Here is a 72089-nt window from a genome sequence, read left to right as displayed (position 1 = left end):
ATAGACAGCGTGAGCAATTGTATGTCTTCCTTATTTGCCGATTCTGGAAGGTTATCTCTGACATCGAAAAAGATCTCCTCTTCTTTTTCTATGACATTGATTTCTTCGACAGGCTTAATGAGAGATGAGGGGTCAACCTCGTTTTCTTCATCGGAGATAGCCAAAGTATGAGCTAGAGGTGCATTGTCAATGCTTGGCTTCTTACTGGCAGGGGGCAACGGTAGTTTGTTATTGTCGATTAGGTCTTGGATAGCTTCCTTAAGCTTCCAACAACTTTCAATAGAATGTCCCCTACCTTGGTGATACTTTCAGTGTGCGTTTGGTTCCAGTTAACCGACCTCTTCTCAACTGGTGGATCCCCAAATGGTCCAATGGGAGTTATAAGACCTTTTGCATTTAATCGATCAAATGCGGTGTCATAACTCATGCCAATATGAGTGAAGTTCCTCCTAAATGGTTTCCTCTGTCCTTGGTTGTTCATGGCGAGAACTTCTCCTAAATTAAAGGTGCTAACATTATTTGAGTGGGCGGTTTTGGAAGAAGAAGGATTGTCGTTCTTCTTTCCTTTCCAGCCACTGTTGGAGTTATTGTTGGCAGCTTTTGACTTAGCCCAAGTCATCTTCAATATTGATCCCGATATCATAAACAGCCTTAAAGGTATGGAGATTATTTTGATATTTAAGATGCTTGGAATATTTTTCTTGGAGATTCTTGATAAACAGTCTCACAGACTCTTTTTCACTTGGTACCTCAATCATTTTAGCTAAGGTTTCTCTCCACTTGTTAAAGAAAGAGGTGAAGCCTTCATTCTCTTTCTGTTTGAGGATTTCAAGTTCTCTATGGTCAGTCTCGACTTGAATGTTGCATTTGTACCTATCAACGAAAGCGTTTGCTATAGACTCCCAGGTAGAGGTCTTTTCTTTCTCGAGATAAAAGAACCATTGTTGGCAAACGGTCTCGAGAGATAGTGAGAAAAGAGAAGGGAAGAACTTCTTATCAATACCCTTGATACTCATTATTGTTTCAAATGCTCTTAAATGGAAGTATGGATTGTCAATTACTCTGAATTTTGGGATGTCGTTGGCGTTGAACTTCCGCGGAAGAAGATCTTTATCCACCGAGACCCCTTGTGATGTGAGTTCTTGAAACTTGTAGTCGTTGGACAACTTGCTTAGGCTCTCTTGCATGAGGTCCATTTGTTGTTGTTTCACGGGATCATCGATCCTAAGTGCGAGAAGGTTCAGTGTCTCGGTCACACTAGCCAGTTGGTTCTTAAGATCATTGACTTCTTCTTGAGTTGCCATTATAACCCTTGATTTCCTCTTGCGAGCTATAGGTATGTCGGAAAGTTGGACTTGTACGAAGAGGTTATCTTTGATTAATCGTCTTTCCTTTCTTAACCACGCGCTGTAAATTAAACCATTTTGCGTTTTAATTACTTGACTCGAATCAACTTGACTTTATGGTTTATTAAAAAAAAAGGGTGCATATTTTTGGCAAAAATAATGTACATATCTTTAGGGAACTAAGTATTATTATTTATGTTGGAGGATTAATATCCGACTTACCCCCCTAAAAAAATGACGGAAAAAAAAAACGCGCACACAAGACTCTCTTAATCATGGTCAAAGCATGTGTATTGGTGTGTGCATTGAGTGTAAGTGACATGCTTGGACTCTTGTGTAAGACCATGGGACTTAGTGCCTAAACTCGATCATTGATTCAATTAAACATTATTGACAGCAAAATTAACCGAATTAAACAGAAAACTAATTAATTAGACTTTAGGTGATGACTCGACAAATAATCCGAACTGTCGACCAAGCGACAGGACCGGCGTCACACTGTGGAGGTTGGCGCCAGAAAACTTAGCTGTCGTCAGGTGCTACACACCATAGTGTGGCGCTACAGCTCAGACCTTGGCGCCAATAGTGGAGCTTCGGTCTAGGACTGTTTTCGGTATTATTAGTCAACTGGGGTTAGCCTAAAGTCGTACTAGGTCAATTCCGATTGAAAAATTAGACTTTATTGACTCAAATTAAATAATCAATTAATTAATTAATTAGGCAAAGTTCTTTAAGTCATTAATTTATTTATTCTCAACACAAATCAACAAACGGTTAAGAGAAACATAGAATTCAACAAATAATGCACAATTAGTCAAGTAGGCACAATATGATGCAATGCGTTCGCAACCTAACCATGGCTCTAGTTCTCTAAAGTTTGGAATATGGTTTATTCAAAGAGGGTCCATGGTTAATTGTCCGGATGCACCGCGCGGAAGCCTAACCGTGAAGTGTTGGCGCGAGTGGATGGGACACCGCGAGTTTTAGAAAAAACTCGCTTCCATGGTTTGGTGAATTCAACATCTCGGATGTACCCTTTGTTGCACGGAGCGTTCAATCGGGTAGATGGAGCATGAATTCCCAGAGGGTTATGTCCATATGTAGAACACATATGGGTTTCAGAAAAGTGAGAAAAAATTCAATCAGGAAGTAGGATCGAGCAAACAATACGAAAAACCGGTCGAAATTAGAACGCATATTTCTGGCTCGGTACAGGGGCAAAGAACAGAGTATGCTCGTCCCACTCCGGAAGCCGACCAAGCGAAGTGGACGGCTTGGCGTTGTCCTCCACGGGCTCATGCTCCCGTCTAGTGTTTCGGGACCGTGAACCCGAGCTTCGTTGTCTAGCCATGATACATTGTGCAGAATCATCATAAATTAAAGTTCTATAGTATCTAAGGTTTGCCTAGCCGCATGATACTATGTTCGCAAAAACCAAGTACGTAGTACTAAAACAGAGCACAAATTCAAATTGAGCATGACAACATTTTTTCAAGCAATCAAACAATTTCTTGCAACACTATAGTGATTATTGTGACAAATTGAACAAGAATTGCTAGCAAAAATGTCAAGAACGAGTCACATTGTTCTTCACGACCTTAAGAGGTCCAACAATGGAAAATTGCTCATTTCTTCACCAAATTGAGTCAAACAAGTCTCAAATTACTCCCAAGGAAATATATAAACATAAACAAGCAATTTCATGGCATAAAACTTGACAAAACAAATCAAATTAAGCATCATAAAATTCGAATTTTCATAAAATTCGTTAATAAACATGCCAAGAATTCATAAAAACTGACGTGAGTTTGAGGAAAACTTACATAGATCGGGAAAAATAGATGAGAAGAGCTTTGATTTGCAACAAATTTGAGCGAATTCGGTTGAAAAACGAGCAAGCAATGAGCAATTGAAGATTTCGGTTTCCTCGAGCAGTTTTCGTGACGAACAGAGCAGCGAAATGAAGCGAAAATGGGCATTTAAAGAGAATCCCGTGCTGGCGCCAGTCCCTAGGCATTGGCGTCACAAGTTGGGCTTGGCGTCTGGCGCCAACAGCAGCGCTTGGCCCTAACACCAGATAGCAGGCACTGATGGTTTTTCAGCGACGCCAAAGCACCCAGCCACCTATTGAGGTTGTGCTAGCCTTCTACAACATATTTTGGGTTCCTTGGTAAGCCAGTTAGCCCCTCTAAGCAATTTGACATGATTAAGTAATCGGCTTGATTACATAAAGTGATCGACCTGATAAGAGATCGTCTCACTTAGCTTAAAGCGCCTAAGAATTGGCTCATTAGCAAAGGGCACCGACATATAGGTTCAAGAGCAAAGGGCACCGACATATAGGTTCAAGAGCAAAGAGCACCGACATATAGTTCAAAGCAACAAGAGCGCCGACGTACAGGCATAGCGGAAGCAAAGTTCAGGCGAACTTTTAAAGATCGACAGGCGTGGATCTTCGATAATTTCCTTTGGAAAATTATCGTATCAAAAGAGGATGACTTCAAGAGAAGATATCTTCGACAGCGTTCCCTAGCTTGCGGAGAGTTGTCAAAAAGCAGCTGAGGATTGTTTCAAGAGAAGCAATCTTCGATAGTATTCCCTAGGATGTAGAATATTATCAATGCGGATGAGGATTGTTTCTAGAGAAATAATCTTCGATAATGTTCCCTAGGATGTGGAATATTATCATTGCGGAGAGGATCGTTTCAGGCGAAGCAATCTTCTAATTTGGAAGCAGTTACATGCGTAGCGGTTTTCAAGCGGGATGGCATTCTCTAGCTTGCAGGAGGTCATAAAAAAAACCGGTTACTTTCAGAGACGTGGGCTCGACGGTGCAAGATACGCGTTTCTTAACTCTTTTATCTGTTTAACTAACGCTAGTTTTGCAGGTATCGGCGTTACATGGGTGATTTAGGATCGCAGAACGTTCTGAATCATTCTCCGTCCCTATCGATACTTTGACTTTTGTTTTCGAAACTTGCGTTTCTCCAAACTCAGTCAAAGTGGGGGCTTCTGTAGACACCCATTTGTGTCTCCCCAAAACCAAACCCAGTGATGAGTATCTTTCACGTCGAATCATAATCGAATGAAACGAAAGTGTGGAAAATTCTAGTGTTGCGGAAAGCTTTTTTTATTTCTTTTCTCTTCTCTCTGTTTTTGAAAACTTTATTTTAAGAAAAAAGCCAATCCAGTTTGGTTGGTCCATGATATTGGTCCAATAATGGTGTAGTTGGATGGGGCTTGCAAAGACCTTTCCAACGATATATTATAAGCCTAATTCCGATGAATATTGAGGAAGTTATGGCCAATTTACTAAATTGGGCCCGGTTTGAGCTTTATATGCGGCCCAATGATCTAGGGGAGGGCCTAATATGACTAAATAAAGCTCAAACCGGGCCCAGTTTAGTAAATTGGCCATATCTTCCTCAATATTCATCGGAATTGGGCTTATAATATATCGTTGGAAAGGTCTTTGCAAGCCCCATCCAACTACAGCATTATTGGACCCATATCATGGACCAACCAAACTGGATTGGCTTTTTTTCTTAAAATAAAGTTTTCAAAAACAGAGAGAAAAGAAAAGAAATAAAAAAGATTTCCGCAACACTAGACTTTTCCACACTTTCGTTTCATTCGATTATGATTCGACGTGAAAGGTACTCATCACTGGGTTTGGTTTTGGGGAGACACAAATGGGTGTCTACAAGGTCCAATATCATCCATTTTAGCATTAAAGGATTCCGCAACACATTAGCAACCTTCATTCAATTATCAAATAAGGCTTGAAAAATCACATGATTTGCGGTAAAAAAAAGGTCTAAGTTCATAGTCACATTCTAGCATTAAAGGGTTCTACAACACATTAGCAACTAAACTTGATTTGATAATCAAATTAGGCTAAAAAAATCACATGATTTGAGATGAAAAAGGTCCAATATCATAGTCCCATTCTAGCATTAAAGGGTTCTGCAACACATTATGAACCAAACTTGATTCAATAATCAAATTAGGCCAAAAAAATCACATAGAAAAAGTCCAATTTCACAGTTCCATTCTAAGATTCCCAACATTAAAGGCAAAATTTATTAAATTATCAATTCAGGCAGGAAAATCACATTAATTTCTTCTCTAACAACAAAATCACAGATTATGATATTTGATAACCTTAGTTATAACCAATAGTTGAATAATCAAACCCTAAATTGAATATACTGGCAATAAAATCAACAATAAAATGTAGATAGAGAAATCAATGTTTGATATACACAAAAAGAAACAACATTTTACCTCAATAGCTGCTTCAATTGAGGATAGAGATTACAACACTGGCCTCAATGGAGAGCGTGGACTGCGCTTCAATTGAAAGCCGATAAAGAGAGCGGGAAACTGACAGGCTCGTTCAACAGCTTTGGACTACTCTGTGTAATTTTGTACTCCGTTTTTTTTAATTTTTATTTTATTTTTTATATTGCAATAAGGAGGAAATTACGCATCCCAAAACACATTTTATATGCTAAATATCTATAATTGTGTAAGAGTAAAAATTATAAAAAGTTGATATTGTGAAAGTATTATATGAGACGAATCCAACAAGATCTCACTTGACTATATTTTGTTTAACGTATAATTTATATTATATGGTCAAACAAGAGTGATGAATAGTGCAAAAAGTCTATTGTTGCAATATTAATAGAACGGAGGAATATTATACTAAAAGACAAGCGCCTCAATGTGAGGATGACAAATGTCACTCTCTCATTGGCTTATCTTAAGTATTAAATATATCTATATAATTACTGTTTATATATTCAAGCATAGTTATTTTTGTTAAACTTCAAACAACAAAAGCAAGTTTCTATACATGCATAAGATTTTCATGATTTCCTAACATAAATATTGATTTAATTTTTTTATAATAAATATATACTTTCCAATACTACAAATAATCCATAAAGTCTTTCCAATCTTTAGTTATAGTCAAGTTAAAGAATAATAACTAATTTGAAGCAATATGATTAAAGTGGCATATTAAGGAAACAAATATTTCGTATTTTGAAAGGCTAATATTTTGTTTTATGAAAATTAAATAAAATCGATAAGAATTTAATTTGACGTCAATCATGAAATCAATACAAACAATAAAAGCAAATTTCTATACATGCATAAGATTTTCATTATTTCCTAACATAAATATTGATTTAATTTTTTTATAATAAATATATATACTTTCCAATACTACAAATAATCCATAAAGTCTTTCCAATCTTTATTTATAGTCAAGTTAAAGAATAATAACTAATTTGAAGCAATATGATTAAAGTGGCATAATTAAGGAAACAAATATTTCGTATTTTGAAAGGCTAATATTTTTTTTATGAAAATTAAATAAAATCGATAAGAATTTAATTTGACGTCAATTATGAAATCAATACAAACATTTTTAAAAAATCAGATGTACAATAAAATATTGTGCACCTATTATAAAAGCTACCCTGTAATGAATGAAAGTTATTTATGCTTTATTGATAAAAGTTACCCAAAATAGTCTACAAATTATCCTAAATTCAATTCAAGTAATCGGATGAATACAAAAGTTTTTGATAAAGATACAAAATAGTGTAAAAATTACTTTTATCGTTTGTTGTGCTCCTTGACAAATACTGAATGTTGAGCCGAACTGTTGTCTTGGAAAAAAATACATAATCTTGAGCATAAATTTAATTTTAATCGGCTTTTCATTTTTTATACAATGTCTTTTACAATGACCTTTTGTTTTTCTTGCATTAAAAAAAAAAAAAAAAAAAAACTGAACCAATAACCAATCAAAACAAGAAGAATAAAAGTTAAATTGAATTAGACATTTGACGGAAAAGGGATGGATATAAAATGTATTATAACTATTACTCGTGTTTTAAATTGTAATATTCGTATTAACAATGCTATTACTTATGAATTTTTTTTTAGAAAAACTAACATTTTGATTTAAAAATCGTGCATTGCTCATGTACTATACTAGATATACAACAATCATGTGCAATAATTTATGTTGTTTTATACATAATAATACTTTTAACTATAATAGTATGTGTATATAATATAATATTTTTTATAATATAAAAAAGTATATGTATATAATATAATATTTTATAACACGTGTCCTCTATACAAAGTGTTTGGTTGTTGGTGTAGTGGTGATTGAGACTACACTTGGTAGAAAGGACCTGTGTTCGCTCCCCTGCAACAACAATCGGAAAGGGAGTGGAACCTAATAGCCTAGAACAGATCCTTAAATCTGGATTAGCCCAAAGGGTGAACCGGATAGAACACCCAAAACTCAATGCATATATGACGAGAATTAACTTATCCTTTATCTATCTTATACATAACTCCAAAGTCTAAATTTTTTTTAAAAAAATATAATAATAACATTTGTAAATTTTTGTTAATATGAAAGATATAAACCTATCAAAATGTATATATAGTTAAATTGTTTAATAACTTATATCGAATGCGTAGTTTTATTAAAATTATTTGCATGTAATCATCAAATGTGTTGGATGTTGTGTAGCTATGCAATGTCCAAAAATTTAGTTGAGCGACTTTGATTTAGTGATTGTACGGTAAAAAGATATTGACTTCGATCTTGAAACCTAATAGTCTAATAAATTCTAAATAGAAAAATTAAAACAAAAGGAAATGAAAATAGTAAATGGCTTTAAATATTGAAATAAACATAACCTTTTAAATCAATTTAACGAATTCAAGATACAATTTTAAAGCTTTTAAAATTAAATGGGGGAAAATATATGTAAAAAGAAAATTTTTAGATATATAAATGTCCATGCACTGATGCACTATTATAAGAGTTTTGCTAACCATTTTATAATTAAGGTAGGGATAAATCTTAGTAATATATACTCCGTATATTTTATTTATATAAAATTATCAGTATCCATACCTATATACGAAGTATTTGTGTCGTATACTATATTTAATCAGTTGTTGGTTATATATATGACTATTATATAATATATAGTTTTTGGTACAATGCTTAACTTAGGAAAATATATGTTCTGGTAGGTCAAATATAAGGTTATTATTGTGTCTATGGATTTAATGAGTGCGATGGGTAAATAAAACATGTATACATTAGATTGATTATAGCTACTGATGCGGATGGTATGATAAGAAAAATTTAGTTTTTTCTCAACGGGAGATATAAATAAATTATTAGACTTCTTATATAGCTATGTGGAGTATTATTCAATTATTTTTCAATTAATAAAATAACATAATAAAAAATTAAAAGAAAAATTCAAATAACATAAAATACTATTCAAATAACGTTCATTTAATTTTTTTTTATTGACCATTAGTAACCAAGTTCTTTAATAGTAAATGAATTACCTTTGTTTTTATTTTTATTTTTCCTACGGGTTTAATAGTTTGATTGGAGTATTATTCAATTATTTTTCAATTAATAAAATAATATTATAAAAAATTAAAAGAAAATTCAAATAACATAAAATACTATTCAAATAGCGTTCATTTAAATTTTTTTTTATTGACCATTAGTAACCAAGTCCTTTAATAGTAAATGAATTACCTTTGTTTTTATTTTTATTTTTCCTACGGGTTTAATAGTTTGATTTATAAACCGTTCTATCGCACGGGCACTATGCTAGTTATAAATACTACGTACGAGAAAATACAACTTTTTTTTTTGGTCAATACAAAAACAAGTTAACCGGCTGATATACAAATCAGGGGTGAGCATGGGACGAGTACCCATACCGTTAGTACTACTGGTTCGGATATCCAATAACCAAAATTATGAAAAGTGATAACCATAACCTGAACCGGTAAGTAGGGGTGGCAGTTGGGGTCGAGTTCGGATGAGATTTCGGGTCGATTTCGGGCTATGCTTAGAAACTATCAAAAAAATAATGTAAAACTTAATATTATTATGAAATATCAAATTTGGGTCAAATCGAATCGAATTTGGGTTGTTTGGGTTCTGTTCAGGTTGGGCGGGTTTATCTCAGTAACTTCGGGTCAGGTTTGGAGCGGATTATCGGTTTGGGTTAGGGATTGCAAGCAATATTAAACGAACCTTTAGTGTTTTTTTTTTGGTTATGTTTTCTTTTTTTTTTCAAAGTTGCATAAAATTACCAAAATTGCCACCTGATATACAACAGGTTGATTAATGGAGGTGACCTCTTCTAAATTCACGACCAAACTGGAGAACTCATTTTGTAACTTTAAGAGTTTAAGGTCCCAAATTCGAAACCTACTAACTACAAAATGCTTGGGAGTAGGGGGGATTCCCTTACCTCCATCCTCTACTTTCAGGCGTAGGACTGGGTAAATGTGTGAGAGGTGTTGGTTCAGTAGGGTCCTTTATCTTACTTTAAAAAAAAGCTATTGTAAATACACTAACCAATTCGAAACATTTTTTTTTTGGTTGGTAAGGAGAAGAGCCCTATCGAGCTGGAATCTCTCACGGGTCCTCTCGGCCCTGGTAAGCGGGCTAGACACTTTGGGAGTGGGAGAGAAGGGTGAGGGAACCCCCGCCATAAAGTGCCTTTAGTGGGGTTTAATCCCACAACCTCATGGTTGTGAGATGCAAACCTTATCACTATACCAAACTTGCTTGGTAACCAATATAGAGTATTACTTGATGGAGTAGGTGGGGAATAACAATTCGTAATACTTTGTATTGAAAATTTTCACAAACCAAACCATAATTTTGAAACCGTATACTAAGGGCTTGTTTGGCATTGTTTTTTGTTTTCAGTTTCTAGTTTTTTTGAAAACCAAAAACCAAAAACAGGAAACAAGAAAAAGGTGTTTTCACTTTTCGGTTGTCAGTTTTCAAAATTATCATGATTTCAATAATTTTGACTAATTTTTGATTAATTATATGATATATATCATATGATTTCAAAAAACAAAAAACCAAAAAACAGAAAACCATAGTGATGTCAAACGAACCCTAAACTTTTGCAGTTTGGTGCGGTTTAGACCAAACTCTGATGACAGGGTAAAGTCGTATCCCCTAATCAAAAGTAATACCTAAATCCTCTAACTAATGTAGATAGGGAAGTAGGGTCGAACTCCACAGGGAAACAAGTCTTTTTACTCCTAATTATTTATTATAATCTAAATTATCTAAGTAACCAATATTTTTGGGAATAAATTCTATACTACGAAGAATAAGTTTAGGGAGGTAAGAAACAATAATAATAAGAAAGCCTAGGGTCACAGGTTCACCAATAATTAATATTCCGGGATAAAACGAAGTGATTAATAATTAACAATGCACAAATAACATGATTAACAGGCTCTCGCAATTTATTAATCAACATAGATCTAACAGGCTCTCGCAATTTACTAGATCTAAGTCCCTATTGAAAATAGCCTTTAATATTAAATTAACATTTGCTCGATTCATCAATTCAATATTGCTAAACATTCACAATCAATTTACATCTGCTCGATTCATAATCTAATTGCAAAGAATTAAAACAATTCAATAAGAAATTATCATGCAATACCAATAATCAATAATAACAAATTATCCGTTCATATTAATTATGGATCCCCATAAACCCTAGAATGAAACTACTCACACATAATCATAGCTAAACTAATCAAATAAATAAAACAAAGCATAATCAAAGAAGTAAGTAAAATAGCTGAAATTAAAAGAGAAGAAATTGTTACCAAAAGAAAACTGGATTAATGGAAGTAATTAAGAACAAAAGTTGAGAGAGAATTTAAGAGAGAGAAAATATTCTAAGTGGAGAGAGAAAGTCAAAAAAAGAAGGTAATAAAAAATTACGTACAAATCTCGTACTTAAACGTTCCCTAAAACAAAAATTAAAACTAACTAATCAGGTCTTGAGAAACCACGCGCCCGATCGGGCCCGCCTTTTTCCTTGCGCTCCTTCTCAGCAGCGTCGCCCGATCGTGCTAGACGCTCGCACGATCGGGCGCGCTATAGGCCACGCACCAGCACCAAGCATGCTGCGCCCGATCGTGCTAATCCTTGCCCGATTGGGCCCTTGCTTCACTTTGAGGCTCGGACTTCGATTGGGCTATTTCTCGACCTAATCCGGATTTCCTCTTCGGGTCTTGAATACTCGGTCCAAATACCTCGGAATCCCGATTACCAAGCCCTTAATCACCGGCTCGATGACTCTAACCGACCTTGGGCTTCAAAGATGGTCGTGCTCTTCTAATTCCCATAGTCGCTCCATGAAAAACTCGAGAAAATGCTCCAAAGGCGCAATTTCCTACAAAACTCAACAAAGACTACGAAAACACAAGAAAACACAAATTAGTAATAAAAGTGGCTCAAAAGAGCCAAAAACACTACTAATTATGACCAAGGGACGAGGGTAAATTACTATATAAAATGGATATATCATTAGGTCCGGTTCATTTGGTCGGGTCTAAATCTACCGCAAGTGTACGGGTCAATTACAGTAAATATAGGGTGAGCAAGGTATCGTATCCACAAGGAGGTCTACTCAAGTACCAAATTAAGAAACTAGAATATTATTTAGACGACGAAAATATGAGAAAAGTACTACTAAAACTATCAACGATATGATTAAAGTTGCAAACAAGTATAAGAAATAGTTCTAGGTTTCGGGTTTCAGCAATTACTCTCTATAATGAAATTAAACTAGTTGTAGGGTTGAACATATATAATGTAACAATGATCGAATTACCAATAGCATGTAATCTCCTCTCCCAAGGTAGAAAACGTATATTTAAATCAAAATTATGTCTACTTCCGTGATCACAACAATTGAAATAAACTCATTAAGAATAGGAATTCAATAAGACCACCCCAAGTGTATAACTATTCCTAAAATTATACTACTTGACGTTTGATAATCCCACGAACTAGTATTGAAAGTTCACTTCCGCTAATAAATCAACACCTTAAACATACAATCAATTGACCAGATTAAAAGTACGAATTAAACAAGATTATCAAATTGCAATCATATAAATAAAACCCAAACAAAGTAATTCAATTCATTAATAGAAATATAAAAGACTACATCCCTAACCTAGAACAAACGAAATTAGCTAGACATAGAAATTAAGATAACACAACTAATTGATGAAGAATTAATATTAAACATATTAAATCAAACCAAAATCAATCAATTGCATAAAGTTAAGGGAAGAAAGAACGCTGCTCCAAGCTCGGTCCAGTCACGGCTCTCGCGAGGTGCTGCTGTTCGTCTGTGTGTCCTCTGCCTTGCTGCGTCTCCGTGTCTTCGTGTGTGTGTGATACTGCCTGCCTCTATCCTCCTTATATCCGTAGTGGTGTTTTGAGGGTTTAGGTTTTCTTCCTGATTATTTTGCCGCAACTCTTTTTCTTTTTAGGAATCTTGAGGTAATGGGTTTTTCAACCCAGTACTATCTCTTTTGTCAAGTGTAGTCCGTGAAAGTGGGAATGTGGGCTTTACTTGCCTTTTTTTTTTTTTTTTTTTATTATTATTATTATTATTATTATTCTTGCAACCTGTAAATGATACAAAACCAAAGACTTTTAGCTCCATTTATCTAATTAAATCACATGATGATATAATTAAAACTTCCTCTGCCATATGAGAACTAAAAGAAAAACAAATCTCATTAATCAATATAACATGAGTAAAATAAGAGCATAATTTAGTAGAAATGATTATTTGAACTTTGCAAAATAAAACTTCAAATTAAGATATAAAATCATTTAAACTATATAGATTATACTCTAAAATATCATTAAAATGATATAATAAAGTATATAAAATATGAACTTATCATCATTTCACCTTAAAAAAAAAATATTTTATAAAATTAATTTCAATTTAGTAAATTAAGTCCATTTTAGTAAAAATCAGTAAAAAAAAATAATAATAAAAAAGAAGTAAAATAATTTCAGTTCACTAAAAATAATTCCAGTTAACCAAAATTTATTTCAGTCTAGTAAAAATAATTTAAGGGTCTATTCTCTTCAAATTATTTTCAGTTCAGTTCTGCTCCAATTATTTCAGTTCAGTTTTTAATAAACTTCTCTCATAAAATATTCAATTCATTTTTAATAAATTCAATTCAGCTCATTTTAATCGAGGCATGATTGACCACTACTAGGTATGAACTCCTTTGGTCCATACCTAGGGGCAAAAATGTGCTTTCAAGTAGATATTTATACAGTAATTATTTTGTTACCAGCTGTAAAAAAAATACAATCTCTCCTCTTTCCCCCCTCTCTCCTCTTTCTCCACCGGAATTCTCACCGGAAACCTTTTTTTTTAAAAAAAAAAATTCTCTCCTCTTTTCCTTTGTAATTCGAAGGCCTCAAGGTTAGTTTGTATTTCGACCAGAATTTTCCGGAAAATCAATTTGAAAACCTTTAAGTGAGAGGAGAGAGAAATCACCATCACCATCATCATCTTCGTCTTCATCAACAACAATGCCGGTGGGTCACTACATCGTCCTCACCACCACCACTATCGAATATGTAATAATAATGTCCAGAGCTAAAATAACAGTATAAAATCATATAATAACAGTTTATAAATCAACCATAGTAGTATAAAAATTAATAACAACAATATAGTCAAACCCACAATAATCATATACCCAAAAAGTATACAAAACAATTCAACAATAACGGTATACAAATAAAAATTAATAGTATACAAAATAAAAAAACAGTATTCATGTGAAAGATAACGGAGCACCAACAAACAATTAATGTTGTCATCTTCAACTCCTTCACATCCAAATTGTTTCGAACTTCGACAACACCAAACAAAGAACTCACCATTTTTCATGGAGAAAGTCGTAAATTTGCACACCGGTGGTGAATTCATCGTCTCTCGTGACCAAAGTAACAAGATGTTTTAAAGACCTTGTAAATCCTTCGCCGCCCTCCAATTATACTACCTTTTATCAACCACAAAATTTGCTGCTCCGATCCGGCGTCGGTCGTTTTTTCACCAACAACAAAGAGGTGAAAGTAACTTCTCTCTCCTCCTTATCCTTTTTTAACCCATCCCTCGTTTTCATTTTATCCCCCTATTTTATTTTACCTTTTTTTAATTCACAAATATTATTTTTTTATTCAGGTATTGGACAGGGGGTCCAATACCGGGTAACGGACTATAGTTTCTCCATTTCAATCAATCAAAACAGGCTTAAGTTTAACATGGTAAAGTAAACAGAATGTAAAATGTTACGGAGTACTTTGTATTACGAAACGAAGGTTGCAACAAAATCCTCAAAAGGCGAAACCACGGCAGAAAGACTTGCGTGGACCTGGTTCACAATAATATTATTGTGGACCCGAGGTTTACACACACGCAACTGACATTATTTTGGATATAGTGACCCTTATTTTGAACATAGTAACCTTATTTTTAACATAGTAACCTTAATTAAAACTTGTATAACATTTAATGTTATTGTGAATTTAAAATACGACGTTATGACCCTAATTTTAACGAAGTGACCTTTATTATTCATATTGAATACTTCATCAAAAAGATTAACCTCTTATCCAAAATGACTTTTATTTCTAGTGACCTTTTTCATTATTAATAAAACAACTCTAATTTCTCTAATGATAGTGGTCCGTAATAAATTAGGTTGAAGCAGGTCCATTTAAAAATTTGTAAAACCGCGGTCCTTAACCTCCCAATACTCCCGTGATGGAAGATGAGAAATAGAGAATGAGAGACGCAAAACAATAGAGAAAATAGGAATATTAGGATGAACCTCTGTTCTCTCACTTCTCCAAACCCCTGCAACACCACCATTTCCACCACCATCAAAAATGGCGGATCACCAAAAAGCTTCACCAACAACCATCCTCAAAATCCACTCAATTGGCCCAAAAATCCTTCATTTGGAGCCGCCATAACTGGTGCTGCACTCTCCTTCACTCTCTTACTATCTCCTCCTCTTTCAATTGCTGCTGATTCTCCTCTTCTCGATCAAACTTCGTCGTTGTCGGATGATGCGTATTGTCGCGAAGATGAGAGAGAATTTGGAGCTGAAATGGAGTTTTCGGCGCCGAAATTGAAGACGAATGAGGGTATTGTGGAGGAAGCTTGGGAGATTGTTAATGAAAGTTTTCTTGATACTGGTCGTAGTCGTTGGTCTCCGGAGTCTTGGCTTGTAATACCTTCTTCTCTCTCTAATTTGATTATGATTATGGTTGTGATTATTGATTTATATTGGTTTTACTCATAATTTGATGAAATAATTGCATGAATTTTCAATTATAGAGTGAACTTGTTATGAATTGAGTTGAGATTATGATTATGATGATTGATTTTTATTAGTTTTTTCACATTTTGATAAGTAGGAGTTTGATGCGAATGGTTGTTGGATCCTTCATGTTTAGACTTGGGGAGTATGCTATGGCTATCAAATTTTATAATAATGCTTGTTAGTTTCGTTCCCTCCACTAGCTGTACATGCTCTCTCAAGCATATTTGTCGTTTGCGTGCAGCGCAAGAAGGAAGACATATTGCGCACTTCTATTAAGACTAGATCAAAGGCTCATAATGTTGTTCAAAAAATGCTGGCAAGCTTGGGAGATCCTTACACACGTTTTTTGTCACCAGAAGAGGTAGTCACTAATCAAATTTAAGTATGTTTGTATATTACTCCGCTAAAAAATTGTTGCTATTAATTAAGTAGATTAATAGTAGGTTCTTCCAGCCCGACATAGATGTACTATCTGTTTGGTGTCTGATGTTCAGTTAACTATTCTGATGATATGACTTATTGATTAAATGTGTTTGCAACTCTTAGCACCTAGCAGTATTTGGTGTGCTAGGTACATTTCAGAGCTTTAATATTCAAATGTACTCGATTTTGTAGACTTTTCTTGCAATACGTATTAGTGTATTACCCCTACCGCCTTGATTATTACTCGATTTTGTTGTCTAATTCCCTATTGCCATTTGTCCTGCTTTCCAATCCCTACCACCTTGATTATTGTTCAACATTTTCCAATATTGTGATCAGTGTTGGTTGCACTTCTACAAAAATTTTTAGATTACAGTTGTTATTATGGTGTATAGTTCTAGTGGATTAATAGTAGGTCTTAACTCACGCCTGCTGTAGTTTATGTTTCATGGCATGTGAATCGTTGATGAATGAAAGTTCTCGAAGATGGCAAGATATGACATGACTGGCATTGGGCTAAATCTCAGGGAGATTCCTGCTAGCAATGGAAGTGTCAAATTGAAGGTTCTTGGACTCGTATTGGATGGGCCTGCTCAAACTGCTGGAATTAGACAGGTAACTAGAACTATGGTGCGGTGCTTTCTTTTAAACATATATTGTTATCTATTTGGCTATAAAGTTGCTAAATAGGCTTTAGAGTTTTCTGTATTAAATAGATTATTGCCATAAAGTATTGGCTGAGTAGGATTTTTACTGTGCGTCAATAATCAATTGGCACTCTAGCCATTAGACTAGATTTGAGAGTTAATTGGTATCGGAGCAGATTAACTTGTTGGAACATTTTATTGATTTAGCCTTTTGTTCAAATGACAGAGATTCTCTTTTCATGAGGTACAAAGCGCTTGTGGGTTGTGGTGAACTTCCAGTCCAAAGTTTTGCAGTGAGGAAGGGGAGAGGGGGGGGGGGGAATCCTGTTCTCACTATTTGCATAAGCTTTTGGCCAAGTTACCTCCTTGTTTTATCCTTTTATGAGTATTGTCTATTATGATCAAATCAGTTTGATCTTACAACTTTTGCTTGCTGATTCTTTTTTTAATATTAGATGGAGTATAAGTTTGAAACACTGAGAAATACAAGTAACATTGAACCAGGCATGAAAAAAGGAAGAACTACCTTCTGTACATGAAGTCTTGATGGTTTCTTCTGAAGTTGTAAAGTAGCTTTATAGTTCATAAAGCCTTGTTGCTGTTTTTATTTCTTTTAAGTGTTTTTTTAATAATGTTGTGCTGCTCATCGGTCCAAAATGAGAGAAAGCATTAAGTTACATTTTTTTTTGGATAAATCCAATTTTAGGCAGTCTACTAAACAGTCCCACCATTCGATTAACTAAGTATAATCCCATCTATCTTCACTTTCTTTTATCATTATTTCCCACTGTCTTTCTTATAGGGTGATGAAATCTTATCTGTTGACGGGGAGGATGTGAGAGGCAAATCAGCTTTTGAAGTATCATCAAAGTTGCAAGGTCCCAGTGAAACTTTTGTAACAGTTGAGGTGATATTTCTGTGTTAACCCTCTAAATGCTATGTCTGAAACCTTCAGTAACTGTATCATCTTTTATCTGACCTTATGAATTATGAAAATCATTTTTAGGTCAAGCATGGAAATTGCGGTCCAGTTCAGTCCGTCAAAGTTCAGAGGCAGATGGTTGCTAGACCTCCAGTGTTCTACCGATTGGAGAAAATTGACAATGGTGCAACCTCTGTTGGATATGTGCGACTAAAGGAGTTTAATGCGCTGGCCAGAAAAGATATAGTGACAGGTAACTATTAATAGTTAGCTGTGATAGATGGAGAGATTTGAGATAATTCAAAAATAAGTTTCAATCCAGTTAAAATGTTGCCATATACCTATATGTATGTTTGGCTTACCCTTGGCTAGTAAAGGCCATAATTATAATGTCTCCTTGAGCCCTTTAGAAAGTGTTTGTTTTGGAAGAAACAGTGATAATTTATATCCTTTTTTTTTTTTTTTTGGTGGGGGTGAGGGTAGGGTGTTAGTTATGTAACCTAGTAGGCTTGTAGTAATTAGCCTAACAGAAATGGTACATCAGTTCATATGCTGTACCAGACCAGCTAGTATGTTTTTTATTTATACTTTATACTCCCTCCGTTCCTAAATGTTTTTTACGTATCCATTTAGGGTGTTCCTTTTTATTCTTTACATTTAGTATCTTTCCTATTTTGGTCATAAATTTTGGACAAAATTACCCTTGTTTTACAATTTTTTTTACTCAAAAGTCCTTACTTTTCCATGTGCTATTGTACTTTTTGTACTATTTTAATAGTTTTTCAACATTTATTATTACTTTCCCTCTCCGCTCTCCTCTAAGATTGTATTTTTCAATAAAAGTGTACTTTCAATCATTGAAATATTCCAATATACCTTAACTTTACACAATTTCTTAATAACCGCGCATAATTCCAAACGTAAAAAACATTAGGGAACGGAGGGAGTAGTATTTTAAAATTTTAAAAAACTTAAGAAAACTACCTTTTGTACTCTCTATGTTCCAAAATAATTGCAACACTTCTCTTTCTAAGAAATTTCATAGTAATTGTAACATTATTTGGCTAATGAGTTCTCTTTATTTCTCTCCAAATCACCCGGGTTCCTCTTTTTATCCCTTGCCTCATGGGTTTCTTAAAACTTGTGCCTCTTCCCATCTTTTTTGCACAGTTAATGTAGAAAACATAGGTTGTCAAAAAGTTAGTCCGCCAAATTATGGTGCTATGAATTTAGTTGCAATTTAGCCGGGAATCAATAGGGTAATTTGTCATTTTTGTCATTTCACCGGGAAAATGAGTAAATCAAGCATTTATACTCCATTTTCCATGTGTGAATTCTAAATACTCCTGAAAAAAATTATTTGTGATGCACTCGTTATGCTTTTGTGTTTAGCCTTCCAAGCTATATAATTAGTTCTATACTTAATGGAGTTAACTAGGTTTGTTCATCGTTTCAAGATCGGACCAGACCGAAGACCAACAATTTGAAATTCAAGACTGGACTAATTGTGTTAGGATCACGCCAATTAAACCAGCCAAAACCTATAACGGACCGGTTATAGAATATCTCAAAGTATAATGCAACACTTTCCTAAAACAATAGTTTTTTTTAAATGCAATACTTCCTCAATTGGAAATATACTACACTTTTTTTTTTTAATTTTATTTATTATTTTTTTTTTATCACTTCTCTTCTCTCACATCTCTTATTTTTAAATAAACTATTAACCCACTATCCTTTTTAATTTGATTCTTTAATAAACCCCACTTACATAATATTTTAACAAATTTAAATTCAACCATTTAAAACTCCATATCGGTCAGAGTGTTGAATTGAGAAGGAAAAAAAAATGGAGGGAGTATATTCCTTACATATTGAAGGTAATTCATACATTCTAGAGGTTCTTATGCATGATATTAAGCAAAAAAAGCAAATTCTACACTAGACTAGTTTTTTGGAGGATTTGGATCGAACTAGATCGAAGACCGTAAAATTTAAATTTTCGGCCCAGATATTGGACCAGTTCCCTTTGATCCAGTCTTCCGAGACTAGTCCAGTCTGGGTTTTGGACACCCTTGGGCTAAACTATGGCAATTTTCTGTCAAGTTGTGTTGGTTGAAAGCTTAACGAGAATATTTTTCCTATTAAATTTCCAGAAGCTTTATCTTAAGACCTCTAGATACATATGTTTTATTTTACAAGAGCTTTATATGCTGTCTCAAATCACATGTGATTGCATCTCTCCAACATATTTATCTCATGATGCTTAGGGTATTTATATAAGGAAGCTGTTAACTTGAATTGCTAATATAATTTCCTCAGTTCTTTTCAAATTGCAACATAAAGAGGTACACTTATTAAGGAACCTATGAGATGAGTAGAGAGATAAGCGATGGGGCCATGTGATGAAGAGTGGGATAACCAATGGGATCCATGTGATGAGGAGAGAGATAGAGAACTCATAGACAAAAAGTAATGTTCAATTATTTTTTATTTTCTTAAAAGGAAAGTGTTGCAATGAAAAATGAATGGAGGAAGTACATGTTTGTGTTTATATAGGTAGGTTTTTTTTTATTTATTAAACGTGAAACATATAGCTCCAACTTTTAGTTTTTTTTATTGTCTGAGGTATCACAACTCACATATAATCTTGCACAGCAATGAAGCGCCTCCAAGACCTAGGTGCTTCATGTTTTGTTCTGGATCTAAGAGACAATTTTGGTGGCCTAGTACAGGTATATGCCACATTAATGTTCATGCCCTACGTGCCTTGATGTTAATGTTCATATGTATCTGCAAACATTTCAATTAGCAATGTTTTGGATTGTTTGTGGCTTGAACCTGATTTGCTTCTGCAAGATTAATTTTGTGACTAGTTAAACTTAGTTCCCTGAACTTTTCCCTCAGGGGACAACATGACTTAAGACATTTTCTCAGTGACTCCTGATGTCGAAACTCAATGTAGGATTGTTGGGAGAGATTGCCTTCTTTGGCTCTTTTCTATGGGAGTAATATTGTAAAGTCTAGGTTCACATAGGAAACGTGCTACGAAAGTGAACCAAGTTTCTTGCAAAATATTTATATTTCCTTGAAAATCTTGTTCTTAATTTTTTGTAATTTTAATTATTTTTGGAAGATTTGACCAAAAAGGAAAGGACTTATATCAAGAGCAAAGCTTGACTAATGCATTGCTTTGATATTTTTCACATATCCCATGTGTGACAACCATCAGAATTGATTTCTTGATGAAAGTTTTATCGTTATGCTACTTAAGCAGACTATTAGTAATAGTGATGCTGTTACTGACTGGAGCTACTAGGCAGCATGGTGCAAAATATGGCTACTTTGTTTCAGGTAGTCTCTATTGTAAAGGATATTTATAATGTTCCAACCCCAAATCGCCCATTGTTAAATTTACATCCCATGTTTCTTAAAAACATGCTATTCAAAAATATATTGAAAGATTCTGTACGTCTCCCAAATTTGGCTCTAAGCCTTTAATAGTCTACTCTAACTATTAGAACTACTCTTAACCGCGAACAATCATGACACGGGTTAATTGTCAAAAAAAATAAAAAATAAAAGTCGTGACACGGGTTTGCAATCAACAAAACATTTCTGTTCCTGCGATCTCGTCCACAATTGTATATCAAACCATGCTAGGTAGTTAACTCTTCTTAAGTCTTTTAGCAGTTCCAAGTGTCAAAGCCCCTCGTCCTAGGTCCAGCCCTTATACCTAGGGGTGAGTGTAGCAGGGTACCCTGTACAAACCCTTGGAACCGGAACCGGAACCGGAACCGGAACCTGTTACAACAAGTTCCTAATTTTATTACCCGTTCCGGTTCCGGAACCGGGTACCCTGTCTTTCAAAGTAAGCTTAATTGTTCCAAAATTACTAAATTGTTTCAAAGTTATAAAAAAAAAGGATGTTTACCATAAATTAAAAGCTTACAAATAACAATCCAACACTAATTGTCTACTGTCTAGTATATTTAATACAAATACTTAACTTATATGATAAAAATACAAATTTTATTACACAATCTCATATTCGCATCTTGAATCTTGATAGCCCAGGAAGTAAGACTTTTGATACCTACATAGCATAAGAACAAATTAAGTATATTATTACAATTAATAATTTTGGCAGTAAGATAAAAGTAGAGTAATATAAAGAAAATAACAAAGTAAAATTACAAGTTAGATTACTAAGGGCCAGGCTAAGCAAGCGGGATCCGGGCGCTAGGACTTGTCGTAAGAAAATTCGGAAATGAAAGAAGTCTACCGGAAGCCCTTGGTACTTGTCTGATCAATCACACTGATAGCTTCCTTAACGCTTGTACAGGAGCAACCTTAATAATTTTTGCCAACATCTTCATTTAGTTGTGTAATACAACTATCACTTAAATATGAAAATAATAAAAAAAAAGCATGAATTCATTAACTTATATATATACTTATCATATGAATTGATAAAAGATATGCATTATAATTAAAGTACTACCTTCTTCATATTTCTCAACATCTTCTAACAATTGCTCAATGTCCACACTTATGTCAGAAGCTCTCAACCAATCTTGAGCACAAATCAGAACTTCAACAATTTTTGGACCTAAACTACTTCGAAACTGATCAAGGACCCGACCTGACGTACTAAAAGCCGACTCACTTGAAACTGTCGAAACTGGAATAGCAAGAATATCCTTTGCCATCATGCCCAAAACTTTGTATGTATCACTTTTGAGACTCCACCATTTTAAAATATCAAAAGATTCATCATCTCTTTTTTCAAGTGGTGCTTCAAGATACAAGTCTAACTCAGATTTTCCACCAACTTCATCAACATCTTCTACATCAAACTCATCATACAACTTTTTCATGTTTACATTATTCACCGCTCCCATTTGATCATTACCATTAGCATCCATGGTGAAGGAAGTGGAACAATGAGCAGCATTTTGTGAAGTAGAAGACACAGCATAATTGGCAAATAAACGATTTAACACATCATGTATATGATTATATGTATCATCCACCTTTCTAGAGTCATGAGGATAAAGTTTCTTTAGAGAGAACTAGACAAACTTCAATTTATAACGTGGATCAAGAATAACCGCAATTAACACCATGACATTTGTTTTCCCCAAATCTCCATAATACTTCTCAAATTTCTCTCTCATTTGACTACTCATCAAACATAACTCAAGATCATCACTGCTTTCCCACTCTAACAAAGAAGTAAGTATGGCCAACACTTCATGAAAATGCATATTGGAAGTCACATATAAACTACCGGACATTCTTTTAGTAGCTTCATAAAACCGCTTGTGACAAATTGATAAACCTTTGGCTTTCGCCCAATCATCTAAACTAGGAACACCATCTTTAAGCTCTTTTGCAAAATCAACACCATCCTCATTATATCGATCAAAGACTTTTTCATATTTCAATGCACTTTCCAACATTAGATAAGTAGAATTCCATCGAGTGGACACATCAAGACAAACTGAACCTTTGTGGAGAACTTTGACACGTTTAGCACATTCATTAAATAATTTAGCCCTAGCGGGAGAGCTCCTAACATATCTTACAGCACCACAAATACTACTAATTGTGTTTTTTACTTTTGACAAACCATCACGCACAATCAAATTAAGGACATGTGCAACACATCTCATGTGAAAAAATTCACCTCCAAGGACAAGTTTATCAGACAATTTTTTCCTTAAATGACTAATAGCCACATCGTTCGAGCTAGCATTATCAACTGTGACACATGATATCTTTTCCTCAATGCCCCATTCAAGTATACAAGTCTCTACAACCTTTCCAATTTCTTTGCCTTTATGACCATCCATCATTTGAAAATTTAAAATTCTCTTGTGTAATTTCCAGGAATCATCAATAAAATGTGCCGTCAAACACAAGTAATTAAAATTCTGAATTGAAGTCCAACAGTCAATTGTGAGAGCAACTCTTGATTTTAAGCCTTTTAAAGTATTCTTTAATTGTTCTCTCTCACATATATACAACTTCTTACAGTCTCTAGCAATTGTAAAACGTGAAGGAACAACAAATTGTGGACAAGTAACACTACAAAAGTACTTAAACCCTTCACACTCATCAAAAGAAAATGGTTGTTCATCAACTATTATCATTTTAGCAAGAGCAAGTCTAGAGGCATTTTGATCAAATTCCCAATTAGAAATGGTTGTTGTTTCACTCTGAGCACTCCTAAAAACAGAGTTTCTGTTTTTTATCAACATTTTTAGGATGTTTTGGACATGTATTCAAATGTTTCTTCATTGATGAAGTGCCATTACTCACATTATAAGACAATATTCCATCACAATACTTGCATTTAACTTGAACAACTTTACCCGTTTCTAGATCTCTTACATCCCAATAATGGTGCCAAACCTCTGACTTTCGCTTATCACCAGCCTTTTTGCTTGTTGTTCTCTTGCTTGAAGCTCCATCTTCTTTGCTTTCACTATCCATTTATAATGGCTATCAAAAAAAAAAAAAAAATCAGAAAATAGAAGAAAAAACGCAGCAATAAGGATTAAATAAGAATTAAAAGTTTAAATAAGAAGAAGAATTAATTTTAGGGAAGGAGATCATACATAAATGATAGATTACATACCAATATAGGAGGGTTTTGTAGTAGATGACGGCTGATGAAAATGAGAAATGAGAATGTGCTTAGGGTTTTTGTTTACTTTTAGGCTTACTTATATTTGTAATTTTGATATTGGGCTTGCATATTTGGGCTTCAATTACAGGTTCCGGTTCCGGTTCCGGGTACAAAATTTTATTACCCGGAACCTGCTCTACAGGTTAGCGGTTCCGAGCAGGTTCCAGATCCGGTTCAGGGTACCTTGAATTTTTGCTCACCCCTACTTATACCTATCACAGCTTGGAACATCTTGTAAACGAAAACTGAAATTTTTGGAGATCATTGCCAATTGTCATTATTTTAAGTAGGTGAGGTTTTGAAGTAGAGCTAAAAAGGGATTTGTAAACAAGATCTTTTCTTAAGGGTGACTGGTGGAAACCTGTATGAAATGTGAAGGACCTCTAACTAGGCCATGATTGGGGTGAGGGATAACGTAAGTAGGCAGTAGCATTACCCCTTGAATTGCAGTAATAGCGTCTTCTATAGATCCTTGATTGCGGAGCTGATAGACTGATCAATTACTAAACTATATAATTAAAGAATGCGCTAGTGAATTGGCTCACTGCAAACTGTGTTATAGTATGTGCAAACAAGAACCTGAACTCTAGTGCTCCATCACTACCAGGGACTTATTTGTTAGGCCAAGTAATGAATTATGCTAACCATTATATTCTAATTCATTTTATCAACTGTAATTCACAGTGGAAAGTGTGAATTCTGAGTCTTTTTCTACGTTTTCCGGACTTGGCAAAATGTCTCACATACCTGAATATGAAATCCACGTCGGAACCTTCATTTGTCGCTTAAACTTATCTGGATCCACTGATTTCTTCAATGGTGTACCTTATGACATTTTTATACTCTCAAATGGTGAGCAATTGTGCAATTGGCATGTCATCAAGCTTAAAATTAACAATACTAGATAAGAAAGGGAAGGGGATTTAGCTCAACCTTGTTAGGCGTAGTATTCTCTTCAAATTCCTTCCATTTTAAGACCTCTTTAACAAAGTTTTCAACCAGTGAGGCACATGCCTTTTCAAGTAGCCTTTTGTACCCCCTTAGTCCTTGGTCTCCTAAGCGATGTTCAACCCCCATCAAAATTGTCTTAAGTGAATGATGAGGATTCTTTGACAACTTTATGTTGTATCACCTCCTCTAAATAGTCTCCCATAGGAGTTCCCATGGAATTTCAAAGTGAATACTCCATCTTTTCATCACCGCTTTAAATGTGATTTTCTCATTCTTCATGTCAATTGTAGTTCCATGGGTGGCTAAAAAGGGTCTCTGGTCTCCCAAAAATGTTGGGAATTTGTGCATCTTCTTCCATCTTCACAACCACCAAATCACATGGGATGAATAATTTTTAGAGAGGTACATCATTAAGTATACAAGAGGAAATTTTACTATTTGGTCCACCGATTTAAGGGACATATGTATGGGCTTTAGTTCGTACAAATCACATGGGCTTTAGCCTCTTTTTACTTCCTTGATTACATGCATTAGCCTTGCTTTTAAGATCAATAGGAATTAGATTATTTGAACCTGTTTGTTGAGTGTGTATGCAATGAAGAAAACTAAAAACAAAAGATCAAATGACAAGGAATAGTAGCTGAAGCAACTAGCTAATATAAAGTTTAGTAAGAATAAGTCAAAAATATCTTATCTAAATATATCATTAGTTTCTGGTAACGGTGCCAAAATTTGAAAGGCGTGTCACATACCTAACTAAAATAACTTGGGTCATCCATTGAGGAATTTAAAGAAATGTATCATGCAATTAATCATATTAGGGCTTTGCTTAACCCCAGGTTGGGTGACTACCAAAACATATTTGTGAAATCAAATGCAAGGTCTACCGTGGAAACCATGATTAGCAATGGAAATAATAATAAAAGATAGAAATATTATAAATACAGATGCTAAAAACATCCAGAAATTATTATTGAAGAACAAAGCTTGAAACTAGGGTTCTAAAACTAAGAGAGAAACTAGGGTTCTAAAACTAAGAGAATTTTTAAATTATGTCTAAATGTCTCATATTCGGGCTTTACAGAGGTTTTAATAGCCTAATGCTAAATTTATTGAAAAATAAGGAAAATTATCATCTTTGAAACTTTGCTCACCTAAAGCTTAAAAACTCCTTGAAAAAATCTACTGCGGTAAAGAATTTGGTATTGCCTGATCAACCTGGGTAAACCTACTTGATCGAGCACGCAGAATTACAAAAGTAGTATTGCATGGTTTGGCCTGTAAACTTGCCTGACCTCATTGGCCAACTTTGCTCAGTCGGGCAGACCAAGAAATATTCCATCTGTCCTATTCAACCTCTTGTGGCAATATTCAGTTGTAGAAAACAACAGAAAATCCTCTCAATCCTACAAAACTTAAATAAAAGTTCAAGCCACATTAAATAAGAATTTGCTAGTAAAAATTGGCTCCAAAGAGCTCAAATATGCAAGTGAATAGCCAAAAAATGGTTAAAAAATATGTACCATAAACTGAACATATCAACACCTTCTGTCCATTTTTGTGGCCTTGATATAAATCTTGCTGGTATTGCATGCTGTATGCTTGTTTTGATGCCCTTTGACGTTAAAGTGTTGAATAATCCTGCTACTTTTGTGTGAAAAGGTTGTAGGGCCACTAGCCTGCTATCTTCTTTTATTGTTGAAATCAGTTTCATGATTCTTACTTTTTATTGCTCACTTCCTTGTTATTGTTTGCATGAGTTCAATTATTTAACTGAAATTGTTAGGACCCTAGAAGTTAGGCATCTGCTGTTGTAAGATTTTTATAGTTTAACCACAGCTTGCTGGACACTTAAAGGATCTCCGAAACACATTCATTTGCTTGAAATTGGGCATGATAGTGTTCCTTTTAGTACATTCGTAAGAATAATTTATATATTTCTCGTAATTTCAAACATAAATTAAATCTTTTTATGTAGTGAATTCTATGTTTTTTTTTTGGCAGGCTGGGATAGAAATTGCAAAGCTGTTTCTGAATGAGGGGGATACGGTATGGTATTGCTATCATTTAAGCTTGCCTAATGCACTTTTGTCCTCTTTATTCATCTTCTTCCCCCCTTTCTTTTGTTTGTCCCACTTTTTTCTCTTGTGAAGCATGATCTTAAGAATTTAGACATTGATCTACATATATTACCATGTCAGCAATATATTACCATATCAGCAAGTGGTAATTTATAATAATACTGAGACATTGATCTTTAGTCTGTTTTTTTTTTTTTTTTTTTTTTTTTTTCTCCTTTTTTTCTGAAAAGAATTCAAATATCATTAAATGACAAGAAAATGAAAGAAAAGAGATTTCATGTAACGAGAAATGAAAAGCATATCCTCCCATGAATGAACGAATATCCCCACCCCCTCAAAAGAAAAAATAATTAAAATTTTAAATATGTGCAATGGAGTAATACTGTGCACTGAGAATGAGAATAGCAGCTAAGCAGATTCAAGTGAGAATCGGAACTGCACAGATCCAAGTGGTAATTAATTTTGTTGTTACCATGACAATTAGCACACACCTTAAAAGCCTTCTTGGATACAGCTGATTGATGTTATGAGATAGTACAGTCCATATATCAACTCTAACCTTAGTGGGAAGTCTTGGAACTTTTATTATTTTAAGTTCAGTTGCAATTAGAACATGGCAGCATTTTCCGTGATGGGCCTGGAACTTTGCAGAGCAGACACTATTCCATTTAGGATATGAGCATATTATCCCTACCAGAGAAAAAAAATTCCATTTAGTATATGAGCATATTATCCCTACCAGAGGAAAAAAAAAAAATGAAAAATAGGGTGACTGCATGAGGAAAATGAAGAAACTCACAAATAAAATGATAATCAAGCAACTAGTTTTCGATTGTAGATCATATCATAACACCTTGAAGAAAAGTGCAGTTCATATTGTAACAAAAGTACGCAAGTCGTCAAGAAATTCATGAAACTGATGGTCATATATTGAATGTATTGTGTAATCCAGTTTTGTGTTGATGATTAGTCATATACGCATATGTTTTGGAGTGGATTGGGGGGAGACAAATGCCAACAATTTGTGTTCTGAAGGCGTAGAAAATCAGCAATTGATTTTTTTTTTTTTGAATTCATGAAACATGCTGTAAAACTAGTACAATAGTTACATGGAGAGAATTTAAGGTACAAAGTGGATTATAAAGGGGAAAAAGGTGTTGTATATTTAGTTGTCTTGAAGATTGTCATAGTCCCGCTGAAAGTGATTATGTTTGCCCAGCAGATTTAGACTTGAGTCAATAGCTTGGTTTTCGATTGAGGGAACTGTAGCACTTTAGTTATTTTTCTTTGTTGGTGTTTAAATTAACATAACCTATACGTTGGTGAAGGAATCTTACTTGAGCATATGGCTTGCTTGCCCTGATTATGCCAGGTTTGTCCTCCACAAGCCATGGCATGATTCTATCCTGGGGTTAGATGATCGTATTGGGTCCTTACAATTTAACGAAGTTAGATAACTATTTAAAATAGTAATTCATCAATGTTATGATTTCAGGACACTTATTGGTAGTTGGTTTATTATACTTCTCAGGCCTGCTCACATTAAAAAGGCAAAATTTGCTTCCTGATGAGATCTACAGGGCATTGGTTTTGTTTATTTAGTTTTCCACTTTATGGCTTGTTTTATTGAGTCAAATAATTCTGGTACCCATTAATTCTAAATGAGTTTTAAAATTCAGACAATATTGTGCTCAAATTCAAAAAGTTAGGGTCGTATTCATATTTCAGGTCTTTTTGACAGGTCTGTGAACAAGTGAACAACCACTTATATGTTTGCTCAATTGTCTTACGAACAGGTGATTTATACTGCTGGAAGGGATCTGTCTCAGAATGCTTTTGTGGCAGAGTCTCCACCATTGGTCACAGCACCTGTCATGGTATGATTCATCATCTAATATGTGTGAAATTAGTTCACGTGGAATACTATTTTTTTTATTTTTATTTTTTTTTTAATTTTTTAATTTTTTATAATAGTACTTTTGTTAGAAATCTCCACATAGTTATTGTTATTGGTGCTGACCCTTGTGCCCACTCAAAAGGCTTCTGTTCTATGCAGCATCTTTCATGGCTTTGCAATGAATGTTTACTTGTATGCAATAAATTAATAGAAGGAAAATAGAAGCAAAAAAGAACAAAAAAGTTTAGAGTTAATTGGCTTGGACTTAACAATCCTGTATAAAAGTTGATGTTTTACTACATTAATTGTAACATGTGCTGGATAGACAATTGTTACCAATAGTTTTAGTGGCTTAGCATTGATTATGTTGATACTTAGGCCTTTTATCTTCACCAGATTGTTGAAATGAAAAAAACTTGTGATTAAACTGAATTTTTACAGATTCACTGTTGCAATTTTTTGTTTGGAGTTGCTGATTCTTAGTGAACAAAACTGATTTAAGTTGAATGTTATTAGATATTGTTTATTAAGGTGAGGAGAAGCCTTGGTAAATAGTGATAATAGTCTATCATGAGAAAGTTAAAAAAAAAAAAAATTCTTGATGCAACCTTTCTTAATTGAGGGCTGATTAAAATCTTCCTGCCTCTAAGTAGCCTCAAATTATTTTGATTATCTGTTTAGATTAGCTAAAAAATGGAAGAAACTTACGGAAAATTTTACACACTTATCTTTGGTTTTTCGGTTTACTGTAATATGCAGGTTTTGGTGAACCATAACACTGCAAGTGCCAGTGAAATAGTAAGCCCCTCATTGCTAGTACATCTGATAATGACAATTATCTGCTGCAGTTTCTTAACTCCTGCATTGGCACAGGTGGCATCTGCTCTTCATGATAATTGCAAAGCTGTTCTGGTGGGAGAAAAAACCTATGGCAAGGTTTGAATTCCTATATCTTTGTTTCCTGTGCTGTAACCTCTTTTTACTTATTCCTTGGCGGCTTTGTTTTATAACATGGCTAGTCTTCCATAGATGGATTTAACAAGATGATTGAACAATATTATGGGCAGGGTCTCATTCAATCAGTTTTTGAGCTTCATGATGGATCTGGCGTGGTTGTCACAATAGGGAAGTATGTAACACCTCGCCACTTGGATATCAATGGGAATGGAATTGAGCCGGACTTCTCTGACATCCCACGTGAGATTTTCTTTTCATTATTTGTTTTTTGGTCTTTTTGAAAATATCATTTTTGGTACTTGCCTTAAAGTGAAGCTTCTCACTTCATTCTTGGTTCAGGATGGAGTGATGTGACAAAATCTCTTTCTACTTGCAATCGATTGATAGAGGGATGATTGAAGCAAACCAATCTTGTTTGTTGTAAGCATCTCTATCTACGAAGTATTTGCAATTGTAATCCTCTATAAAAATTGTCTTGCCAATCTGCTGATGTAATTGGCCATTGTTTTGTACTCGGGGACTTGTCATGTAGCCATGAAGTTCTATTGATTTTACTGCTTCCTGATTTGATTTTCTTACGACAAATTCTGGTGCTGGATATGATTCGCCGATACAATTTTTTTTCTTAATCTTATGGAGGTAACATAAGTAACATGAGTTAGGATCCCCTCATTTTGAGTTCAGCTTAAGCTTGGCATAGTCGATTGAAAGTGCTCCTCTTGTATTTTTTATTTTTACTTGTAATTAATGTATGTGTATTCACCAAAACAATCTTGTACCGCGAATTGCTACTCAAATGAACCTTTTATATAGAATGATTTTGATGGCAGGTAGTTTGATTGCAATTAGATCTCTAAATTCTGTTTATCCCTTCCCCAATTTTTGTTTTAACAATTCGTTTAAATTCGGGCATGTACTTACAAAGCAATCATTCGGGATGTACTTATTAAGGCTCCCCATCTATTGTAGATGGCCTTGGTATGTTATTTGAAGCTTAGTCGTTAAGACCAACTTATTTACCTAAAATCAAATACCTCTATATGAATAACCTCTAGTAATATGCATCAGTTGAACAGAAAGCTATTTCCCCAAAATTGATACAGAAAATCCTTTGTAAGGAGCATATATTGTAACATTGGCAAACAATAATACAATGTGTTACCACCTAATAATATTATAGCAACAGACAACAGTCAATCTTTAGTATTACAATGTTAGCAGTATGTTAACTATCTTCCTTTATGATATGATATGATGCAAATGTATAGAGTTGCATTTTTTTTTAAAATTATAAGAGATAAGGAGATAGTAAAACTTCATGTATAAAATGTCACCTTATTTCTTATACTCGATTAATTTTTTTTTTTAAAAATCGAGTATAAGTATAAGGTGACATTTTCCGTCTTATGATATAAGAGACTATTTCATGCTAGAAAATATCAATACCCGTAATCCTAAAAGCTTCCATTCTAATGTTTGATACATCGTACATTGAAGAAAGATTCATTTGAGATTGCAGTAAGAGAATTAAAATTAGAGTGTATGCTACGATTGCAGTAGCAAGTAGAATTGGCAGATCCATTCAGAAAAAACAACTGAAAACTGTAGAACAAAGAGGAATCGCTTCTCTTCTTGTATATGTTGTACATTTTACAAAAGTATTGTCGCCACTTTAGACATTTCGTATATATACTCCTAAAGTAGCATTAAACAAAACTTATTTTTTGTACCACTTTGCCATTTTGCAGCTGACAATGCCTGTTTTTGACCATCTCCTACTCTATATTTAGAGAAAAAAAAAATATTTCCTCCGTTCCCAAAAGATTGTCGAGAGAGTATGGAAATGTGTAATTATTATGGGGTTGAAGGGGTAAGATGGTAAAATGAATATGCATAAAAACTTAAAAGAATAAAGCAAAGTGAGCAGAGCATAAAAAACAACTTTAAATAAAAAGTGAGTAGAACAATAAAGAATAGAGAGAGTATAATTTATGCGAAGTAATTGTTTTTGGTAATATAAATTACTCAGAATAGTATTGCATCAGAGACCGAGCAAAATTACAAATGGAACAATCTTCTAAATATAGACGGATAGGATTTATACAATATTTTACCTTTTGGTTTAGTCCTATGAAAAAAGAGATAAAGTTGGCAGAAGAACTAAAACATGTATGTCAAGTTTACATGAAAACAACCCAAAGAAACATAAGAAATCCCAACAGATCAATCTTTTTTTCTCTTCTCTTTTTATTCTTGAGTACCTTTTTCAATCTTTTATGCCACCTTAACTTAGCTTGTGATTTCCAAATTCCCAACTAATACAATTGCCTCCTCTTTCAAGTTTTGCTTATATTCCTTTCCTCTTCTCCTTTCTCTCCCTTTTTCAGCTAGGAAAAGCACTGGATTCCATCAATATTCTCACTGCACACCTTATAATAAATGACGCCGAGTATGCCATACTCCCCTTTGCACAAACATCATTACGGTTTCCATTATTTCGTAAGACTCTGCTGCTCGTGCTTCTGCTGCTGTTGCTGCCGCCCCTGCTGCTGTTGCACCATTCTTATAAGTTTAACCAACTTAGCCAAATATCTTTCAGATTGGGGAATTTACCGGAGAGCTCAAGAAGATGGTTTCCGTGCGTTTCCATTGCTTACCGATTCTCTTCCTAGTACTTCTATCAGGTGATTCATCTGATTTCATTAGTTATGTTGCTCATATAAACTGTAGTACTGAATATCTTCTGATAAGTCATATCAGGTAAACGAATAGATAATTCGTACTAGGAACACGAATAAATTTCTTTTAGGAGACAATGATTCAAATTTTAATGTCATATAGAAGGATAACCACTAACCACTTCACAAAATATAAGAAAGCAGAACCAGAAGAAAAGATAATTTTATATGTTTTCTAACCTGTACAAACATCTCTTTTTTCATTAAAATAAAGAGACGAGCAAAACCAATCATGGATAGCTTAATATTAATGCTTCAAGGTGACCTTTAAGATGACTGTATGCAAGTTCCTAGCTTCAACCAAGAAATTAAGAAGGGTCAAAGGGAGGATTGATGAAAACTTACAAATTTACAAACGCTTTCAGGGTCAAGTGCTGAAGTAACAAAGCGATTCCTGATATATGACACTTATCCAACAAAGATCATGCATGGAACATATCCAACAACAATTATGCACGACACATATCCGACAAACATTCCACCTGACAATCCAACAGGAGATACAGGAGATGTTCCAACTTTTAATCCAACTCCCACCACACCGACAACCACTCCCACCACAACCCCACCACTTACACCATCCACAAACCCACCTAATATGCCAACAACACCCCCAACTACCACGCCGACCACACCAATGAATCCTACACCGCCATCAGGAGGGGGAGGAGATGCAGGTGGGGGAGTTGGAGGAGGAGATGGAGGTGGGGGAGTTGGAGGAGGAGATGGAGGATTTGGAGGAGGAGGAGGAGATGGAGGAGGTGCTGGAGGTGGAGGAGATGGAGGCGGAGGAGGTGTTGGAGGTGGAGGTGTTGGAGGCGGAGGAGCAGGTGGAGGTGTTGGAGGCGGAGGAGCAGGTGGAGGAGCAGGAGGAGGGGGAGGAGGAGGAGGATCTTGGTGTGTAGCAAAACCCGGTGCTTCAGAAAAGGCTTTACAAGTTGGTTTGGACTATGCATGTGGATATGGGGGAGCTGACTGCTCTGCGATTCAACCAGGAGGAAGCTGTGCCAGTCCAGATACAGTAAAAGACCATGCTTCTTATGCTTACAATAGCTATTATCAGAAAAACCCAGCTCCAACCAGCTGTGATTTCGGAGGAACTGCCCAGATTGTCTCTACAGATCCAAGTAAGTGTACATCTGAGGTTACAAGTGAAATCTGAGAATCTGTACATTACTTACTAGTTTTGTTTCTAGAGATGAGTTTCAAAATGAGAACCTGAAAGAAATGTAAAGAATAACACGCATTCCAACTTATGATATCTGATAATCAATGCTGTAAATGAATGATCCCATATCTTCTTCCTATTGCAGGTACTGGAAATTGTCACTACTCATCATCAAAAGGATCAACAAGGTAAGCATTCAAAAGTTGTTTTCAATTCATTTATAATTTCTTATGCAGAAGCATAACTGTAATTTGTGTACTTGTTACAGCACAACACCACCAACTTCAACAACTCCCCCAACTTCATCTATGGATTCACCACCAACATCATTCAGTCCACCAAGTCCATCACTCGGAAATTTTCCAGGACCACCTCTCGGTGGAGCATCGGTTTATGGGCCAGAACCTACAGGAAGCCCTAACATGGCTTCTGCAACTTCTGAGCAGTGGATTATCTTCTTTTGCTCAACAAGCATATTTATGTACATTCTACTAGCAAACAATTAATGAAGAGATGCAGAAGGCAATCACTTTTTCCCAGCAAGAAGCAGTACATGCCGGCTTCACTGCACCATGGTGAACTTGTTAGGAGGCACTACTTGACAAATGAACTTTCAGCTTTCAGGTCCTCCTTACCGCCGGCCAGGAGACTCCGTCACTCCTCACATAATACATAGTTCTTGTTAGGCTGAGTTGTTGCGCTATAGGCTTACATCAGTATTATAGTAAATTATACTTGTAGAAATTTACAGTTCAATGTCAACCAGCAATAATAATTAGGATGTTCTATATTTTACAGCAATGAATGATACAAAGTCTTGCAGCTCAAAATATTACTTACACAAAAGTACTGCAACATAGAACAACTCATATTGTCTCGTTGTGATAGAAAGACAGATTGTAAACACAAACGTTAAAACAGAAGGACCAAAAAAATAACTCAAAATGTCTTGATCAAAGGAGATTTCCATACATGTAACAAAAGCCCTTAGATTGCATATACCATATAATAGGTTCGGGAAGAACTTATCAGAAAGAAAAGGCAAGGTAGAGCAGCACTAGATAAGGTTTGTTAGCATTGCAAAATGATTAACCACATGAGGATTCTAGCCTTTGACTTCCACAAATCACTCCATAAGTCAAGAGCACAGGATCTCTCAATGAGTCCCAAGACTCCCAACTACAGTTTAGTATCATCCATCCTCCAAGGACAAGATAAGTTGCATAGGCAATGAACAATTAGGAATATTACCTTCCTTGGTGACTGGAAGACATAATCAATATTTTGCATATGAAAAATGTAGAAACAGTGAGAAAAGAACCTTTATTTCATAAAATATACCAACAAAAGTAGTCCCAATAAAATTCAATTGTCTGGCATATACAACAGAAGTTTTGAAATGCACTCTCAAATCTCACCTAATTATTAACTTTTTTTCAATGATAAGCATCAAGTCGACAAATTTGGTCTACACCAGAATCAAATTAATAGCAGGCATGGGACAATGGTGATACAAACGATGGCTAAAGTTGCAACAATAGAACCTTGCTCAAATGATTTCTGCAGACCTCCAGCTCTTGTAAAATGCTGGAATGCCAAATAGGCTGCAATTACTAAAGATATAATGGCGCCTGCCTGTGTCCCCCTGCCAACAAAAGGATCAAAAAACTTGTGAATGGGATGTCATAAATAATAAAAAAATAAATAAATAAAATCAAAGATTCAAGGCTATGATACCTTAGGTTCATTGCTCGAAGTGGAGCAACTATTACCAAAACCAGTGTGATGAAAGGGAGTTCCAGTTCACCTATAAAACAAAGTAAATGAGTTAGGTAATAACAAGCATGGACATGATTATCAAATGTTGGATTATTCTCAAAGTATATACCACCTCCGCTTCTTATTATGTGCAACAAAGGAATATTTTATGTATCACAAATAATACTCCTTTGTTGCACATAATAAGAAATGGAGGTAGTATGTAGTATCAACTTTCTATAGTTTAATTTCTTAAATAGAAATGAGTAATTGAAAATATCAATGGTCAAAGTTGTGCAGTTGCAAGCATGAAAGTTAAATTGATGCAAGCTTTCAACACAGAGGAAGTATACCATATGTTGGATTGGTATGGAAAAGGGAGCGGGTGAGGATATGGGTAGCACAAGTCAAATAGGAAGACCAGAAAAGGAAACCAACTTAGCATGATATGGTACAAGTTACAGATGACGATACAAAAAAGATCCAGGAGATTAATTCAAAACTAAAAAGATTTTTTATTTTTTTTATTAATTTGTTTGATGGGGAATATTTTATTTTATTTATTTTTTTTTTGGTGAAAATGGGGAAACTTAAATGGACTTAAATATCAGCATTTGGGGATAGGGAGATCACATGCCATTGAACCATCATACTACTAACATTTGCTTACTAACTATAATTGGATGCTATTACAGGGCTGAGAATAATTAGTCATTTCATTTTAAGAGAACAAGATAACAATTGCTTTTAGCCTTCACCTGGAAGAGAGAAGAAGAGGCGAACAAGGAGGGCTAGAGTAGCAGCCCAAGCACCATATTCTCCCCTGAAAATTAAAGACAATTCATAAATCGTAAAATTCATGAAGCAAAGAAAGTTTTTTCTAAACAATTTCAAAAATAAACACCAAGTGTTCAAAGTTGTGAATAAAAAAAACAGAGAAAGACTAGTTTCAAGAACTTACTGCATCCATGAGATGACACTAGCGGGTGCCTGTAAAGCAAAAAAAGGCGCAAGAAAAGACCTATTTATTGCGGTTCCCTTCACGAACATGAGAATTCTGACCATACAGTATAGAATGATTAGGTGAGCTGTGCTCTAACAAATAAAATAAACAACGATTGAATTGTGTTCTTCACTGAAAAAAATTGAGATTGAAGAAAACATGTATGACAGACAAATAAAAGTGTACAAAATAAGAAGGATTTTAAACAATAGTAACAATCTGGAGCACAAGTCAGCAAAGAAACCAAAATCAGACTTCATAAAGATAAAATCAAAAATCTGACCCATTGGAAAACAGCTTGAAATTAAAGTCTCTAAAGTCTTCCAAAATTGCAATTGACCTCTAGGGCTCAAGGGTCCTCACAAGAGTAAGCTTGCGGAATGATCAATATGTCAATTTGTAAGTACAATGGGTTGTCTAACTGTTGAATCTTTTGTGTATTATTTACCAATACATTTAGGAAGCACATAAATTAACTATCATTGGAACAGAACATGTTTAAGACTGAGCACTTCATATTGCGACAGAATTCACCATGGAAAGAAATATATACATATAAATTAAGCCAAAATTAGAAAGAAATGTTTCAGACAATCACCAAATGAACTCTTCAACCATGTTCAATGCATCAAACTGAGGGGATATATAAGAAACCAAGCATCAGAATTCACAAGAAAACTCTGTGTTACTGTGAAAAATAAGTTTCACATTTCCTACGAGTACAACATGGTCATTATATTATTCTATTTGATGGGAAAATCTGGTTCATTTCTACAATTGAGAATAGGTAAAATGGATAAGTAGTTTGAGGTAGGTTATGCACTAGTTTCAGACAATTTACATTTCCTATGAATGTTAAAGAGTACATGTAGTCTGCTATTTAGACGCTTAGGCCCATGCTACCTTGAACTAGCCTCCCCACGGATGCTCAATTTCAACTCATTCTAAAATAGTGCATAATTACCTCAAACTGGGCAGGCTCGGGTCAGTGAGCTTATTTTTTCTGTAAGCAGATTCCAGTACTAGCCCACCAAAAATTCTACCACCTACTTTATTTGTAGAGCTTGAAACTATCTTTTAAATGAATATTGAAACCATTTACGATTACCAAAACACAATTCATGATAAAAAACAACATTCCAAAATATCACAAATCCCCTATGTCATCTTTCTACTCCATATATTCTTCACACCTTGTCCCCTTATCATACTTGCATTCTAAGGCATAAAAGCTCAAACAACCTCTTAACATTTACGAAGTAGTACTATACGTACACTAGTTTGTGATTTTGCATAAATTACTGAGTACTTCAAATTCTCAAGTATTTGTATTTGAAACTCCAAATACCATGTAGTACTTGTACAGTTGTATTTTATTAGTTTTGTCATTGCTATAAAATTATGTTCACTCCAATTTATCAAAGAAATATACCTTCCCTTCTTTTTAAAGTAGCCAATTTTCTCAAGCTCTCCTGCCTCTAGTACTCAATCATTTAAGATACTACCTCCGTTAACTTTTAGTTACAACTTTAGAATATTTTATATCTTACAAATAATATCCCAAAATTACAACTAAAGTTAATGGAGGTAGTAATTACTGACAACACATTAGTTTAAGATGGAATATGAATTCGACAAACCAAATTTGCCAGATTAATCGTGTCTTGCAGACTTGCAGTTGCCTATTTTAGCAGTAATTACGAAATTAAATCTCGTTAATTGACATTAACAAGCCTATTATCAATGCCTTACTATTACAATTGATCATGTCAAAAAAAAAAAAAAAAGGTCACTCGTCATACAGATTTAGTCAATAATTAAGTTTAACAGCAAACAAAACCTGTAATTTCACTAATATGAATCTCAGATGATTTTGCTACATATTATGGAGTATTAATTAATTTAATGAATTTAAATCCTCCAATTTCAAACAATAACAATAATAATAATCCTCTATAAAAAGAAAAAAAAAACTTGAAAAATGAAAGAATTAAATCAAGTAAAGAAAGAAGATTACGCAGTGGAAACAGCAGAAATCAATGGAAGATTTCGAGGAGAAACAATCGAAGAATAAGAATTATAAACCACCATTGACGATCGCCGGCTCCTTTGCTTCGGCATCAGACTTTGCTGATTCAGTGATAATCTATACACATTTTTAAATTTAATCATTAATATTACAAAGTAATATTATTATTATTATTATATAATTGATTTCAATTAGTTACTCCGTAAATGTTAATCATGAAAATCAAAATAACTTTTAGTGACGGAGGGAGTATTATTAGTGAATATGTAAAGTGTCCTTTCAGAGAGTGGTTGAAATTACCTGAGAGGATTAAAGGTGACGGAGGAAGAAGGGCGAAGAAGGGGGAGTTGATGGAGAGGAGGAGAGGAGAGAGATTTGGTGGCAGCCAAAGGACGAAGAGAGCAGGAGAGAGAAAGACATTGTGACTGCATTTTTGTTTGATGATTTTTGTTTCTTGCTTCTGAATTTCTGAATATTTGTGTATGAACTTTTGAAGTTATATATTATGAGTTTATGAAGAGAATGAAGAGCGAAGGAGGTGGCGGAATGGCGGGAGTGAAAACCACTTGGCACTTCCTTCGATGTATGAGAGTGTGTCAAATAATGGCATGTGATTTGTGAGGTGACAAGATCCGATTATATTGATGTCTAAATTATCTTTGTATTTTTGGAAAGTTTGTGAGATATTTTTGATATGTTGGAAATTATTTTTATGGCGAAATTAGATAGTATGTGCCTTTTTTTTTAAAAAAATAAAATAGAATTTGTGTGGGTGTAAAAAAAGCAATTATATGTGGGTATGAAATCTATGAATATTGAATATGATGGAAAATAAAAGGTACTCCCTCCATCCCCTTTTTACATTCATGTTTGTAAAATTACATGGAAATTAAGGAACTAAGAATAAAACAAATAACAATAAAAAAAACACAATAGGAAGTACAAAACATTAAATGATGTCTTTGAGTAAAACAAAGATAAATTAATATTTAATAATGCCATGGCGTTAATCCTTTGCAAAAAAAAAAAAGGACCAATAACATGCTCCTATTGAAAAATTAAGAACCAATCATATTCATCTAGATTTAGGCCCTGTTTGGTTCACCTTAAAAAAATAATATTAAGTAAAAATAATTTCAATTCAGTTAAAATAAGTTCAGTTCGGTAAAATTAATTTCAGTTCAGTAAAAATAATTTCAGTTCAGTAAAAATAAGTTCAGTTCAGTATAATTCAGTTTTCTTAAAGAAGAATTATAATAGAAAATCAGTAAAAATAATTTCAGTTCAATAAAATTAATTTAAGTTCAGTAAAAATAATTTCAGTTCAGTAAAATTAAGTTCAGTTCAGTAAAATAAGTTCAGTTCAGTAAAAATAATTTCAGTTCAGCAAAATTAAGGTGAATCAAACAGGGCCTTAGGAGTGAGAATAGGAAAGTAAGAGAGAGAAAATAAGACTGAACATTAATTACATAACAGAAAAAGAGGGATAATTTGGGATATTTAGAAAAACAATACTTACTAAAAAAGGAAAGGAGGAATGTAATTTTGAAACACCCAAAAAGGAAAGTAGAAATGTAAAAAAGGGACGGAGGGAATAAAACAAATTAATCTCTATGATAAAAGGTAAAACTTGTGAATGGGATGTCATAAATAAAAATAAATAAAAACTAAAATCAAATATTAAGGCTATGATACCTTAGGTTCAATTAGGGGTGTCAATTCGAATGATCGGATCGGGTCTAATATGGTCGGGTCAGGTCTGGTCAATTTTTAAAGTTAAGTCATACAAAATTGTTATGTCCACGCGAGTCCAAATCCGAATCGAATATTTTTCTGATCGTTTTCAGATTGAGTCGGGTCGGGTGTGCTTTTGATACCTCTAGGTTCAATGCTTGAAGTGGAGCAACAATTACTAAAACCAATGTGATGAAAGGGAATTCCAGTTCACCTAGAAAACATACAGATGAGTTAAGTACTAACAAGTATGGACATGATTATCAAATGTTATTATGAAAAATGTTGGAATATTCTCGAACTACTACATACAAGTATTAACTTCATGTAGTTTTCTTTTTTAAAAAAGAATTTGAGTAAATGAAAATATCGATGGTCAAAGTTGTGTGTTGGGTGTGTGAATAGTCATTGATGCAAGCTTTTAACAATGGAGGAAGTTGGAAGTATACCATATGTTGGATTGGCATGGACAAGGGAGCAGATGAGGTGGCATAAGCCATATCGAAAGACCAGAAAGGGAAGCTTACTTAGCATGATATGGTACAAGTTATAGATGACGAAAACAAACAGATCAAGGAGATGCACTAAAAACTTAAAGAATTTTTATATTAATTTGTTTTTGATAGGAATACTTAAATGGACACGGATTTCATATTTAAAAATAGGGAGATCACATGCCATTTGAAAAGGGATTACGTATGTGCTTTCTAAGTTTGCGACTAACGAAAATTAATAGCAATAAAGACAGAAAAACAAGTAATAAACGAGACATGGAGAATTTACCGTGAGAAACCCAAGAATTGGGAGAAAAACCCACCAATCTACTATGGAGTAACAATTTGATGAAGAACAATGTAGTTTACAAGCTTTCAATCTCCATGAAAGCTCCGTCCCCAAGCTCACCCTCTCAAACACCAAAACCCTAAGTGTTTGGGTTTACATGAAGCTTTCTCTCTCTACATCTTTGCCCTCATCCTATTACGCTCTCTACAACGACAAAATAAGAGTATATATAGTGCAAGAAGATCAATGGCTACGATTACATCCCAAGCGAAATAAAAGAAATCGCGTCGCTGAACAGGGGCTCAATGGTTCGACTGAACGTACCCAGAGTTCGGTCAAACCTGGGGTGGTTCGGTCAAACCACTTCCTAGGTTCGACTGAACCTACACTAGAAATCAAAGAGCTCCAGGGTCTGCCTCAAAAACAAGGTTCGACCGAACTTTTCTACAATTTGGTCGAACTCTCGCATTGCGCGGACATCTCTTCTTAAAACATCCATAACTCCCTTGATTCTTAACCAAATGGAGCTTATGACTAGTCGTTGGAAAGATCTTGAGACAATTTATCACCTCCAACCTTGAATTATCTCAATATCATTCCTATATATTGAGATATGCTCATTTGAAGTCAGCCCTTTGCCATCCACCATTGCTTAACACCAAGCATTAGTCCATAGCTTAAACTCCTAAGCTATGCACCCCCTTAGCCTCCTTGAACCGTTCTCCACACTTCTCAAATTAAACCCAACACCATTAAGTCATCATACTACTAATATATGCTTACTAAATGTAATTGAATGCTATTACAGGGCTAAGAAAAATTAGTCATTTCATTTTATTTTTTAACCCTATAGAGTGAAGAAGAGAACAAGGTAACCATTGCTTTCAGCTTCACCTGGAAGAGAGAAAAAGAAGCGAACAAGGAGGTCTAGAATAGCTGCCCAAGCACCATATTCTCCCTTGAAAATCAAAGACCATTCTTATATTGTAAATGTCATGAAGCAAAGTATTTTTTTTCCTAACAATTTCATAAAGTTGCAATTGACCTCCAGGGCTAAAGGGTTCCCAAAAGAGTAAGCTTGTGGATGATCAATACATCAATTTGCAAGTACAATGGGTTGTCTATCTATTGAATCTACTGTATGTGTAAAGTGTAATATTTATATTTAGTTAGCATATAAATTAACTGTCATTGGAACAGAGCATGTTCACACTGAGCAGGGGTGTAGACACCCATTTGTGTCTCCTCAAAACCAAACCTAGTGATGAATACCTTTCATGTCATTTGATTATCGAATAAAGCGAAAGTGTGAAAAGTCTAGTGATGAAGATGTTTTTATTAAAATATCTTTTCTTTCTGTTTTTGAAAATATTTTTTTTCTTACCCTATTTTTGAAAAATGTGCATTCCAGTTTAGTTTGGTCCATGATATGGGTCCAATAATGGTGTGGTTGGATGGGATTTGAAAAGACCTTTCCAACGATATATTATAAGCCCAATTCCGATGAATAATGAGGAAGTTATGGCCAAAATACTAAACTGGGCCTGATTTGGTTTTTATATGTGTAGGCGTCGCTCGAAGTGCGCCTACGTAAAAAGGCATGTGGTGAATATTCTTGGCACTCATAGGAAGTAGGAATTGACATAATACGATTAGGGACAAGAAAAGTAGGGAGCCGCCAACAAGTTTTTAAGGAACTTGTAAACCGTTCACGGATCATAAAAAGGCAACCACGATAAGGGACAACGATAGGCAACAACGATTGACCCGTGAAGGTTACACCCCATTCATAATCCATGAGATTACTAACTCCATATGGTTCGGAACCACGAAAGGAGGATCGGGGATGATGGTACGAAGTGAGTCATGGAGTCACATTCGCCCGTATTGGCCTCTACTCGATTCTTATATTGAAAAGCATTCCTGTGATCTCAAAGGCATACAAACAATAATTCAATTCGCTCCAAACTATTATTTAACTAAATTGGTTTAATATTAATGCACACATAATTCTAAAATATTGTGATCACTTCAATTAATAATAAGATTAAAAGGATCCTAAACCGGTTGTCCAAATTATCTTATTAGGCGTGATTTTCAATTACATATTCCCTTTAAACATGCAATATGGTGATCAATAATAGAATAGCATTAATATTAATACCAATTCAATCACAATTCCAACAACATAAATTCGTTAGAAAAATAATAAAAATAAAAGGAGCATGACTCTTACTTTGATTCTGTTTGTTTGCAACTACAAAATAATAAACGAGTTAGTAACTTCAAGGAAATAATAAAACGACGATTAAATTAAATTAAATAAAATAAAGTTGATTTTGGGACCAAACCCTCAAACAGTTCTACCTTTCACGCCTTGGTTTAAGGACAGAACCTCGAGTAAAATATGTACTCCTTTGAATACTTGAAGAAGGAATTTTGAAGTAGAGAAGGGTAGTCTAGTGTTTAGGCTAAAGCATAGAAGAGAGAAAATAAAATAATAAAATTACTCGGTGCCCCGTTCATCAGAAATGAGGGGGTATTTATAGGGAAAATGTGCTGAGGGAGCACACAGAACCCTAAAATGATAAAAACCCTAAAAAAGTATCCCGTGACACGGTTAAACTGTACCGTGACACGGGAAGCTCCACCGTCAGACGGTTCACTTTCCCGTGACACGGTACATTTTTGGTGTGACGCGGGAAATTTTCAGAAAACGGGATAAAAAACGCGTTAAGGGTTTACGCGGAAAAGACACGGAATGTCCCGTGTCACGGCAGATCTCCCGTGTCACGGGAAGTCCCACCGTCAGACGGAAAGGATTCCCGTGACACGGTAGGTACCTGCCGTGGCGCGGGAAATTCCAGCTTGTTTTTCCGTTTAAATACATTTTTAACCCTAATTTCCTTCGGCATTTTAAGTGCCGATTGATAATTTCGGGCCTTTTCTGACTTTTTATTATTCGGGCTAAAATAAGAAAATAATTAAATAAAAATAAATAAAGGGTTTGGGCCAAAAATAAATAATAAAACAATAAAATAAAAAAGGTTTGGGCTAAAAATTAATTAATAAGTTTGGGCTGAAATCAAAACTATGCTTTTACCAAACATCAAGACTAATCCATGGACTGTTCAAAAATATGAATAAAATACGATTTTTTAAGCACTCTCGGGATTAAATATTAAATCCGATCAATAGTGGCGGTGAAAGGTTGTTCATCATCGGGTTTGATTTTGGGGAGACATTTTTAGATGTCTACAATATGCGGCCCAATGATCTAGATCGAGGAGGACCTATTATTATTTATCATTCCTAAAGCTATTAGGATTGATTATAGTCTTCTAGAATACTCTAGAAGGTTATTTTAAATCCTAATGGAGTTAGGATTGATAATTATGTTTTAAAGAGTTTGAAATTGAATAAAACTACTCCTTTTGAGAATCCTTGTTTTGTATGAAGTGAAATATATTCAGATTTTATTTTCGTGACTCATGATCTTTATCCAAATTTTATATGATTGGATAGATCTTGAAATTATCTTTCCAATGATATATTATAATATTAAATCTGAGTTATAACGAAAAAGATATGAATGAGACATGAAACTCTATCCAAAACTGACACCGTCCTACTATTTCGACCATATCTTTTTATATATGCAAAATATTTTAATCTGATTCTAATAGGGTTGGAAAGTAGACTTCATTATCTTTCCAACGACATATTATATGACTTATTTGGGCTTCTGGATCAAAAGATATGATAAAAACAAAATCCGCAAAAACTGTTTTCCAGCGCCTGGCGCCAAGCCTAGCGTCTGGCGCCAATCCTGGCGTCTGGCGCTAGAGTCCAGCGTTTGGCGGCACTTGCGAGTTTGACGCTGCGATCGAGTTTTATTCTCGTCGAAACTCTGATTCGTTTTTCTATCTTTTTGGCTGATTTTCTCTATAAATAGCCTCTTAAAATTATGTTTTCATTCATCATTTCTCATCAATTCTTATTCTTTCTAATTCTCACCAACTCTCATCAAGAAATTCTTGATTCTCTCCCTCTTTCTAAGCCTAACTTTTTACAAACACAATTCCTCATACATTAGCACTAGACACACCTAACCAAGTTCGAAGTTGCCTTCGCCCTAGACGTGAAAGGTTTTAATTTATGAGGGTTTGGTCCCAAATCTCTATTTCAATTGTTTGATTTAATTGTTTTAGTTATTATTTTCCTTGAAGTTACTAACACGTGTATTTTGTTATTAGAAAGAGGTACGAGACATCCAAGTAAGTGCTTTAATTGGTTGCATTGTTATTATGATATAGAAATCATGTCTAGGTTGCTATTATAATTCCTAATGTCATGTTAGGGTGACAACAATAAGTTCATAGTATCATGTTTAGGGAAAAGGTTATAATATCAAATATGCTTATTACGATTCATGCGATGCTTCCTATTTTCTTCCTAATATTCATGATAGTATCATGTTAGGGTTAAAGCTTTGATCTTTATTGCTTAGTGACATGCTAGGGTTTGTTATTAATCTTATTAGTATCATGCCTAGGATCTTGCTATTATTATACTTTATTTTTAACATGAACACGATTATGTTAATTATGATTAATTTTATTATTTTAATTATGATTTTAATTGTTATAATTTATGATCATGTTAATTATGATTATGATTATTTTAATTATGATGATTATTTTAATTATGATTATCATTATTTTTATAATTATTATTATGTTGCTTGATATTTATTTTTATTGCTTGATCACATCTTTTATGCATGTTTAAAGGGAATTGGTACTTGTAATCACGCTTAATAAGATAATTAATAATCTAGTTAGGGTTAATTATGATTATAATTCAAGTGACCAGCAATTTTATTAGTGCATTAATGTTCAACCAACATAGATAAACAGGTTTAGGGTAAACCTAATGATTGCATGTTAGTCAAAAAGCGCATATGAATACGATCAGAATAAAGTAGAGGCCTGGGCAAGTTCAATCTCTTTTAGGTTGAATTTGTACCTTCATCCCCGAAATACCAGTCATGGTTTCCAGACCTATTGGAGTTGACGATCTCCTGGATCGTTAAGGGGTGTAACCTTCACCTCGTGAACGGTTTACAAGTTCCTAAAACTTGTTGACGACTCTTTTGCTCTATCTTCTTTCCCTTTGGACGCCACCGTACTTAGTGTATGATCACAGTGGGGTTCAAGTTTGGGGTAATGCTTGAAATATTCCCTACAAGGAGTAATTCCAAGTTTCTCATAATGATTAACATGCATTGTTTCTCATGGGGGTATTTTGGTAACTTACGCATGGCAAGTTGTCCAGCTAGTTAATGACTTGGAAAGGACTTGACTGACACGTGAAATTGAATTGATAGGTTAGGAATAAAAAACTGACGGTGTTAACTAGGAATTATAAAATGGCATACGAACCCACCGTTCAATCAATCCCACAAACCCGCTGTACCACAATAACCATGAGAAATTCGAACCCCCATAACCGAGAACCCACGAACCCCAAAACCCTCAATTCAGAACTTGAACTCAAACCTAGAACCTCAAAATCCATAACTCACGAACCCATAGGGCCTGTTCTCATCAGATTAATTTCAGTTCAGTTCAGTTCAGCTCTAATAAGTTCAGTTAAGTTCGACTCTAATAAGTTCAGTTAAGTTTATGTCTAATGATATAATTCTAATTATATAAATCCAAATTTCATACTTTTAAGCTTATATTACAACAATGACAATGACAATGACAATTAACAGCAACAACAACAATAAGAATGAGAATTTTTAAAAAGTGTTTTGTGTTCTTTTATCATTTTAATATATTTTTTTTAATTATATAGTAGAGAAATTGGAGAAAGTAATAAAATATGGAGGTAGTGGGGTAAGTGAAATAATAAAAAATTGTAAAAAGTAAAAGTAGTGGAGAGAATTGGTGGAGAGAGAATATCTGTTGAGTTTTGATGAGTCCGACTCATCGCGGAAAATAAAACCTAAGCCAAGATCAAACAACTCACAATTAATATTATCAAAAGACATAATTAACAAGAATTATGGAAAGTCAAAATTACCTTTGAAGAGTGCTTCGCTCGTTCACCGAGCTCTTACTTGAGAAAGCTTAAGTCTCGCAACGGGCGATAACCTCCTACGGTATCCACCCGTAACACGATCCTGACTAGGTCTATTACTTGAAGGTAAGCCAAGTCCGACCAAACTATTCGAGTACGTAATTATGAGTTTAAAGGTTTTCTCTCAAGTGGAGATGACTTTTCTAACTCTTACTCAAGTGAACAATCCCAAGGTATGCCTTGGCTATTTATAGGAGTGCTTCCTTGTAAATTTCACTCATCTTTCAACGTGGCTATTTTGAATTCAATCCTTATTTAAATAAACAAAGGAATAATAAAGTAACAAGTGTCACATGGTTAGGTGAGGACCACTTCCTCACTTGCTCCCTAAGGCAACTTACATGCATTGAGAGCTAACCATGTGGCACCCAACCTTGAGCCCCAAGTTGGGTTCGGTTGGGCCGCCACCTTTTGGCCCGCGTCCATGACCTGTCACCCGTGTTCGCGGCCCGTTGCCATAAGGCATTGTCGACGTGGCACACTGCCACTTGGTGGCTGCCAACGTGGGCACGCCGCCACCTTGGCACGCTGCCACATGGCACGCTGCCACATGGAACGCCGCCACCTTGGCACGCTGCCACATGGCACGCCACATGGCATGCTGCCATGTGCGCTACCACGTGGCGCACTTCTATTTGCACTACAAGAAAAAGGCTATTTTACGACTGAAAAAATCAGTCGCTGGAGCCTTATATTCCGTCGCAAATCATGTTAACGACGAAATTCCGTCGTTAAGGTCTTTCAAAAAACAATTTGTAGGTAAAAGTTGATTTTTCGAGGAAAATTCTGTCGAAAGGGCTATTCCGACGGATTTTCCGACGGAACCTAGTCTGTCGGAATTTTTTTTGATTTCAGTTTTAATTCCGTCGCTATTTTACAACGGAAAAATCCGTCGATGACTTGGCTATAACGACGGAAAATTCGGTTGTTAGGAAATACTTTCCGATAGATTAGTTCCGTCTTAAAACTTAATCATTGCGAGGGATTAATATTCTGTCGCAAATTTACGACGGAATTAAGCGTCGTAAATCTACGACGAAATTATAATCTGTCGCAACGGTTAAGTTTTGCGACGGAATTTCCCTCACAGTTTTTCCGTCGCAAATTCATTTTTTCGACGGAATTAAATCTCAGACTTTTCGTTGGAAATAACATTTTATTTCGACAAATTTTGATTTATTTTTTTTAAAAAAAATTGGCATCAATCAAAACCTATATTCATGCACCTAATACCCGTGATAATTAAAATCATAATCGAATTATGGAAATATTAATATATGTATTTCCACAAAAGCTATGTTAGAACATAATCAAAAGCTACATAATATATAGTCATTTCTACAAAAGCGGGAATATAATCAAACACTACATAATTTAAATTAATTACATGTCCATACTACCTAAACCAAAGCTAGGCTAAGCAATTGCCGGGGTACCCTGGCCTGCTCCTCCACTACCAGGGTCGTCCCTGGGGTCTCGATGCCGAGGCTGAAAAGTGGAACATGTGTCGTTGCTGACGAATTGACTCGTGCACTCATTCCACCTCTCCTCGACTCTCCTCTCCTTTTAGGCCACTTCAACTTGAATTCGGGTTTGCATCTCAGATTCCATTTCACTCCGGATTTCACTTTGGAGTTTACTCCGAATTTCACTTCGGAGTTCACTTCGGATTTCACTGCGAAGAGCCTGCACCCTATGCTCCATCTGATCCTGCATATGAGAAACAACGGACTGTGTGTACTACTGTGAAGACCTGTACTGTTATGAGTCATATTTTTATATGATTTATAGGCATGTTTATGTTAAGTTTATAGTGGATTTTTAGGGCTTTTAGTCGTTTTTTAGGTTGCATATGCATAAGTTGTCTATTTTGTACTCTATTATGCCTTGTTTGTGTTTTCTTAATGTTTAATATGTTTTCATAGCTATTTGGACGCTTTCGGAGTAGTTTGGAAGAATCGGACAATGAAAGGATGAAAAGTCGATGAATCAAGGTCACTCAATGAAAGAATTGTGTTTTTGAAAGCTTCGATTGATATTTATTTGCGTAAGAGATGATTATAGCATCCACAAGGGTCGTTATGCATCTTTCGGAATTGAATTTGAGTTAGTAACGAAGAAAAACGATGGTTTACAAAGTGTCAAAATTGAACTTTGTCCACTCTTTTGTTCATAACTTGAGTTCTACATATCGGATTGAAGGATTCAAGTTGCATTGGAAACTAGACTTGAAGAGATTTCCAATGATAGGTCACACGCCCCAAGAAGTCTCCTGGAACAGAAGTTATAAGCGTTTGAATCCAAGCAATGATGTCAGCCACCCACGAGATATTGCTGTGAGTCTGTGCTGCGTCCACTCGATGCTCGCTGCTGTTACTGCCAGGGCGCGACCACCAGCCCTGCGACCGCTGGTATGGTCGAGCAGTCCTTGAAGCCTTGAGTAGCTTTGTCATCCCACATCGTCACAAGTCTTCGGGCCACGTCATCTTCTATCATCCAATAATATTACAACTTATGTAATTTATATTTTCTTATTTCTTTTCTTTAATTTTTTAAATAAGTTTTAGGATAATATAAATAATCAAGGGATATCATTTTTCCCTTAGGCTGTTTTTACGTTTGTTTTCTCAAACCCTACTTTCTCATGGCATCTCCATGGATGATTCTTGGGTTTATTATTGTAATTTATTGAGGTATTTTTTTAATTCTATTTCTTTACTTTAATTATGTTTTCTTTATTAGATTTAGTTTTAATTATTTATTTCATGCTTTAGTAGTTTATTTATAGGGTTTGGGAATCCATGTTTATATAATGAATCTTGATTGATGTTGTTGATATTTTAATTATTGATTTCTCTAATTGATAGTGTTTTATTGTTAATCTTACAACCCGATCAATTGTTTGATTAATTATTGTTAATAAAAGTTTGAATCGAAAGATCTTACTTTTAGAGGCTTACCTACAAGGCTACAATTATCAATTTTGATTATGTTAGCGACCGAACTACATATGTTGAATTGAGAGCGTTAAAACCCGACCGTAGGCTTAGCAATTGCTCTAGTTAATTGATTAACTGAATTGTTATTGGTATTTTGATAGATTTAGAACTATAAGCATGGTGAACCATAACCCTAGGCTTTTTATTAATTGTTTTATTCCTATTTTAATTTAGACTACTTTCCTATCCCAATTTCATGCCATAGTTTAGTTTCTCCAATTTCTTAGAGGTTAGATTGAATACCATCTCCCTGTGGATTTGATCCTACTTACCCTACTACACTATTAGTTGGATTTGTTAGGAACTTATGTTTGATAGGTTATTAGGAATATAGGAAAATATATTATTGTGATATATTTTCCATATAGATCTTATGATATTATATTTAGGATAAAATATATCTTAGTGATATTCTAAGATAGATTTATGGAATTTTATATGATAGGGTTTTATATTGTGTAGGTTATCTTTTGTAGGCTATAAATATTAGCCAAGATCATCAATACAATTAAGAAGCTATTCTCTCATAAATAATTTTTTATGGTATCAAGAGCAGGTTAAATCTTGGGACCATTCACAAAAATTTCCCCCTGCCGGTGGGTTAGAAAGTTAAATCCACCGGTGGGATTCATATAATTTGCTTCCGCTATATTAATAGTCTTTGAAATTTTTGTTCTTTAATTTGTTTTTTTTTTAATTTTTTGGTTAGTGGACTATGTGAGTTAGTTTTCTCCGTAATACATCTCCATAGAAAATCCACGTTTGGCGTACTTTTTAATTTAAAAAAAAAAACAAAAACCATCGATTCTAGCAAAGGGGTGTGGGAGAAGATTACAGACACCAGCAAAGGGCCGTAGCAAAAGATCACGGACACCAGCAAAGGGTTGTGGCAGAAGATCACGGACACCAGCAAAGGGCCGTTGTAACGCCCTAAAAATTCCTTTCTTTTAAATACCCACTTTACTTTTTAAGATACGATTTAGGAATATCTAAGACATTACCGCCATCGTGAAAACGGCTAAGGCAACTATCAAAGATACACAACGGAAGACTTTAAATTAAAAACCGTTTAAACAAGTCAGCTCAAAAGTCAACCAAACTAAAGTAAAGTTTAAAACCAAACAAACAAAGTCAATAAAATCAAACTATAACTTGGAACCATTAAAGCCCTTATTCAAAACCGTTCCAAAACCAAGCCTTCGCGTTAGTCCACATGAAAAGTATTATAAATAAACAAAGCATAAAACACATCATAAACTATTGGAAACTAGCATGATTCACTCTTCACTCATGCCCCGTCATGAATATGCTTCAATACCTGAAAAGTTTATCTTTACTTGTCCCCACTACTCTCCATTAAAAATGGGTCATCATAGGGCCAAGATAAAGACATGGCCAAACACACAAACACACACAATAAAGAAAGCTGAGTACGTAGGCGTAATTAAACACACTAACATGCTTTCACCTATCAACACACACTTACCTCAATGCACCTGTTTACAAGCACACACAACAATCAACAAGACACTTTAATTAGACACTAAATAATTCATTTAGCGTTGATTACGCATCGAACGGGTTTCCAACTATACCTCCCCCAAATAAATTAGGTTAACTGACACGGGAGCTAACCGTGCTAGCGACAAAACCACTCAAAGGTGGCGGAATTCCTGCGCATAATAATAAATAAAAAGGAATGTACAGTGTCCAGTACTCCATTAGAAGTTATGGTTAAATATAAAACCCCATAACTCCCTCCATTGTTCATACTCAAGGTATATACGTTTAAAGAGTTTTGGTGCGTAAGCTCTTTCACTTTACGTTATTTACATGTTATTGGATTTGGTGATGACTCTCAAAGCATAATAAATCAATCAACAATATTTATTCAATCAACCAAACATACCAATTTAATTCTTGAATAATTAGTGACCACATATTATTTAATATTGAACCCTTTTTAATTCTACATCAGTGTCAAAGACACCTTAAACGCATAAAGCGCCAAAAATCCTATCCCTCGGTGTTAAAAACACCTTAAGTGCACAAAGGCACCAACATACAATTTATTCTTGTGTACATAGGCACTTGTATAGCTCCTTCCTCATGCTTAAAGCATCAATAAAAATTATTTGAACCATAATAAAAATTCCTTTTCAATATTCCAAACATAACTAAGCATGTAATTAATTAATCATGCATTCTAACATGCCATAAATAAAAGTGTGGTTCAAACACAACATGCCAAACATTAATTTTCCAACTATTAATCCATCTCAAATAAATCATGCTTTCTAATTTAAACACCAATATCAATAATCCACAATTTCCAATCATAAATCTTAGCATGATACTATTTAGAATTAATTAAATCAAGCCTAGCATGATACTACATCACCAAAAATATGCTAAGTACGCGAACGTACCTTGAGTACGATTTTAAAATTGCCACGACTAGCAGAAATTGCTTACTTCAAAGTCTCCTACACATTAAAATCATAATAGAGTATTAAAATCCACTCTAAACAAATTTCCAGCAATATATACTATTTTAGAACCCCTCATAATTTAATTAAAGTAAGCTGAAATTATATTTAAAACACCATAATTAAGTCCCAATTAATGGGTAATTAAAATTTCTTCAAGAAACATAATATTAAGTGTTTTACATAAAATTCCAGCACTTTATTTTAATTAAAACTTGCTGTAATTAAGCCTTAAACCACTTAAAACAAAGGTCTACCCCAATATACATCATAATCCTTCAATAACTCATAAATCAAGAACCCAGGGTTTCAAAATTTAGGGCTTTTTAATTAAAAACCAAATTTGAAAATTAATTAACATAATTATAATAATCAAACATAAAAATTAAATCCCAAACTCATAATTTACAATTAGATTAAAGCATAGATTAAATTTGAGTAAGAAAGATTTGATTTTTAAATATTTTTTTTCGAAACCCACGCAGCAGGCCGGCGCCACTGCCGGCTGCTGTCAGCACTGGTGGTCACCGCTGCTGCCGGCTGGGTGGCTGGTGATCGGTGGCCCACCGATGGTGGTGGTTGCCGTTGGTGGTGGTGCGAAAACAAAAGGGGAAGGGGAAGGAGAAAGAAAAGAAAAAGAAAGAAGAAAAATAAGGAGAAAAGGGAGAGAAGTTTACCTTGGGTTTTCTCCACTCTGGGAAAAGTTGAATTGCCTCATAAGACGGATATTTATACCCCTTCTCTATCACCCTTTTACCTCAACTTTCCTCCTTTAGTTTTTCCTAATCCCTTCCTTACTAAAACTTGTTAAAATCATAATTTCCTAAAATAAAACCCCAACTTTTATAAAATAAATAATTAAACAAACTTTCCTTTAGTAAAAATATTTCCAAACTTACATAGGATAAATAATTAAAACACCATAATTAAAATATTAAAATTATTTAAATACCCTTATAAAATACATATTTTAAATAAAATACGTATAAAAATACGGGGTATTATAGCCGTGGTAGAAGACTACGGACACCAGCAAAGGGCCTTGACAAAAGACTGCGGACACCAGCAAAGGGCCGTGACAAAAGACTGCGCCACCAGCAAAGGGTCGTGATAGAAGATCACGGACACCAGCAAAAGGCCTTGAGAAAAGACTACGGACACCAGCAAAGGGCCGTGACAGAAAACCACGGATACCAGGAAAGAAACATGGCTGCAAAAGTTTTTTTTTAAAAAAAAATAAATAAAAATAATTGAAGGCGACATCAACAGAGTAGTGCAACTCGATCGACTTCAACAAAGTGCGAATTTCCAATTGTAACGTTCGTGTTACTGCCGTTACGATTGCGGGAGGGTATTAGGAATATAGGAAAATATATTATTGTGATATATTTTCCATATAGATCTTATGATATTATATTTAGGATAATAATATATCTTAGTGATATTCTAAGATAGATTTATGGAAGTTTATATGATAGAGTTTTATATTGTGTAGGTTATCTTTTGTAGGCTATAAATATTAGCCAAGATCATTAATACAATTAAGAAGCTATTCTCTCATAAATAATTTGTCAGTACGACAACCTATCAACCTGGAAACTCGAACCATCCGATTTCCATAATACAACTCTGCACTTTGGCCAAGTCCCATTACACGACCCTTCTTGTTGCGATCACCCACCATCTCCCAATACAACTCGTTTAAACTCTTTTTAATCCCTTGGGTAGTGGCTTATTCAACCTTCTTCTAGTAGGTCTCCTATATGAAATACATTATACAATCATACATAGTTTATAAAAATTACGAACAACATAAGTTACAAGTAAAGCAAATAAACATATAAGTGGTTATGACTTAACATCACATAAAAAGAAGTTATTTTCTAAGTTTTTGGGATCATTTCATCAAAATAGAGCCAAGTAAAGGAAAAATAGCTTCTACTATGCCTATTTTCTTCATTTCTTTACTTAGAAACTCATTCTTTTTCAAACCAACTCACAATTACATAGTTATAAGTGGTTATGACTTGTTATCTTTGGGATCATTTCATCAAAATAGAGCCAAGTAAAGGCAAAATGGCTTCTAATATGCCTATTTTTTCATTTCTTTACTTATGAACTCATTCTTTCTCAAACCATCTCAGAACTACATAAGTATAAGTGGATATGACTTGAAATCACATAAAAGAAGCCATTTTCTAAGTTTTTGGGATCATTTCATCAAAATAGAGCCAAGTAAAGCCAATATGGCTTCTTATATGCCTATTTTCTTCATTTCTTGACAAATGCACTCATTATTATTTCTCAAACCATCTGACAATTACATAGTTTTAAGTGGTTATAACTTGAAATCACATAAAAAAAGCTATTTCCTAAGTTTTTGGGTTCATTTTATCAAAATAGAGCCAAGTAAAGCCAAAATGGCTTCTAATATACCTATTTTCTTCATTTCGTTACTTATGAACTCATTTTTTCTCAAACCATCTCACAATTATATAGTTATAAGTGGTTATGACTTGAAATCACATAAAAAGAAGCTACTATCTAAGTTTTTGGGGGTCATTTCATCAAAATAAAGCCAAATAAAAGTTTAGATACTAAATTATATTAAAGTTTTTACCGCAATGTTCTTGGTTTTGGCATTGGCAAGCAGCGGTCCTTTCCCAGTAGGAATGGCAACAGATCGGATTCAGGTCGGATGGATTCCACCCGCATCCACCCAAATTAACCATCCGCTCCACCCGATCCACCCGTCACCCGCAAAACCCATCACCCGCATCCGATCCATCCGTCATCCTCGAATGAAACGGGTGGATCGGATGCTTAGCGGGTGATAATTATAATCCTACTCTAACTATAAAATCTAATACGTTATTATAAAAAAAAATTTTTTAGCCAATTTTAAACTTAAAAAGTAAACCATTAATTAAAATTCTTATTCCAAACTATAGCAATAATAATAATAATAATAAAAAAAAAATCATAAACTTACTTTTTTTTAACGTAATCATGAACTTATTTCGGTACTACATAATTGGGAATTGAGGGAGGTTTTATATTTTTAAAAATAAAATTAAAGAATTTTTAGAAATATTTTTTTTAGAAATATACAGTACATACATAGTGTAGTATACTAGTATATAAGAAAATTGGGAATTTTTTTTATATATACAGATGGACTACCAATCGGGTGATAAACGGATGACGGATCGGGTGAAGGATGAAACGGAGCTCCACCCGAATCCGACCCGATCCGTCACCCAACCTTCATCCATTTAATGCAGATTTTTGTCCATTTATTTATTTCGGGTGGATCGGATTTGCGGATATCCATCTGGAATTGCCATCCCTATTTCCCAAGGACCTCCTTGAAGTGCGTCTTCATGAAAAGCTCATGCGCAATTGGTAATTGGACTTTGTTTTTCTCCACCTTTGAATGTACATGCAACAAAACAAATTAAACTTGTCATTTCACTGTAATACACAATTGATGTTGTAGGGAATATTTCAAGCGTTAATCCCTAGCTTGAACCCCACTGTGATCATACACTAAAGCATGGTGGCGTCCAAAGGGAAGGAAGATAGAGCAAAAGAGTCGCCAACAAGTTTTTTAGGAACTTGTAAACCGTTCACGAGGTGAAGGTTACACCCCTTAACGATCCAAGAGATCGTCAACTCCAATAGGTCTTGAACCAAATAAGGTTCGGGGATGAAGGTACAAATCCAACCTAAAAGAGATTGAACCTGCCCTAATAATAGGCCTCTACTTTATTCTGATTTTATTCATGTGCGCTTTCTAACTAACATGCAATCAATAGGTTTAACCCTAAACTTGTTTATCTATGTTGGTTGAATATTAATGCACAAATAAAACTATTATTGACGACCACTTGAATTATAATCATATTAACCCTAAAGAAGATTATTAATTATCTTATTAAGCGTGATTACAAGTACAAATTTCTTTTAATCATACATAAAAGGCGTGATCAAGCAATAACAATAAATATCAAGCAACATAATAATAATCATAATAATAATAATCATAATATAATAATAATCATGAATAATAATTATAATCAATCATCATGTTAAAGCATAATATTAATAGCAAGATCCTAGGCATGATACTAACAAGATTAATAACAAACCCTAGCATGTCACTAAACAATAAAAATCAAAGCTTTAGCCCTAACATGATACTATCATGAATATTAGGAAAAACATAGGAAGCATTATACTTTTAATCATACTTGATATTAAATTTACCCTAAACATGATACTAGGAATTTATTGTTGTCACCCTAAACATCAAATTAAGGAAAACATCCTAACATGATACTAGGAATCATAATAACAATCTAAGCATGATTTCTATATAATAACATCAATAAAAACCATTAAAGTACTTACTTTGATGCCTCGTACCTCTTTCTAATAACAAAATACACACGTTAGTAACTTCAAGGAAAATAATAAACAACATTTAAATTAAATAATTGAAAGAGAGATTCAAGACCAAACCCTCAGAAATTAAAACCTTTCACGTCTAGGGCGAAGGCAACTTCAAACAATGCTAGGTGTGTCTAGTGCTAATGTATGAGGAATTGTGTTTGTAAAAGGCTAGGCTTAGAAAGAGAGAGAGAATCAAGAATTTTTAGAACGCTACTTATAAAGAAAATCAACAAAAAAGATAGAAAATCAAAACAGAGTTCTGACGCGTAAAACGAGGATTAGCGCCAGGCGCTAAGGCTAGCGCCAGGCGCTACAACTGGTGTTTGGCGCTGACTAACAAACTGACTTGTTTTCTTAAAATCAGATAGAAATTGCCGTACAGGAGGATAAAATTGTATTTTCCTCAAAAACGTTCTTTTATTCTGATTAAAACTCTAAAAGTCAACAAAAGTCAATTTATCAATGCTAATTGAATTAGGAATGAAAAGAACCTTCTAGAAGAATCTAGAAGACTACAACTATTCCTAATTGCATTAGGAATGATAAATTTATATTAGGCCCTCCTCAAGATCATTGGGCCGCATATAAGGCTCAAACCAGGCCCAGTTCAGTAATTTGGCCATGACTTCCTCCTCAATATTCATCGGAATTGGGCTTATAATATATCGTTGGAAAGTTCTTTTCAAGCCCTATCCAACTACACTATTATTGGACCCATATCATGGACCAACCAAACTGGATTGACTGTTTTCTTAAAATAGCACTAGTAGAATAAACTTGATGGGCAGCCACAAATGGCAAGTGGTTATTGAATTCTGCTTGCCAAAATGTAAATGGCAAGCGGTTTTGGATGAACTGCTTGTCAAAATGCCAATGGCAAGCGGTTTTGGATGAACCGCTTACCAAAATGTAAATGGCAAGAAGTTTGAGCATTGAGCCGCTTGCCATTTGGTCAAAAAAACCTAGAAAAGTAAAACCCAGCTCACGTCCTCATCTTCTCTCTCCTCCGTCCCCTTTCCCCTCATTTTCACGCTCTCTCTCCTCTGATCTATCCCCTCATTTTCACGTTCTCTCTCCTCTTTTTCCCCTCCATTACGCCTTAGTTCTTTCTCCTCTATCTCCCCTCCATCCTTTATCTTCTTCTCTTTCTTCTCTTATCTCCTTTCTCAGCCTCCCTTCTTTCCTTTCTCACGCCTCACCACAACGAAGGACGACGGACACATATCTCACGCCTCACCACAACGAAGAACAACGAACGACGAACGCCTCAGTACCCAACGACGAGAATGAAGAAAACGTTTGGGTTCAGTTTTCCGGCTCGGCGTTAGGGTTCAGATTGCTGCTTCTCAAGTCATATCTCACTTGATTTTCCGGTATTTCATTAAATTTTTAGCTAATTTTCGAGTTTTTGCATATATTATGTTTGTGTATAATTTAAGATCTAAACCAGGTATGTTTGTATATAATTTTAGAGTTTTTAGCTTTAAAATTTTGTTCTTCATAATTTAAGATCTGAACCCGGTATGTTTGTGTATAATTTTCGAGTTTTTTCGCTTTAAAATTTTGTTGTTCATAATTTAAGATATGAATTTTTTATTTTTTTTTACGCAAAAGATCTGAAATTAAGTTAATAATTATTGTTGTTTATTTTTTCAATTTATTGTTTGACAGATACGGTGAATCGGGATAGGGTGGTGGTGGTAATACGGGTTAAGGTGGTTGGTGGTTGGTGGTGGCAGCTGGTGGTGTGCACGGCTGGTGAACAAGAGCAGCATCAGTTTTATTTTGCTTGTTTTTTTTTTTTTTTTTTTTTTTTTTTTTTTTTTTTTATGAAAATGTAATATTACAACAATTAATTAATAAAAATATTAATGTTTTTGCATATATTATGTTTGTGTTACAATTTAATTGAAAAAACTAATTTTTTTTTTAAATTTTTTATACCCATAATGGGCAGCGGTTTGGCGCCAAAACCGCTGCCCTTTCACTACAAATGGCAAGCGGTTCTGAACCGCTTGCCATTTAAAAGGCTAATGGCAAGCCCCCCAATGGAATGCGGTTCAAAACCGCTTCCCATTAGGGGGTTTGAACCGCTTGCCATTATGTTTATTCTACTAGTGTAGGTTTTCAAAAACAGAGAGAAGATAAATAGAAATTAAAACTTTCCGCAACACTAAACTTTCCACACTTTCACTTCATTCGATTATGATTCGACGTGAAAGGTACTCATCACTGGGTTTGGTTTTGGGGAGACACAAATGGGTGTCTACAGATGTCTATTTCACTTGCCTAATTAACAAACTCACCATCCTTTTGCATGCTGTACAGATGAAATTGAATCCTGTTAGTGGGTTGGTTCAACCACATTGTCCATCAATCTGCCTTTTTTGTTCTTCTTGTTTTGTTTCAGACCGCTTCTTGTACGTCTCATAATTGACAACAATGTCCATCATCTTCTTGTGGACATTCTCATTCAACCAGTATGGCTTGACCGCGTAAAACCGAAACGCGTTTTATCCTATGTAGGCTTGTTTCTGTCCCGTGTCACACCAAAATACCCCACGTCACACTAAAATATACCGTGTCAAGGCATATTTTGTCGTGTTTTGGCATGCTGCTGACGTGTCGCGGCATTCTTTTTTAGGGTTTTTATCTTTTTAGGGTTCCGTGTGTTCCTTATGCTCATTTTCCCTATAAATACCCCCCCTTATTTCTGCAGTTCAGGGAATCAATTAACTGTTTCTTCTCTCTTCTATGGTCTAGCTCAAACACTAGCCTACCTTATTATTCCAAAATACCTCCCTTAAGCACTCCAAGGAGTTCGTACTTTAGCCGAGGTTCTGTCCTTAAACCAAGGCGTGAAAAGTAGAACTATGTGAGGATTTCAACTCTATTTAATTTAATTTTTATTATTGTTTTATTTATCTCCTTGAAGTTACTAACTCGTTTATTGTTTTATAGTTGCAAGCAAGCAAAATCAAAATAAGGAATCACGTTCCTTTTCTTTCTATTATTTTTCTAACGGTTTTATATTGTTGGATTATTGTTGAATTGCTTCCAATATTAATGTTGATTTTATTATATTTATTGATCACCATATTGCATGTTTAAAGGGAATATGTAATAAATAATCACGCCAAATAAGATAATTTGGACAACCGGTTTAGGTTCATTTTTAACCTTTTTATTTAATTGAAGTGATCACTAATATTTTAGAGTTATATTATGCATTAATATTCAACCAATTTAGCATAATAATAGTTTTGAGCAAGTTGAATATTTTGTTTGTATGCCTTTGAGATAGCAAGAATCACTTTTCACTATAAGAATCGAGTAGAGGCCAATACGGGCGAATGTGACTCCATGACTCACTTTGTACCATCATCCCCGATCCTCTTTTCGTGGTTCCAAACCATATGGAGTTAGTAAACTCATGGATTATGAATGGGGTGTAACCTTCACGGGTTAATCATTGTTGCCTATCGTTGTTCCTTTATTCGTGATTGCCTTTTATGATCCGTGAACGGTTAACAAGTTCCTTAAAAACTTGTTGGCGGCTCCCTACTTTCCTTGTCCCCTAATCGTATATGTCAATTACCACTTCCTATGTATTCCAAATTTATTCACACATGCTTAACGTAGGCGCACTTCGAACGACGCCTACAATTTGGCAACTCCACTGGGGAGGATTCTTGGTTATTTATCGATTTGAGTGATCGGTATTTAATTAAGATGAGTGGATGAGACTTGAAAGATTCTTGAAAAGTATTATTGTGATTAATTTGTCATTTTTTCATAAGCATAGACGTTTTTAACGTTGCATCCAAGTCTATCCCGTAGGAAAAATGGAATAACCTGATTGTGAACGAAGAAAAAAGGTACCAGTCAGATTTCCTTGCCGCGCCACGGCAGATCCACAAATGATAATTTTTGGTGAGATACTTTCCATGCCTAAGGAAAGTCGGCAGATGAATTTTGCAGTTTTCTATGCTTGAAGAAATCCACCGGATGATACTTTCCATGCTTGAGGAAAGTCGATGGATGATATAATCGCCGATTTCTTCGCCTTAAGAGCTGGTAACCACCGACAATTTTCCATTTGAGGAAAATATTGTCTGATGATGAGATTACAAGTCTCTGTGTATCGAGAACCCTGTACCGTGAATTGTCTTCGCTTGGGAGATGATCACTAAAATGATGATGGTTCGATTGTCCCCAAACGTGAGATGTAGATGGTTTGATTGTCCCCAAACATGGCTATAGACGGTTTTCTTGTCCCCGAACGTGGGCTATAGATGGTTCGCTTGTCCCCGAACGTGGGCTTTAATGGTTCGCTGTCCCCGAACGTGGGTTGTAGATGGTTCGCTTGTCACCGAACGTGGGCTGTAGTTGGTTTGATTGTCCCCGAACGTGGGCTGTAAATGGTTCGCTTGTCCCTGAACGCGGGGTGTAAATGAGACTTGCAAAAATAAATTTGCCAAGAGACTCGTATATATTGTGATTGACTTGACCAAATAACTTGACCAAGTTTGACTTGACATGACATGACATGTGTATGACTTGTGAGTGTGTGTGTTTGTATATGTATGATTTGAGTGTGTGTGAAGAAACAAGCAAACAAAGATGCGAAAAAATTTCCGTGATTTTTGTCATGAGTGGAGGGTACCAACTTTCTCCCGATAAAGATAGACGTGAAAAAAAGTTTTGTTTCTGAATTTACCTCGATAATTATTTTTGAAATTTTTTTTGAACTTCCTCAAAAGAAAAGACATGAAAAAGGGAAGAAGTATGAACTTCCTCATTGAGCAAGACAAAATGAATCGTATGGATTGAATTGCTAGTCTTGAAAATAATGTATGCATGATGCATGTTCTTAGGCCAGGAGGCTAAGGAAAATTACATCATGTGACACGATAGATAAATGAACTTAGGTCCTGGAGCTAAGAATCATATATGGTGTAAGAAGAAATCTTGAACGTCACTTAGGTCTGGAAGCTAAGCACGACGTATATAGATGAAGTGATTATTGCACAATGAACGTTGCTTAGGTCAAGGAGCTAGGTACGATATGCTCTGTATGATTACAAATCATTGATATATAAATGTTGATCAACACATTATGCGATGCGTGAAACAATGAACATTGCTCAGGTTAGGAAGCTAAGCAATTAAGTATATGATGTTTCTTCTAACGAATGTTGTCTTGAAAGATGATGAAGCATGCGCGGTAGGGAAACAAGATTTCATGATAAAGCGTTCCTAAGGGAAAGATGATATGGCTATGTATGTGTAAAAGTGATACTAAGGTGAGGCTGCAAAGGCTATGGTGAGGGAAATAAATGTGAGAAGAGTCGAGATGGCGACTCTTTAGGCTAGGTAGGCTAGATGGTGTGGTTCAAGCCCCCAAGTCTAGCTCTAATCGGTAGGGTCATAGGGATAAGCATTGGATATTCTTCGACTCGATCATGCATATGAATGTGGCCGTATCTCAATGTGAGGTTGCCTACGTATCCATTAGGAATCAAGCCGAACGTTCTCTAACCGAACTTTGCACAAGTGTATGTTCACCTCAAATAGGTCTTTTAAGGGTTGTAATGTGGTTAAGTTAAAGGTTTAAGGAAGAAAGGGGTAAAAGGCTCAAGACCCGAGCGAAGCCCCCAAGATATGCAATTGTGTAGTTGAAAATTTGGACTTTGCAAGTTTTATTTTTCATATATTTTTTAATTTGAATTTCTTTTCTTCTTTTTTTTTCATTCTTTTGAATCAATGTAGACAATCTCGGATCATGCGGTCCATCACTCACTTAAAATTCATGTTTCTCAGGCACGGTACCAAGAACTCGATGATGAGAGACGCAATTTGAGACGTGTTCATATCGAAGACATTGGAACACTTGCCTTTAGACATTATTTTTTTTAATTATTTTTTTATTTGAAATTGCTTTCTGAATTTTACACAAAATTCTCACCTTCCCACCCCTGGGTTAAGTGAATGTGGGTTGAATAAATAAGGTCAATTATTAGACGAGGCTTAAAGTGGTTGATGAAGAAATGGATATGGGATAGAATGGTTAATAGAAAATGACAGGGTTGCAAAGGTGCCTCAAGTCATTGGTGTACCTTGTGTTTAGTTCGGTAATTTTTTTTTTTTTTGGTGAAAATAATCGAGATGTAAAGAATACTCAATTTATTGATGAAAATGGTGAATAATCTAACAAAATTATCAAATTATAGAAAGGGAAATCTATGATAGACTTAAATTTGGGAAAGGGAAATCATGAAATCTCATGCGAAGGGCTCGCCGTGTGCCTTGTCTTCATTACTACTTGTCACTTCTTATCACCTGGAGGCCGGGACAGGAAGTTTTTTGGCATCTACTAAGTCTTGAATCGCGTCCTTCAAATTCCAGCAATGTTCGGTAGAGTGACCCCTTCCTTAATGGTACTTGCAATTGGCATTGGGATTCTATTTGGCGTTTCTTTATTCAGGTTTTGGCTGTGAAAATGGACCAATAAGTGTGATCAAGCCTTGATCATAGAGGAGATCAAAGGCCGCATCATAAGTCATTCCTAAAGTAGTGTAAGTTCTCCTTTTCTTGGGTAATGGAGCATCAAGAGCTAACACTTCGTTGAGATCAACTTGGCTTATATTGTTGGTAGTATTTTCGTGATTAGAAGATGAAGAAGAAAGAAGGTCGTTCTTATTTTTCCAAGTGTTATTATTGTTACTACTAGCAGTCTTTATTAGCTCATCCTCAATATTGATTTCGATGTCGTATAAAGCTTCGAATGTGTTCAGTGGAAGAAATTTGAGATGTTCCCTATACTTGTGAGTCAAATTTTAGACGAGGAGGCGAACCATCTCTCTTTCTTTGGGAGGATCTACCAAGAGCAAAGCCATTTCCCTCCACCTGTTCAGATAAGCGGTGAAGCCTTCATTCTCTTTCTGTTTGAGAATGGAAAGTTCACGTTCAGAAGTTATTGTTTGAATGTTACACTATAACGATTCATGAGACTATCGGTGACATCTTGTCAAGTCGCAATATGCTTGGAATATAGGGAATAAAACCAATATTGGCAAGTATGCTCTAAGGAGAGAGGGAACACCATAGGGAAGAGTGTTACGTCCAATCCCTTAAGAGCCATGGTTGTAGAGAACGCCTTCAAATGGAATATTGGATTGTTAGTAAGCTTGAACTGTGGAATATCAGTAGTGGAGAACTTTTCAGGGAGCTTGTCTTTCACATCCAAAGGAGTGGGGGCTGTTCCACATAAGTGAAATCCTCAGAAATCTTACTCATATGTTCCTTCAATTTGTCAAGGGTAGAAACAATGACCTTGTTTTGTTCCATGGTAGTGACCCTAGTGGTAAGGGTTTTCATCATGGCAGATATTGCCTTGATGGATTTGTTGATGTTCTCAATATCTTCATTAGTGGCCATTGGAACGATCTTAAAGTAGTTTAAAGATGATATAAGTAATGTGGAGACGGCAAAGTTCTCTTTCAACGCTTCTTGGATTTAAGAGACTACTGCGGTAATGACTCGAACCATATTAATCTACCCCTGCTCCTCAGCCAAGTACTGTGAAATAAAACAATTTACTTAATTGTTTGACTTATTGCTTAAGATAGGAAAGGAAGAGAAAAAATAGACATTTGAAAACAGGTGAGAAAAAAATCCACTCATTTTTTTTATTATGACAAAAAAAAAGGGTGCATGAACCTAGTATACGATCATAAACGACATGGTGCACGACTCGAGTCGGAACATAAAGAAAGTGTGTGGACTATACTTGACTCGTGAGTGTTTAAGTGATATTATAAGACTCGTAGTATGATCGTATGGCTAGACATGTGAACAGTAACCAAAATGACTGACGTGAGGACCAAATTTGCACGGAAGACTAAAAAAAGCCGACTTGACTTATTCTTTGGGCACCATGACACGGAAAACAACACCGTGTTGCAGTACAACCTGCCGTGACGTGGTACTGATTGCCGTGACGCGACATTTCTGCTGTGGCGCAGTGATCAGTTCTAGGTGTTTATGTGTTTTTTTTATTTATTTTAGTGTTTACGCTAATTACTAAGTGAGTACGGTCCATTGGCATTAGTAAGTCATAAAATAAACCACCATAGACAAAGAAAACTCGTTAAGGTTAAGATAAAAATGATCACATATAGGGCACATAGGCACAATGATGCAAAGAAGAGTTCACAACCTAAGGTCAAGTTCTATGTTCCACTATGGTTAAGTTTATTTGGTGTCAAAGAGTAGAATGGTTAAGAGTTTGGACGCGTTGGCAAGGCAGCCACCCTTGAGGGTGTATACCAACGAGCGGCTCCGCGAGTTCGTGATGAAATCGAACTCGACTCCATGGTTTGGGTAGATTTAATAACTCGGATGAACGCTTATTGCCATGAGCGTTTTTAGGTTGATAGAGTTTAAATCCTCCGGGGCTAAGACATATGTAGAACACACACGTTTTTTTTCAGAAAAATCGAAGGAATCTGACCGTGAGAAGAGAAATAAAGCCACCAGAAGGATTTTAGGACTGTCGCAACACGGAAGAATCTACCGTGTCACTGTGCTGGACACCGCGTCATGGTGCCCTGTCCTGTGACACCGTAAGCTCTGCCGTGGCGCGGCAGTTAGGAAATCTGATTGGTGCCCTTATTTTCTTCGTTCACGACCAAGTTATCCAATTTTTCCTATGGGACAGACCTGAAATACGATGTTAAAACGTCTATGCACATGTTAAAAAAGCCAATTTAATTACAGGAATATTTTGAAGAATATTTCAAGTCTCATTCACTCATATTAATTAAATACCGATCTCTCAAATTGATAAATAACCAAGAATTCTCCCCAGTGGAGTCGCCAAATTGCAGGCGTCGTTTGAAGTGCTCCTACGTTAGCATTTTGTGAATATGCTTGGCACTCATAGGAAGTGGGAATTGACATATACGATTAGAGACAAGGAAAGTAGGAGCCGCCAACAAGTTTTTAAGGAACTTGTAAACTGTTCACGGATCATAAAAGGAAACCATAATAAGGGACAACGGTAGGCAACAACGATTGGCCCGTGAAGGTTACACCCCATTCATAATCCATGAGATTACTAACTCCATATGGTTCGGAACCACGAAAGGAGGATCGGGGATGATGGTACAAAGTGAGTCATGGAGTCACATTCGCTAGTATTGGCCTCTATTCGATTCTTATAGTGAAAAGTGATTCCTGCGATCTCAAAGGCATGTAATCAAAATATTCAATTTGCTCCAAACTATCATTAGGCTAAATTGGTTGAATATTAATACACACATATAATTTTATAATATTAGTGATCACTTCGATTAATAACAAGATTAAAGGAACCTAAACCGGTTGTCCATATTATCTTATTAGGCATGATTTTCAATTACATATTCCCTTTAAACATGGAATATGGTAATCAATAAATATATAATAGAACCAACATTAATATTGGATGCAATTCAACAATAAATTGTTAGTCAAACAAAATAATAATAATAAACCTAATCATGATACTAGTAATATTAAATAAAAATAAGTAATTAATTAATTACTCATGAATAAATTGCTACATCATGAATAAATTGTTAGTAACTTTAATAAAAAATATAAATTAAATTAAATTAAAAGCAGAGTTGATTTGGTCCAAACCCTAAGTTAATTATACCTTTCACGCCTTGGTTTAAGTATAAAACTTCGGGTATTGTATATAGGTTTAAGGCTTAGAATATGAGAGAGAAAGAAGAGAATAATTTTTTGTGTAGAAGAGAGGAAGAGAGAATGATTTGGTGTAGAGAGAGAGAGAGAGAGAGAATGATTTTTTGGTGCCCCCTAAACTGTAGAAAACAGGTCTGTATTTATAGAGGATATGAATGGGGGGATGCACGGAACCCTAGAAGAGATAGAGCCGCAGAAAAACCCTAATTTGGGCACCATGACATGGTTCTGTCCACCGTGACGCGGTACACGATGCCGTGTCGCGGTGTACAATCTGCCCAAATCGCGTCCAGATTCATAAGCGCATGAGAAAACGTGGAAAAGACACGAAAAAAGAATCGTGTCACGGTATATGTACCGAGCCAAAATACAAATTGCCGTGGTACAAACCATGTCACGTCATATTTTGCCGCGTCACGGCAATTTAGCTGATGCGCGGTAATTCCAGTTTTTTACGCGTTTTTAAAACTATGATAACTTTTGATCCGTAACTCGGAATAATGCATATAATATATAGTTGGTAAGCTTATCAAGTATAATGTCTAACCCAATTATAATCAAGTCAAAATAATTTGTATATTTCAATATATGGCCGTTTTAGTGAAATAGTGTCAGTTTTGGGCCGAGTTTAGTGTTTGGCTCATATCTTCTTCGTTTTAAATCGGAATTGGGCTTATGATGTAACATTGGAAATCTTATTGAAAGGCCTATCCAAACAAATAATAATTGGATCAAAATTATAGGGCCACAAAATCAGTTACTCTCGGTTTTGTGATGTGGATACGAAAAGTGGAAACTAAGCTATAATTTGGGGAAATGGGCTTAGAATTGAGTTGGTTAACCAAATATATTGAGTGGAAACATGTATTTAAGAACTCAAAAGATTAAATACTCAGCCCCATCAATAATGGCGGTAAAGGTTGTTCATCATCGGGTTTGGTTTTGGGGAGACATTTTTAGGTGTCTACAAGTTCCTAAAGGAAGGATTATTTAGCCATGTATGTGTGACATGTGTGAAAGTGACACTAAGGTTAGGTCGCAAAAACTAAGGGTGTGGAAATATATTTTGAAAAGAGACAAATAATGGTGACTCTTAGGATAGGTAGGCTAATGAAGTAGGGATCAAGCCCCAAGTCTAGCTCTAGATAGATAGGGATGAGCATTGAAGATCCCTTGATATGATCATGTATGAATGTGAATATGAATGTATTTTTATTATGGCCGCACCTTAATGTGAGGTTACCTACGTATCCGTTAGGAATCAGGTTGAATGTAACTTTAGCCAAACCTCGCACAAGTGTGTATACCTCAAAGAGGTCTTTTGAAGGATTGTAACGGGGCTAGGTGTAACACCCTAGAAATTCCTTTCCTTTTTTTTTTTGAAATAAGGTAAACTTATATTAACACCAAGAAAAGAATTACACCAAAACAAGGCCCCAAAAAAGGGCACAGCAGAAAACCAAAAACTGCAACACACTGTAGAACCAAAAAACAAGCAAAACTACAAACAAAATACAACCAGGGACAACAAGACTCCAGCAGCAACAACTAACTGATTAAGCATCTAGACCACTCCCTATTTCTCTTACTCGTTTTCTTAGGCATTACCACACTAATTCTATGATAGATATCCCACAACAGCTTCTTCATCACATGCTGAGGACTTTGTAGACAGAGATCCCACACAGCCTTGTTCCTCTGCTGCCAAACAGAATACAATAACCCAACATAGCAGCTCTGAATCACTTGTCTTATAAATCTTCCTGTAATAGTTTTCAACTTGTCATTACAACTCTCCAGAGTACTTGGGTCACAATTATACACAGTCACCTTGTCAATGATCCTGCAACATTCCTTAGTGTACTGACACTCAAAGAACAAATGATCAACTGTTTCATCAAACAGTCCACACAAAGGACAATCTGAAGCATCAATAATGCCTAATCTAGCCAATCTTGCTCCGAGTCTGATTCTTCTCCACACAATCATCCAACTAGTGAAGATGTGTCTTGGAATATTCATTCTATTCCAAACCCAGTTACACCAAGGCACATCCTACTGCTCTTCTTTCAACCAATTATAACCACTAGCAACTATGTAATCTTTTCCAGTAGCTAACCACTTGCTTCCAGAATATCCAGCTTTGAACTTTTCCTTCAGCTTCCAAAACTGCTTCCAGCTCCAACTAGCAGAATTAGATCAAGGAACCCTTTTCCAACTTCTCTCTTTAATATACAAGTGGTTGATCCATTTTACCTTAAGCCTGTCCTGTTTACTAGAAATATTCCAAATATGCTTCCCCAAGGCTGCCAGATTCCAAAGATAACAGTCATGGATACCAAGCCCACCTTGCTTCTTACTTCTACACACAAAATCCCAAGCAATGGGAGGAACCCTATTAGAAACAGCCTTCCCATCCCAAAGAAAGTTTCTGCAGACTGAGACAATCCCATCCAGCACACTTTTAGGTAAAATAAAGATGGAAGCCCAATAAGAATGAAGAGTCATCAAGACAGAGTTAACCAGGTGAGCTCTTCCTGCATAAGAGAGAGTTCTAGACCCCCAAGATCTAATCCTAGCTGTAATTTTATCAATAAGACATTGACAGTCTGTCTTATTCAATTTCTTGGAACTAACACTAACTCCAAGATACTTAAAAGGCAGAAAATCTTCTTTAAACCCAGATTCCTCAATTAACTCTTTCTTCACAGCAGGACTAATGTTGCAGCAATAAAGATTAGATTTACCACTATTAGCAACCAATCCTGAAGAAGCAGCAAAAGTAGCTAAACTTCTCAAAAGCAAAGAGACAGACTATTTATCACCCTTACTAAACAAGATCAGGTCATCTGCAAAAACTAGATGATTCAGCTTCAATTTTCTGCACTTTGAATGAAACTGGAACCTCCTATCATCACCCACACACATCAACAATCTAGACAAATACTCCATACACAACACAAATAGCAAAGGAGACATAGGGTCCCCTTGTCTCAAACCCCTTTTACCTTGAAAAAAACCTTCCAGACCCCTATTAATATTCATAGAGAAAGCACCAGAAGAAACACAAGTGATAACTAACTTGACAAACTTTCCAGGGAAGCCAAAAGCTATAAGCTTTTCCTCAAGAAACTCCCATTTAACTGAATCATAAGCTTTCTTGATATCAACTTTCAATAGACAACTACTAGGAGCATTTTTCCTACCATAATGAGACACCAAGTCCTGAATTATACTAATATTATGAATGATCTATCTGTTTTCCACAAACCCAGTTTGAGAATGAGAAATAAGATCAGGAAGGACCACCTTCAACCTTAAGCACAGGAGTTTAGTAATGCACTTATAAACCACATTGCAACATGCAATGGGTCTAAAATCAATCACTGACTCAGGCTGCTCAATCTTGGGGATCAAGGAAAGAGTAGTACAATTAACTTCTTTAAGCAACTTTCCATTCTCAAAGAACTCCAATACTGCTGTATAAAACTCCTCCCCAACTATCCCCCAAGCTTTCTTGAAGAAGCAACTAGAATACCCATCAGGACCTGGAGCTTTATCCTCAGGGATTGAAAATAAAGCTACTTTAATCTCATTCTTGGTAAAGGGAAGTTCAATAAGCTTTACTTGCTCCTCTATAAGTATACACCCTTTTTTAACCACATCAACATTAACAGCTACCCTATCCCCAACATCAGTTCCCAATAATCTTTTGTAATAATCCACAAAGCCTTTAACAATACTTTCTGGATTATCACACACCTCTCCCATCTCATTCTTCACAGCTACTATCTTTTTCTTAAAGGCTTTCAGCTTAATACTTCTGTGAAAAAGGCAGTATTATCATCCCCCACTTGCAGCCAATTAATCTTTGCCCTCTGTCTGAGCTCAGAAAAATAATGCTTTTTCACATTACATAATGCTCTTAACTTCACAACTTCAGAACTTCTTAGAATCTCATTAGTGGGACACTTCTGCAACTGCTCCTGAATCTCCCCAATCTCACCCTTTAGCTTCCAATATCTCACATCCAACTCAGAAAACTCCATCTTATTCAACTTTTTCAATTCATACTTCATCTTCTTCAGTTTTACAAGCATTCTGTACATTGGGATACCCTTCACATTAGTTCTCCAAACCAACTTCACAATATCTTGAAATTTATCATGACCAGCCCACCCATTCAAGAACCTAAAAGACTTCCTATTTTGAGTCTTTTGATTCATTAGTCTTATCACATCTGGACAGTGATCAAACCAAAGCTCAGGGATATAGTGAACATAAGAGTCAGAGAACGGCATACCCCAATCTTCATTAATCAAGGTTCTATTAATTCTGCTATAAACCCTATCTTCATTCAGCTGCTTGTTATTCCAAGTGAAAGTAGCTCCCATCTTATTCAAGTCACTTAAGCCACAATACTAAACACAATCTCTAAAATGAATCACCTCCCCCTGAGTGATACTTCTACCCAATCAGTCCTCAAAATTGAGAGGACAATTAAAATCACCAGATTTAACCCAAGGCCCCACCATACTATCATGAATTCCTTTAATACCTTCCCAAAGCTCCTCTCTTTCTTTCCCATCATTCATGCCATAAACAACTGTGAAGGCAAAAGACACATGTTTAGGGTAATTTTACCCCGCCACGTGGTCCAATCAGCGGATGACACGTGTCAGCCTTAGGCTGGCCCAAAGTGGATCAATCCCTGCTTGACACGTGTCACTCCAGAAAATAAGGGAAAAAGGCGGCCATTAGGCCCAAATCCCGAGAAAGCTGCAAAACAGTGCATCCCACCAATGATTAGGGTTTAGTGACCTAAT

The 72089-nt window shown here is 35.2% G+C and overlaps 4 protein-coding genes and 1 long non-coding RNA gene across 6 annotated transcripts; 3 read left to right on the top strand and 2 right to left on the bottom strand.

Moving 5' to 3' along the window:
- The first annotated feature begins 15074 nt into the window (after positions 1–15074).
- Positions 15075–31052, top strand: LOC110690139 (carboxyl-terminal-processing peptidase 1, chloroplastic-like). Of its 2 annotated transcripts, XM_021866973.1 has the most exons (13): positions 15075–15536; positions 15874–15993; positions 16533–16670; positions 17505–17609; positions 17709–17877; positions 20283–20359; positions 27277–27321; positions 29150–29230; positions 30010–30048; positions 30124–30186; positions 30318–30447; positions 30547–30627; positions 30740–31052. In XM_021866973.1, the coding sequence occupies exons 1-12, from the start codon at positions 15129–15131 to the stop codon at positions 30600–30602; spliced, it is 1431 nt and encodes a 476-aa protein (XP_021722665.1). In that variant the 5' UTR covers positions 15075–15128; the 3' UTR covers positions 30603–30627; positions 30740–31052. The 2 variants fall into 2 exon arrangements, with proteins under 2 accessions (XP_021722665.1, XP_021722659.1); XM_021866967.1 differs by having other exon boundaries at positions 30547–31052.
- A 1179-nt stretch (positions 31053–32231) lies between these two features.
- On the top strand, positions 32232–34952 carry LOC110690130 (loricrin-like). Its single transcript, XM_021866959.1, has 5 exons — positions 32232–32891; positions 33311–33748; positions 33815–34072; positions 34259–34301; positions 34382–34952. The coding sequence occupies exons 1-5, from the start codon at positions 32837–32839 to the stop codon at positions 34617–34619; spliced, it is 1032 nt and encodes a 343-aa protein (XP_021722651.1). The 5' UTR covers positions 32232–32836; the 3' UTR covers positions 34620–34952.
- Positions 34953–35411: 459 nt separating this feature from the next.
- LOC110690122 (cold-regulated 413 inner membrane protein 2, chloroplastic-like) lies at positions 35412–39613 on the bottom strand. The gene is made up of 6 exons (XM_021866950.1): positions 39204–39613; positions 38892–39020; positions 36833–36928; positions 36630–36694; positions 35851–35920; positions 35412–35758 (listed from the first exon to the last, which is right to left on the bottom strand). The coding sequence occupies exons 1-6, from the start codon at positions 39332–39334 to the stop codon at positions 35593–35595; spliced, it is 657 nt and encodes a 218-aa protein (XP_021722642.1). The 5' UTR covers positions 39335–39613; the 3' UTR covers positions 35412–35592.
- Positions 39614–58345: 18732 nt separating this feature from the next.
- LOC110689105 lies at positions 58346–59431 on the top strand. Its single transcript, XR_002504804.1, has 2 exons — positions 58346–58883; positions 59182–59431. It is a non-coding gene; the product is annotated as an uncharacterized LOC110689105 (long non-coding RNA).
- Positions 59432–68811: 9380 nt separating this feature from the next.
- On the bottom strand, positions 68812–69285 carry LOC110689630. Its single transcript, XM_021866402.1, has one exon. The coding sequence runs from the start codon at positions 69283–69285 to the stop codon at positions 68812–68814; it is 474 nt and encodes a 157-aa protein (XP_021722094.1).
- Between the last annotated feature and the right edge of the window lie 2804 nt (positions 69286–72089).

The sequence above is a fragment of the Chenopodium quinoa genome, unplaced genomic scaffold, assembly GCF_001683475.1.
Source record: "Chenopodium quinoa cultivar QQ74 unplaced genomic scaffold, ASM168347v1, whole genome shotgun sequence".
Taxonomy (NCBI): domain Eukaryota; kingdom Viridiplantae; phylum Streptophyta; class Magnoliopsida; order Caryophyllales; family Amaranthaceae; genus Chenopodium; species Chenopodium quinoa.
This window is presented reverse-complemented; position numbering and strand designations above follow the sequence as displayed.

Coding starts and splice junctions, on each gene's coding strand:
- LOC110690139 (XM_021866973.1), top strand. CDS start 15,129: ATGAACCTCTGTTCTCTCACTTCTCCAAACCCCTGCAACACCACCATT. Junction 17,610..17,708: donor AAACTTTTGTAACAGTTGAG/GTGATATTTCTG, acceptor AATCATTTTTAG/GTCAAGCATGGAAATTGCGG. Junction 17,878..20,282: donor CAGAAAAGATATAGTGACAG/GTAACTATTAAT, acceptor AATCTTGCACAG/CAATGAAGCGCCTCCAAGAC.
- LOC110690130 (XM_021866959.1), top strand. CDS start 32,837: ATGGTTTCCGTGCGTTTCCATTGCTTACCGATTCTCTTCCTAGTACTT. Junction 32,892..33,310: donor CTTCCTAGTACTTCTATCAG/GTGATTCATCTG, acceptor AAACGCTTTCAG/GGTCAAGTGCTGAAGTAACA. Junction 34,302..34,381: donor TCATCAAAAGGATCAACAAG/GTAAGCATTCAA, acceptor TACTTGTTACAG/CACAACACCACCAACTTCAA.
- LOC110690122 (XM_021866950.1), bottom strand. CDS start 39,334: ATGCAGTCACAATGTCTTTCTCTCTCCTGCTCTCTTCGTCCTTTGGCT. Junction 39,021..39,203: donor GTCACCTTTAATCCTCTCAG/GTAATTTCAACC, acceptor AAATGTGTATAG/ATTATCACTGAATCAGCAAA. Junction 36,695..36,832: donor AGTGTCATCTCATGGATGCA/GTAAGTTCTTGA, acceptor TTTAATTTTCAG/GGGAGAATATGGTGCTTGGG.
- LOC110689630 (XM_021866402.1), bottom strand. CDS start 69,285: ATGAATATTCCAAGACACATCTTCACTAGTTGGATGATTGTGTGGAGA.